General features: G+C 35.7%; 1 protein-coding gene across 2 annotated transcripts; it reads right to left on the bottom strand.

Annotated features, from left to right (window-relative positions):
- Positions 1–5,053: 5,053 nt before the first annotated feature.
- Positions 5,054–61,736, bottom strand: LOC138704539 (melanization protease 1-like). Of its 2 annotated transcripts, XM_069832535.1 has the most exons (7): positions 61,582–61,661; positions 45,955–46,014; positions 21,173–21,538; positions 18,060–18,165; positions 11,621–11,820; positions 11,342–11,440; positions 5,054–7,841 (listed from the first exon to the last, which is right to left on the bottom strand). In XM_069832535.1, the coding sequence occupies exons 1-7, from the start codon at positions 61,625–61,627 to the stop codon at positions 7,507–7,509; spliced, it is 1,212 nt and encodes a 403-aa protein (XP_069688636.1). In that variant the 5' UTR covers positions 61,628–61,661; the 3' UTR covers positions 5,054–7,506. The 2 variants fall into 2 exon arrangements, with proteins under 2 accessions (XP_069688636.1, XP_069688637.1); XM_069832536.1 differs by lacking the exon at positions 45,955–46,014 and having other exon boundaries at positions 61,582–61,736.
- Between the last annotated feature and the right edge of the window lie 2,257 nt (positions 61,737–63,993).

Here is a 63,993-nt window from a genome sequence, read left to right as displayed (position 1 = left end):
TCTCCTACATGAATTTTACAATATTAAATGTTTACATAAATTTTGTAGAAAGAAAATTAAAATAAACATAAATGAATATAAAGTGAATAAAAAAAAATAAACAGAGTGAATATGATGACTCAGAATTTGGCAAGAGCGTTTCAAAACTGAAGTTATGTCAGCAGTAAGTGTCTGTGGTAGTTCAAAAGTCTTCCTGAAGCTTTCAAAGAACTTGGGAATCACACCACGAGCTCCAATAAGAAGACCAATCACCTCAATGTCTTCAAGCTGGTATTTTGCTTTGAAGTAATCAACTGTTGGCAGATAAATGTTGATCTTTTCTTGATTGACATCCTCCGGCTGGCTACTCCCTGTTTCAATCCTTATGGTAGGATCAATTATATATCCTTTCTTGGTAGTCTGGGAATACGCTATGATGTCAATACGTCTAGAGGAGCCATTAGTAGCAAGGCAAAAAACTTCCTCTTCTACTATCCAAGATTTTTTTCTTAAAGCAGTTGCAATTAAGGATCGAACATGATGGTGTCTGGCATTTCGGAGGAGTAAACCTCTGTTACACTGACCTTGGACGTGGGCAAGGGTTTCAGTCTCCGGGCAGCCATGTCTGCACCGGGATCCGTCCAAAGAGCGTCCAGGTACTCCTCTAACTGCTGCTAGATTGGCATTCATTTTGAGGCAGGTTATCCATTCAGATGTAGAACATTAAATTATAAAACAAGAGAAAAATTAAAACAAAATACGAACATAAAGACAATTGAAACTAGAAAATCTGTTCAATAAACACGGAGAACGACATCATTTTCTTACTTGTATGTTTAATCACTGTTCTACATACACTTTTAATATTTATATTATCACTGATTAACTTTGTAACTTCTTTACTGTGTTAATATGAGGAATTTACCTGGCTGACTAGATTCGAAGTGATATTCTTCATTATCTGAAGCCTAGTGAACATATCTCACTACAACAGGAAACCAGAAGATAGCACGGGACCTTCATTAAACTTCAGCCAATGAAGAATATCACTTCGAAACTAGTCAGCCAGGTAAATTTCTCATATTAACACAGTAAAACAGTTACAAAATTAATCAGTTAGGGCCGTATTCATAGACATTTCGCAGCACGCGCTACGAGCGTACTAAGCTAGCCCCGGCTATCCACTAGTTACTAGTACAGAATTCAAATCATATCCTGTCACTAACACTGGTTTATGAATACAAAAAACGCTGATAATCCACCGAAAGTCCGCGCTAAAATGTCTATGAATACGGCCCTTAATGTTTAAATTAACGACAGCTCTAAGTGATATATGGATCACATATTTTGCTCCGGGTGTTAGGTCATATTTCCCTCCTGAGAAAAATAGAAGTGTAGTGCAGTGTAATCCATGCCTGGAAACACACTTAATTTTCCATATTCAATTAACTTTATTTCATATAGCAAATAAAATAGAATCGATACTAATGTTTGTCACTCTTTCTAGTGTTATTATTGCATCAGTAGTCTGTAGTTTTCGTGACGAACTTTGAAACTGTATCTAAAATACTACAATACTTCGATAGTACACAAAATTCATTAGTTTATATCAAATTTTCAGTGTAACAGAACTTACAAAATTGTAAATATTATGGATTGATTAATTTGTCTTACAGAATAATCTCTGTAATGTTGACATTAATATTTGAGGAGAAAAATTCGCTCCAGCGCCAGGGATCGAACCCGGTTCTACACACCAAGCGCTCTGACCACTGAGCTACGCTGAATTCAATCCACAGCACCGGATCGAATCTTTCTCCTTCAGTGTTTCCCTTTGTGGCCTGACTCCAAGTTAGGCATATATGTTGATGTATATGTCTAGTGGCAACTGCCATTATACTAGGAGCGCACTCAGTTGAGTGACTTATTTGGGCGGGATTCCGCAGTTATGATACACTGCTAGCTATGAGAATATTATGGATTTATTAATTTGTCCTACAGAATAATCTCTGCAATGTTGACAATTAATATTTGAGGAGAAAAATTTGCTCCGGATTGAATTTGGCATAGCTCAGTGGTCAGAGCGCTTGGCACGTAGAACCAAGGACCCGGGTTCGATCCCCGGCCCCGGAGCGAATTTTTCTCCTCAAATATTAATTGTCAACATTACAGAGATTATTCTGTAGGACAAATTAATAAATCCATAATATTCTCATAGCTAGCAGTGCATCATAACTGCGGAATCCCGGCCAAATAAATCACTAACTGAGTGTGCTCCTAGTAAAATGGCAGTTGACACTAGACATATACGTCAACATATATGCCTAACATGGAGTCAGGCCACAAAGGGAAACATTGAAGGAGGAAGATTCGATCCGGTGCTGCGGATTGAATTCGGCGTAGCTCAGTGGTCAAAGCGCTTGGTACATAGATCCCCGGTGCCGGAACGAATTTTTCTCCTCAAATATTAATTGTTACAACATTGTGTTGAAAGTATGCAGTACATTTCACCACGGATTGTAATATCCCATCTCAATCTAAATTAATGTTGAACACCTAGTAAAATACTAAACTCAGTGTCATAAACCTCACTTGACTTTATCTGAAAAAATTTACATTGCTGCTTGATATGGAATTGAGTTTAATTTTAAGGACTGCTTTTTAGTTGATAAAAATTATGTAGACAAAACAATCAATTGGATGAAGAGAATTTTATAGTCATAACATGAAGGTAATTGTTTATTTTGCAAGTTTATTTGAACTCGCGCACATACAGTCGATGAATGTCATAGAAAAAAACATGGTGAAGGTCAATAAATAGGACTATATTAGAAGGAAAGGTTAATTCTAACAGATAATCTCTCAATTACAATTTTGCTGGCAACATTTGAATATCTTTCACGTTCACATGTTAGACAGTCCAGCTTTCTTTAACTAACTTCAGATGATTGCAAGTAATATTGTCTCAGCTCATGTGTTTATTTATTTTGCAGAAATGGGATCCTGTAACGCAATAATTATTGAAACAAATCGGTAGAATAGGCCTACCTTCTTCCAAAAACAAGTGAGGGAGAAGTGGTTTTGTAGAACCATATGACAGCAGCTAAAGCAAAGTTAATCCAGTACAGAGATCGAGATGTCTAGAGTTGTATTAACATTTGTCAAACTGGAGTGCCGTCAACTTGGATACCTCCGAAACAGTGGGTAACTCTTGTTCTTAATTAATATTTGCTTGTAATTTTATTCTATATGTGTGGAAACACTTTTTTTTACTCTAGGTTAAATATGTTTATTAAAGTAACTGATCACGTAGATATTGTGACTACAGTATACTTATTGTCCCAAAAACAGGGTGATGATGATTACGATTTTTAGACTTGTAAATTATAATTAAATTGATAGAAGATGAATTGTCATAACAAAAGTTGAAAACATCATGCGAATCTATTAAAATTTGGAATTAAAAATATAATTTCTTTTCATACCGATATGGAAGATATTTAATTAGTTTTCTTTCTTTTTTTCTTTTTGTTTAAAGATATTTTTCAGTTTATTATGATAGAAGAATTTTTTAAAGATATTTTTCGATTTGTTGTGATAGAAAAAATTCAACTTAGCAGTTAGGCCTACAAGATAGTCTTCGTAAACATTACTTCAGCTATCATACGGTACAAAATAAATGTTCAAATTTAATTTAATTTGCAGTATAATACTTAAAACTACGATATTTTATAGGGAATAATGACATAGGCGCACAGACACAGACATAATATTGGGCAAATTAATAGATAGATGCAGAATAAGGGACAAATTAGAGAAATAACGACAGAAATGTGGATTTAAGAAAGACAACCGAATCAGAAACAGATTTTATATAGAAAAAATTCATTTCAGACAGATACATACAACAAGTGCTGTCATGGTAATTTTTTTCTAGGCCATACACCCCACCCCTTATTTTCTCCCTTGAAATATATTTTACTCTCCTCTCTCGACTGTCATTTAATGATTTTTTTAATATTAAAGAAGAAGTAAAGAAATTATTTTGGTTTACATTTTAATTGTACAAGTTTGATTTACAGAATAGACCATGTAACACCATCGTAGATGCACACGTCTCAATGAATCTTGGAGTGTGTATTTGCTGCACTTCTTGTTTTTCAACCATTATTTCAGGGGCGTATTTTGCGGGCTACCGGCGGTAGCCCAAGGAAATTACAAAAGAAAAAGTTTATAATATAACATAATGTAATAATTTTGTATTATTAGTTTTACCATAATAATTAAAATTAAAGTAATTGTTAGATATATTTTGTGTAATAATAGGGACAGCGGTAGCCCAAACCCTTTAACCAGTATATGCCACTGCATTATTTTATATAATTCTGGATTCCAATGCTGCAGAGGTGGACAATTTTTTGTTTATGAACATCAAACAAAATACATTAGGAACAGCAAGAGATGATCTAAGATCTGTACAGATCTCTGCGTACAAAACTTAGACACTCATATGCCTTACGGCTCCATACAGACAAAATTTTTTTTTCCCCATATGATTAATTAAAAAAATTGTAGGTTCCCATACGATGTAAGGCCCTGTATGCCCTCCATGACAGCACTGCATACAACCCATTAGAGAAAGGGGAAGACAAGATTAGACAGATTAGACACAAGAAACGGAGAAAAAATCAGAAACATAGACAGACACAAGATAGAAATAATATTTGTAAAACAGACACAGAAACAATTTTCATAAAAATAAGCTGTTGACTTAACACTTTACTGCATGGGACAGTCTTGCACAAACCGGTTTAATATTCAAATAACTTAAGTAGTTCTTTCTTTCTCAATTGATGTAAAATATGGTCAAATCCAATTCTCGACAGTGTGTCATATCTGTCCCAGTATGCAGTTTGAAATATTATATGCTTATATTATAAATTATATGAATATAAAACCGGTATGTGCCCTATCGTCTCAGAATGTGGTAAGGGGTTAAATTTCATCTTTTGTTATTGATACGGTAATCTTGAAATTCTGAGTCTATACTCAAGTCATAATTTCTTACAACCTATTTTTATGTTTCATACTTTTATTTATTTTTATAAAGTGTACAACAATTGATGTAAAAGATTGATTATTCTAAAATCTTATAAAAGAGATAAAATAAATTATATTACACGTAATTATATACATAATGTACAAACATGAATTATATAATAGAAACTTTATCATTTATTAAGTTATTTACGTATTTCTTCCAAACTGACTTAAAAATTTCCATTACCGGTACATCGATTTCCAATGTCTAATAAAAAGAACACATGAATGGCACACAATACTATGACAGCAGCGAACACATTATAGGAGATCTGTATGTTATATGCATAACTACTATGACCAGAGATGAATTGAGACATTCATTTCTGAATAAAGTGGGACATGGTTAGAGGAAAATAGATCAGAACTTCAAGGAACGAAAATGTCCAATATTCAGACATTCATATGACAGTGAAATTTGAAGTTCACTTTGAAAGAAAACTTAAATAAGGTAGAAAATAATGTTAATACAATCATATTTGCTTACATCCCTCTAGTGTTCTTTAATTGAGAGGAAAAATTTATCTGCTTATTTATTTTTGTTTGTTTGTTTGTGGTTAGCAGATATCCTATAAAGTGTCGCACGTTATATATTAGTCTCAACAATATTTCGTCATCATACTTGTGTCTTCTAGGGTTCTACTGTAGTCTAACTTCATATAATAATGTCATCATTTACAACCTATCTTGCTTAAAAATTGTGTGAAGTTGAAAAAAAAAACGAATAAATTAAATAAAAACTTAACTAAATCTAAACATAAAAATTATTTCGAGACTGATTTAAGTTCAGAAAATCAAAAAGTAACGACAGCACAAGAAATTTACTTCTGATTTAAGTTTACACTGTTTTTTTAAAGGCAACGTAAACATGATATCTCAGGAAATATGAGCTTGCTATTCTTTGTGATGCTTTGATTGTAGTTGAATTCTGATCTAGCATAGACAAGGAAGAGACCTTGTGAATTCAAGTCAAATCTGTCTGCAACAACATGGGTTAAAATGGCACTGATCATATAAACATAACAATAAATTGATGAAACTACAATACATCTTATCATAAGAAGTTGGGGATGAATTCATTTACTGGTACAGTACTAGATGTTTGACTGAACGAAACAGAAATATGTAGGCAGTCTGTAGTTGAGCCAGAACAGACCGGAACACAGTTAAAATTTTAGTTGGACTTCACCGTTTTAGTTAAAAATTAACATGACTTCACTGTCCCAGTATAAATACCTTTTAATTCTAACTAAATATTTATTGGTAAAACTATTCTGTTTTTTATCAGGTTCAGTATTCAAGCAAATTTCAATTTACAGTAGACTTCCGTTAAACAGAAACACACTATGTTAGAAAAAGATGTAGTGAGGTGTGAACAGTCCATCTTTTTTTTTCCTCTATGCAGTCCAGTGCTACTGTACTCCAACCACGAGAAAGTCTCTGGGGAATGAGACGCAGCGGGGTAATTCTGTGAATGAATGTTGATGTCATAAGATGTCATAAGGTCACACACGTGGGTACTCGTATCTCTATTGGCTAGCTCTCACAGCACAAACGATAACATTGATACACACATATTTATACTGCACTAGTTACAAAATTAGATCACTGTTAATTTCTTGGTTTTTTAATCTCTCCATACAGGAAATAACATATGCAGGAGAGCGCATGTTTTTTAAACTGACGTTATAACGGCAATATTATCTACCTACTTCGCTCCAATAGATGACGCAATAGTAAGCACATTCCTTTCACGGTTGATCTCCTGGTTGGAGAACAGTATGCAGGCAGGATGAAGATGAAGTTAGTCTCAAGAAACGCCACCAAGCTAGTTAATTTCTAGTGACACCAATTGAAATATTTTCTCGTTAAGTGATGAAGAAATTAATTTACTTGTAAATGATCTGAGTTTGGTTAACACAAAAAACCGGCCTCCTGACTGAGTCACTGGTATTGATAAGAATTTGAGCAGATTCTGTGATATTTTTCGTTTGCTAGAAAAGCGATTCTTCATAACTGCTTTCCGTGAGTTTATTGACTGTGAAACTGAAACACATGAACTGAAATTTTTAGAACAAACAAACAATACTTTGCCAATTTAAATATCAGAGTTTAAAATGCCATTCAGCAGAATGAATTAAGTAATATCAAAGAATAAAAATGCTCTTCTAGTCTGCTGGGCAAGAGCAAGTTACGACATGTTCCCTCGAAACTTGTTTTCTGATTAAAAAAATCGTGTTCTATATTATCGGAAATTTCAAACACTTGAGGATTTTTTTCTTGTAAGATGAAATAAATAAAACTAAAGAATAAGAGTTGTTGGAGCTTCAGCATACGGTATTAATGATTTTACAACTTTCATAATTATCTCAGTGGTCTTTAAAATATTTAAAACAAATTCTTCCAACTATACATTTAAGTAAATCATTATGGCCTCATACTACTTAGGATCCAGTCCATATAGAAGGCAACCCTCGTGTATACACCAGGGAATTGTTTTAGTCCGCAGGATCGTGGTCCAAAAGACACAATTCCATACTGGACAAATCGTGGCCTCAGGTTAACCTCACCCTTGTATATAAGAGGTCCACCACTATCACCATCACACGAATCTTGAGCATTCACACCACCAGCACAAATCTGGCTGTTCGTAATAGTGATGGGACGTTTGTAGGAGGCAGAACTGCGGTTGTATTTGTCTGCACACTCTGCCACTGTCATAATAGGCACTGGGACTTCAAGTAACACATCGCTTGAAATTCCTGGAATTTGAATTTAAATAAGTAATTTCATACATGCCAATAAAATTAAGACACTGGAACCGAGGAAATAGATAAGGTGAAGAATTACTCGTATTTGTAAAAATAATATAATATTCTGAGTTAAAAAAATTCATCAAAAGAAATGAAATGGTACCATATTGTTATAAAACCAGCAAAAATGAACTCCTACTTTACAAATCTAGCTTTCAGGTGAAGCTTTCTGTATAGCAGACTTGAATAATTTCAAGGGAAAAAATTGTTCCGGGACCAAGTATTGATCCTTGGATCTCTGCCTGAACGCACCAGCACTCTTCTGACTGAGCTACCCAGGAACTCCACCTGACAGTCTCAATTATTTCTCCTATTGTTTTTGAATGATAGTAATAATAATAATAATAATAATAATAATAATAATAATAATAATAATAATAATCATAATCATAATAATAATGATGCTGCTGCTGCTGCTGATGATGATGATGATGATGATGATGATCATAATAATAATAAACATCATCAACGTTCAAATATTAGTCCTGGTGACCTATTATCGTCTCTGCCCATCTATCATTGGTAATTCCTAAATTCCTGCTTCGTCTTGGGTATAGTGTACTAATGTTAATCTGGTTAGCTATTTCTAATTCATTTTGTTAACATGATCTTTCCAGTCGGTACTTCTATAATTGAATATCTGCAAAAAGGTTGTAACCTGCATTTTTTCTCAAAGGCATGTTTCTATGCAGAAACCTTGAAAAATGTATGTATGGAGTTAATGTTTACTAACCTGATATTTGTCTGTTTATAGTTGAAATTATATTATTGTGATAGAGCAAGAAGGTTGTAAGCATTTAATTTTTTTAGTTGGTTATTTAATGATGCTGTATCAACTACTAGGTTATTTAGCGTCGATAATATTGGTGACTGCGAGATGGTTTTTGGCGAGATGAGGCTGAGGATTCATTATTACTAATACTTTTACTTCCACTTTCTTCTATGTAGGCATATCAATCTCTGTATGGTGATCTTTTCTCCAGTGTTTTAAGAGATCATAATATATTTATTTATTTCAATATACAATTTTTTTAACCCTATTTTACCCGAAAGTACATTAGGGTTATAGTTATAGCCTGAGTTTATATTATTATAATGAGAATTCATTCGAAGTGGGTAACCCAATCTTGCTACTTAAAATTAACATTTATATCTGCTACATTCATATGAATTAATTACAAGTTCTTAAAAATATTACATATAAAATTACAAAACTGCTTATAGCAGAATGTTTTTCTGAACATATTGAATAATGGTTTGTCATATATTACATTACAAAAATGTAAATGTCCGACCAAAATAAATCTTTTGTTTTCGAATAATGGACAGTGAAACAAAAGATGATCCACAGTTTGCTGTTCCTCACAGGTACAGAAATAGCCATTGTCCTTATGTAATTTAAATCGTTCTAGATAAAACCCAAATTTTCCATGACCCGTTAAAATTTGCGTTAGTATAAAATCCGGCATAATTTTGTTGCTATTTAAGCGGGTGTCGACCCTAGGAAAAAAAATTTCTCTTGTAACTTGTAAGAGATCATATATACAGTACAAAATGATTAAAAATGGTTGAAAAAGATGCAGCCTCTTCTGATGCCTCTGTTGTGATGCATTGTGAAATTTCAGAATTAAATAATGGTGAAACTCAGAATAGATTTAATGGCTACTGATCATGGAGGTCGTATTAATAACTAGAGATGCTTCAGTTAGTGTTCACCCAGTGTTAACTGGTGCACACTTTTATATACTTCTCTTCCATGTATCGGTAGTGTGTTAACATGTTATTTCAACACATATTCGTGCTAGTACATGCTAATATATATAGCACGATATTTTTTCTAGCACACTCGTTGTAAAACATTACAGATAAATCGGCTATTTGTTCTACTAAACAATACGACATTATGCGTGTACGTGGATAGCAATATCTCCAATCCAATTGAAATGAAATCTCCCAATTTTTGTTGTTCCGGCAACATGGATTAAATTTTGTTGATATTTTTTAAATGGACGAACAATCATTAGGGACTGCTCTAAGTACTGCCAGCACCTCTTGTGCGAATGCTTGTACTTCCAACCAAATTTATTTATTATTTTAATTATTTCTGTGTTTAGCTCACCACTTTCCCTTAGAAATCTTTCACAGTCGTTATTGATGTGTATGACTAACAAGTTTTCATTTTTTAACGTGTTAAATTTTAGCTTCAAATTGTTTATTTTTCTTTAGCGTCTAGGTTGTGAACAATTGGAAAATGAATCATATGCTAATCAATTCTAATGTTTAATATAGATATTTGCCTTGATCAGTAAAAATAATTTCCCATAATTTCAGTGATATGGAGTACAACCATCCTGTAGCCAATCTTAAAGGGATACTCCACTAAAAATTACAACGTTTTTTTCTGTTCATTTTTGGCTTTTGATTTTTTATTTTTTCTAATTCTTTTTAGAAATATTCTCAAACCCAAGTTTTTAGCGGACTATCTAAATTTTTAAGCTGCTTTTTTTTTTTTTGGTTACATTCATAAGACATAGAGACATATTTGAATGCATTTATTTTATGAAACATCACATTTATTCACTTTTAAAATTTTTTTTAAATTTTGAATATGTTATTTTTTCTATAATTTATGAAAAAATATTAATAAAATAAACTAGCACCATTTTTTACAAAATAAATGCATAGAAACATGCGGCTATCTCATAAATACTTGCAGTAAAAATTTCATAAAAAAGTTTGTATTGAATGAAGAAAAATAAACTTACGGAAAAATAGATTTGAAAGTAGAATGAATATTTCTGTAACACATACCTATAAAAATTCTCTTCTCCTACATTCATCTAGTAACTTCAGGGAGCCAACTTTTGAACAAAAAGTTACTAGATTTGTAATCAGAAATTTGTAAAAAAGAATTCTTTGATGAAAAAATAATTTTGACAGCTCTTTGAATGTCAGGACCCTTTACAGCTTAAATTTAAAAACATTAAAAAAAAAAATTTGTAATCAGAATTTAACTAAATCTTTTTGAAAAAAATTTCTTGATTTTCAGTAGCATCTTCCTTTAAGTTATGTCCTAGATCATATATACTATCATATATATATATATATATATATATATATATATATATATATGATCTAGGGTTATGTCCACTCGAATGCCTCTCTCCACCTCCCCCAACTCCAATTGATAATGTTGACTTCTCACTGCTAATAGCGAATAACTGTGATAGTGCAAATCAAGATTTCAGGTATAACTCCCTGTTAAGTTGATTTGAATAATTTCGAGGGAAAAATTATTCAACTGTGATAGTGTTATGTACAAACAGATAAAGGATAATCTTAAACGACTGTTGTTGAAGATGGATTATTTTATTATTATTATTATTATTATTATTATTATTATTATTATTATTATTATTATTATTATTATATGAAAATTTCATGTTTACCTTTCTCAGTTGTACCCCAGCCTGCCACTATTAGATTTCTTCCATCCAGATTTTGAGTTTGGTCTGTACCCAAAGGAAGGCAGATGGGCTTTACGGTTTCTATAAGGAAATTATATATTATGTAATCAAACTATACATTAGACATTCGAAGAATTAAGGAAGATGGGAAATATCCCATTACCAATGAAAGCAAATATATACAATGTAATTAATTCAGCTAATATTAGAAATATCGGTACAACAAACATAGAGATATATTTCATACAATTCTAAGTATACCTGATCTGAAGTTTGCAGTGCCCTTAATACGAATGAGTCCAATATCATTATGCAAGGTAACGGCAGAATAGTTGGGGTGGGGAATGGCGTCTTCTACATCGTAATCCACAGGGGGCTGAGCACACAACTCTTCACCCTCTTCATTAGTTAAGCAGTCAATATCAGTAGATAAATCATGCTCTCCTAATCTCACACCGGCTCTGAAATAGTCACAGAAATAATTCAGTCGCAGCAATGATATTATAGCACTAAATTACATCAATCAGATTACAACAGAGTGTTCAATATAATTGAAGACCTCCCTCGAATAAGGGTGTAACAGCAAATTAATGAAATATGTGACTTTGGTGGAAAAGGTAATTTTGAAGCATTTCTTTATAACAATAAATGAATGCGTCCAAGAGTAAATAAACTTGTATCCTTGATTAATAAAATGGTTCATCTAGTAAATATAGACCTAACGAAATATGTCTCTGAAATTATTTAATTGATGAACTAGTGGACTTACTCGTGTTAAATATGTAATATTTGTCAGGCTTACAGCTGTTTCAGTGCTTCACGCACCATCTTCAGAGCCTACTAGATCGCTGCGTCATCTCGAACTTCTCTGCCTGTTAGGAGGGTGTGTTTTATTGTTGGAAGGTGTTGAAGTGTGGAGTCGAATAGTGTGTGTGTACTGAAATTGATCTGTGTGTTGAGGATTTGATCGGGGTGTGTTTTAGTGTGTTTGTATAATGTACCAATACAGGACACATTACAGATACTAAAACAAATGCTCACAGATAACAACACACCACAAGAATACATCGAAGAAATCATCAAAATCACAGACATCATAACAAAGCAAAACTATTTCACACACAACAACAAATACTACACCCAAACAGAAGGATTGCCAATGGGATCACCCATATCCAGCATATTAGCAGAGATATTTTTACACAACATAGAACAAACATAGGCCTACATACTCAACAATGAACACAACAAGCATGCAGACAACATAATATACTGGCAAAAATATGTAGACGATATACTCATACTATACAAAGGAAACAAAAGACAAATACACAAACTACACCAATACATAAACAAATTACACCCAAAACTTCAATACACACTAGAACTTGAAAACAACAACTCCATAAATTTCCTAGACATCACCATAACAAAAATCGACAACAAACACACCTTCAAAATATACAGAAAACCAACCACCACCACCACCACACACATACACAACACATCTAACCACTCCATATAACACAAACATGCTGCATTCAGGACAATGGTACACAGATTACTCAACATACCCATGAACCAACAACATTACAATGAAGAAGTGAACACAATCAAATACATAGCACAAGAAAACGGATACAATCCAAACATAATAGACAACATCATAAGGAAGACAAAACAAAAACTTAACAAACACAAAAATACACAAAACACAACACAAACACAAGAACACAAGAAATACATCACACTAACATATGAAAACAAAAGCACACATAAGATCGCATCTTCATTCAGGAAACAGAAATACAACATAACATACAGAACAGAAAACACATACAAAGACATCTCAACACACAAAAAACACAAACAAATAAATACGACCACACAGGTGTATACAAACTCAAATGTAATAGTTGCGACAAGTTCTACATAGGACAGACAGGCAGATCATTCCAAACACGCTACAAAGAACACATTAAAGCTATAACCAGAGGACACAATACATCTACATACGCCGATCACATAACCAATACTAACCATACATACAATAACATAAATACGGACATGGAAATCCTACACACACACAACCCAAGAACCAAAAACTCAACACACTAGAACAATACGAAATATACAAACACACTAAAACACACCCCGATCAAATCCTCAACATACAGATCAATTTCAGTACACACACTATTCGACTCCACACTTCAACACCTTCCAACAATAAAACACACCCTCCTAACAGGCAGAGAAGTTCGAGATGACGCAGCGATCTAGTAGGCTCTGATGATGGTGCGTGAAGCACTGAAACAGCTGTAAGCCTGACAAATATTACATATTTAACATGACTAAGTCCACTAGTTCATCAATTAATTATATTCAAGGGTTAAAAGTGGTGTACGCAAGATTCAAAATGAAATTATTTTATTTTCAACTGAAACATGTATTATAGAATTATTGTTTATACCCTTATTCAAGGGAGGCCTTCAATTAAGCCTACATAACAATCTGAGAAATGATTTTAAATCGTTTTTAACGTTGTGGTTCAATGGGGGAATTGAAATCTTTGTATGCTTAGTTTCGTGAATAAAGTTTTTGGAAGGAAAAATTAAGAGTACCTACAACATTGTAGAAATTTATTGGAGGGAAGCTAATTTTTTTAATTAGTTTTATAATGGAGACCTGTAACTCAAACGAATTTGTAATTGCAAATGCATATTTTAAATAGACTTGCTACATTTGCATATTTTGGCCTTTTTAGGGATAAATTCATGCATAGTGCATGTTTTTTAAATTTTACGTTTAATAAAGCATATTCAACTTGCATATTTCGTCCATTTGTATAGTTTTAGTGCATATTTTATGTTAAATGGCATAGTAGCCTACTTACATTTTATAATTGTTGTATCTTACAGTTTGGTATTTCTGAGCTTACAATATTTGAATACACAAGAATAGGCTTGTATAAAACCTTAGCACAGCCAGTATTAAGCTATGGTAGTGAAGAATGGACTGTAAATAATAAAGAATAAAGATGTCAGTAGAATAACAGCAAGTGAGATGAGGTTCATGAGAGCAACAGCTGGATATACCGTAAACTGGGGTAAAGAGGATCACATGTGGTAAAGTGGATCATATGTGTATTGCTTAGATAAGTCAGCGCCACATGGATCACACATGCAAAGAAAACCTTTCTTCTATAAATGCCACTAAAGATAGTTTTCTTTGCATGTGTGATCCATGTGGCGCTGACTTATCTAGGCAATACACATATGATCCACTTTACCACATGTGATCCTCTTTACCCCAGTTTACGGTACTCGCTGGGATCATAAAAACAATGAGGACATAATGCAAGAACTTCAAATAGAACCCATTATGCAGTTCATCAACAAATATCAACTTCAGTGGAAGGGTCATCTCGAACGAATGGATCGATGCAGAATTCCAAAAGCATTGTTTCATTACCATCCGCATGACAAAAGATCTCTAGGTCGTCCGAAGAAGAGATGGACTGAAAATTCTAGTTTGAGATCGTAACAGGCCATTCGGCCTAATACTTGTTAGGAAGATGACGAAGACGACAATATTTGAATGTATCTACTGCAAAATATAAATAGTATAGTAATAGTATTTATTAGCTGTCGTTATAGCAAAAGGTAATGACATTGTCAAATTACAATTGTGAAATTATCGTTCTAAAATGAAATATATTCTATTACACCATTACAGATAAAACAAAATGATCCCAAATAGCCCTTAGCGTTTACAATTATTGAGAGTCAAGATAATCAAAAATAGGCTAATATCTAGATGAAAATTATAACACACTGATCCCAAACATTATTTGATACAGTCTGTTTATATACAATAAAACAAGAATTAACTTAACAATTTATGAGAATTTCCTAATATATACAAAAATAATAATAAAACTCAGAGAAAGAAACCTAAAAAATCTCTACAGCTTGATTTTCTAACTCAAAATATTCTTACACAGAATAGAATGGATTTCTAAGAAGCCACGTTTTCACTTTTACTTTGAATCTGTCTAGTGACACTTCCTGTGCTTCTTGTGGTAACATGTTGAACATCCTACAGCCCAGGATATAAGGACTACTTTTAACTTTAGATAGTATGCAATATGTATGTCCAGCTTTTCTTTATTACGAGTATTATACTCATGTTTATCCATCCTACCGGTGAAGCCATAAAGATTTTTCTTGATGTAAAGAGGAGTTTCAGAATATATTTATTAACAACTGTTAAGATGAACTCCTGTATGAACAGTGGTTTACAATGTGATTTGCTTGGTACTTCTGTGGTAATTCTTATTGCTTTCTTCTGAATCAGTAGGACTTCAATAAGTTTATTACTGTTTCCCTGCACCAGGATTCCATACTTTAATATGCTATGGAAAAAGCAAAATAAACACTTCTCAAGTACTGTCTCTAATTACTCTTAAGAGGTACAGGACTCTGGACAGTCTTCGAGAGATATATTCGATGTGGCAATCCCATGTTAGTTTTGTGTCAAGATGGATACCAAGTAATTTTACTGCCTTTTCTTCAGACCCTTCTTTTTTCAATGTCAAAATTAATTTTTGAGTCTTCTCCTCATTTAAAATTGCTCTGAACCATTCTGCTGCTTCCACAACACAAGTGAAAGACTAAAGTTTGCAGGACTTCTCCTGATAAATCCTGGATATTATCAATCAAGCCCTTCATTATATTGTCACACTGGAATTTTGACTTGCAACTTTACTCTTCTTCTATGCAAGCACCACCCTGAGACTAAAATTGTTATTAAAAGAATGCTCCTCATGCATCCTTCTCATACTTAAAACCGGTAGTTTGACGACAATAATGCTAACATGTTTCTCCTTACATGCCTTTAATTTGGACTGGTAGTACGAGGATCATTTCATAAGTCATGGTAACTATATTATAACAGCCAATAAAGCTGCAGGAATAGAAATTCACTATATGCGATTGAAGGTCACTGGAATGTGCTTCGCAATGCTAGTACCAAACTGGGTCCGGGCACAGGGGGCAATGGGTAAGGGAAATTGAAAGAAGCGTTTATAGAAATCATCGGTTTATTATGCACAAAAGGAAACAAAGTTCAATACTCACAGCTAACACCCTTCAAAATAATCCCCAAGATTTCCACACATCTTTTCCACTGATGATGCAGGTGTTTAATATCATCGGCTGTGTGCAATTTGTCTATGTTTACCACCTCTCGTCGAAACGCTGTTAAGATGTTCTCCCTGTTTGCAAGCCACTTCCCACACAGCAGCTTCACCATTTGCAGAATGAAGTCAAAGTCGCTTGGACTGAGATCAGACGAGTAGGGAAGATGTTCCAACGCACTATCACCCAATGCTTCTCGTAGTTCAGAATGACACTGACGAGCATTTCTGCCACAAAGAACTGCAATTTTCACGCACAATCGCTTCAACTTTATTTACATCCATCTTGGAGCACAGCCTCTAACATACTAATTTTTGCGTGTGCTGTCAACTAGCCACCAATGCACACAGACGCAATCTGGCGGTGGCATCCCATACAATGTACAACAGGTTTTCAAACGTATATACTGAATTAACCACATTTTTGTTTATTGGGAAGATAGCCCACTATGGTTTTGTATATTGGTGATAAATTAATTACCTTCAATGTTTAATTTTGCTTTGAGTGTTTTTCAACGTCTTTGGAAAGTATTTCATTATCTTGTTACTATAGTGTTAAGTTTCTTGGTTCTTTATTTTCTGATATATTCAGTCTTAAGACTAACTTACATATTTTATATCTTCAATAATACTCTTAATAAAAGAAAATTAGTAAAGTTCACATTTCGGAAATATAGAAAATATCTTAATAGAAATCCAAATATAGCTTCTCTGGTGCTTTTTAAATGTGTATCCCAAGTTTGATAATATTACATTAATGAGAGTATTTATCTTAAACCACTGTTTTTAAGATCTGGATACCTTTAATTTATATTCATTCCAAGCAGCTAGTCAACTATGATGTCCTTTATGAGATAGTGAAATTGGCTGTGTTCTCGTAGAGAGGCAGTCAGTAATTATGAAGAACAGAGTGTGATTGCATGGAGAAAATCAGAATATACCGAAGAGAATCTACCTACCTCTAATTCAGTTTGCCCAGATTTGAATATAAAAATTGCAGATTTGAATAAAGTAATCTTAAACATTGTGTGACTTCTGGACTTCTCCAGATGGATTGACACACAACCAAATAGATCACATCTTGATAGATAAACGAAGACATACTAGTATAATAGACATTCGAACCTTCAGGAGAGGCAGACTGTAAGAGATTATATTGAAGGAGGGGTAGGAGGACTATGCCTTATGTTGATGTAGATTTTGTTACTCTGACAGTGAAAAATTACAAAAGAGAAAACGATTATGGACAAAAAAAAAAAACTCAGATCTAAATACGTCATTTTTTTTTAGCTCAAGGTGTGGTTCAAACCTGGTAACCCCTCCCCCACCTTGTGTACTCCCTTGGTTGTAACGTAACACTCGTTAATAGTTGAATGAAAAACATGTCTATACAGGTCTAAACTGATAATATACAGGCTACTATTATTCAAACATTCCATTAATTAAGACACTTAACTTTCAGACATGGAAGCAGCTCCACAGTTGAGGTAAATTACTTACAGTCTCAGGGAACTTGGTAACTGGACAATGCAGTGAGCTGCAGTCAAAACATATTTCTCATTGATCACTGTTCCACCACATCTGTACACGCGGTTGCTGCTCCCAGCTGCAATGACAAGCAATTCATTTATTAGGCTATAATATAATGGCATGTAAATAACAGTAAGAATATAACATTGCTACGTTACATTATATTATAGAGTATACATATTATGGCAATTACAAACCAATTCAAATTTAATCTCTGAAACATTAGACACAATTATCAACAATATACCCCTACTAGAAACATCAACAACCAAATTTCTTGGATTACATATTCATTTCATTTCATTTTATTTAGTGTTCTGCCCAAGAGCAGGTCTTTCACTGCAAACCCAGCTTTCTCCAATCTTTCCTATTTCACTAGTCAACAGCCAAAATGTATCGGAGATGAAATTAATAATTTCTTACTAATTTTGGGATGCTAAAAAAGAATATGATCTTCATTTTGATGGATTAGTTCTCATTTTGATATTACGTAGCGTTTTTGCTCGAATTTCACCATTTTTCTCCAGATTATATTTATTTATATTTTATATATTATTTATATTTATATGTATGTCGATAAACACATAGTGTAATGACACAGTAAGAAATATATAAATATACAATGTACACATTTATAAACCAGTTATCACACAATTACAAAATTTACTAATATGGCCTATGCCATATTTAGCAGCCAACAAGAGATATTTCTTATAAAAGTAAGCCTTCCTAAAATAATGACTCAAAATCAATCAATCTTCTTAATGTATCCAGCTGTTTGCTGACAACATAAAGTCCACTATAGTCCACTGTAGTCTATTCAGTTGTTGTTTTTCGCAAGAAATGAGGGGTATTTTGATCGGTGTTCATTAGAGATGCTTGTTGCTAGTAGCCAGAGGTGGGGTGTAGTCAATATATACTGCAGGGCTGTGTCTTCTGCAACTGGTACTGATGATTTTAATTTACTTCTGTTATGGTTTATGTATGGACAGTATAGAAGAATGTGTTCCAGATCTTCATCATGATTATTACACAAAAAATGACTCAAAATGAACTAAAAGATCTTGTTAGGGACTTAGAACTACCTAAGAACAAGGCTGAGTAACTAGGGTCACGACTTAAGCAGTTTAATTAATTATCTTGAAAATTAAAATTAAAATTACCGAATTTCGAGTTCGTCAGGATCACCTGGAAAGATTTTTTTCTACACATGACTACCTTGTATTCTGTAATGATGTTGATGGATTAATGGATGCCATGGGGATTCAACACATCGCAGACAAGTGACGCCTTTTTATAGATTCATCCAAAGCTAGCCTTAAAGCAGTATTACTGCATAATGGCAATAAATTACCAAGTATTTCAGTCGGACATTCAGTATTCATGAAAGAGACATATGATAACATTAAGGTATTAATTAACTGTTTGAATTAAGATAAGTACAGGTGGTGTGTGTTCCGATTTGAAAGTAGTTGCATTAATATTAGGTCATCAGTAGAGTTACACAAAATACTGTTGCTTTTTGTGTGAGAGGAATAGTCGTGCAAGAGAGAAGTTCGATGTAACTAAATTGTGACCCCTTAGGCAGAAGTAAGAACCAAGCATTAAAAATGTTATTTGTATGCCACTGAGAGATGAGACCAAAATAACATTAACGTTGCATTTTAAACTGGGACTTATGAATAACTATGTAAAGGGTATGACTAGAGATGGAGAAGCTTTTAGGTATCGCCTTCATCAATTTCCACGACTCAGTGATTCTAAAATCAAAGAGGGAATCTTCATAGGTCCTCAAATTAGAAAGTTAATCCTTGATGAACATTTCATGAACTTCTAACAGAAGAGGAGAAAATTTGGGAATCATTCCAGTTAGTTGTACATAATTTTCTTGGAAACAACAAAGCAACAAATTACAGGGAATTAATGGACAATATGCTGATGGCATACAATAGAATGGGGTGCAACATGTCTCTTAAAATGCATTTCCTCCATTTCCACCTGGACTTCTTCTCTGATAATCTCGGAAAAATAACTGATCAACATAGGGAACGTTTTCACCAAGTTATCGCTTCTCTAGAAATATCAGGGTAAATGAAGCACTACGATGATTACTGATTATTGGTGTAGTAAGAGATGCCCTAGAAGTAAATACAGAAGCAAGGCTAAAAAACTATGTATGTAAAGTATGTACCGTATTAATATGGCATAATATTTAAATTTTCTAGAATTTTGGTTTTTATTGAATATCTTTTGAACTAGACCTGATAGAAAAAATCCAATGACATTTTCGGAATCAGCACATCAATTTTCATAAGAATAAGCTACCTTGACCTCGGAGATATAAAAAAAAAACATTTACTTGTTATTTGGTTGTGAATGAGAAAATCATTTATAATATACAATATTATAAAAAAATATCTTGAAAACAAGAACAAACTAAGCATTTTCGCTATCATTTTCGAATTTAGGAGGTCATATTACACTGTAATCGATTGGTTTTACTTCCGATACATGCAACTTGTTACAATTGTTGACCAGTGAATTTTCTACCTTCCTCTTTGTTACCTCTTTGTTACCGTATACCTTAATGTCATCTATCATCTGATATCATCTTCTACCCCAAACTCTTCTCCCGTTCACCATTCCTTCCAGTGCATCCTTCAGTAGACAGTTTCTTCTCAGCCAGTGACCCAACAAATTCCTTTTTTCTCTTCCTGATCAGTTTCAGCATCATTATTCCTTCACCCACTCTTTCTAACACAGCTTCATTTCTTATTCTGTCAGTCCACATCACACATTCCATTATTCTCCATATTCACATTTCAAATGCTTCTAGTCGCTGTTTTGTGTGTTCATCAATTTATTTGCTAGTGTAGGTATACACGAGGGTTGCTTTTATGTGGATTGGATTCGTAATATGAGGCCATAATGATTTACTTAAATGTATAGTTAGAAGAATTTGTTTTAAATGTCTTAAGGAACACTGAGATAATTATGACTGTTGTAAAAATCATTAATACCGTATCCCTGAATGAAGGAAAGAATTATATATGTTACATTATAGGCCTATTGCATGCACTTACTTCTGAAATATCCAATCAGCGCCATCCAAGGATATTGGAACAGTTCTGTTTTCTTTCCATCGATTATTCTCTTAATTAACACTGGACCGCATATGTTGAGGGGGAGAAGTCTCAGGTTGGGGTGATTGGACACATCTGGTGGTTTCTCTGGGGTAGACTGAGATGTGGTGGATGCTGTGGTTGATGCGCAGCAAACAAGTGGGTTATTGCCACTGAATCCACACTGAGCCTGTCTCAAAAAGTTCACTAAATCTGGTGGTAAAGGTCGAGGTGCCTGTGACAGCAGGTTTAATAGGACAGTACAGGCTCTCAGGTTGATGCACTTCCCGCTTCTGTTGTCCGGTGTTGTACAGCTGTCACCTTCCTCTGTAACAAAGTATACAAAATATATAGTATGTCGATTAGAATGTAACAAACCTACACAATCAATCAATCAATCAATCAATCAATCAATCAATCAATCAATCAATCAATCAATCAATCAATCAATCAATCAGGTCTCTAGGCATTACAGCCCATGTACCTAGGAACCTTCTAAGTACATTGAGATTGATGATGCCAAATTTGAGACAGTCCAGAGCTTTGTATATCTTGGATCACTAGTTAATAGTAACAATGATATCTCAGAGGAAATAAGTAGAAGAATACAAAGCGCCAATAGGTGTTATTATGGGCTGCAAAAACAAGTTAAATCAAGATTGCTATCTCGTGGCACAAAATGTAGACTATATAAGACCCTAATAAAACCAGTGTTGACCTATGCATCAGAGACGTGGCCTCTTAGTGAAAGGGATAAATTTAGATTGGCCGCATTCGAAAGGAAGATATTGCGAAGGATTTTTGGACCTGTAAGGGATGGTGAAACTTGGAGAATAAGATATAACAACGAATTATACCAGCTTTATGAGTCTCCCGATATAATAACATCCATTAAGATTGTTCGTTTGAGATGGGCAGGGCATGTTAAGAGAATGGATGAATGTGAAATACCTAGGAAGGTGATGGAATATGGGATTGCTGGAAGAAGAAGAGCTGGAAGGCCAAAGCTACAATGGATGGACTGTGTTATGGACGACATTAAGAGGCTTGGAGTGAAGAACTGGTGGACGGTGGCTAAAGATCGAGACCGATGGAGAAGAATTCTTAAGGAAGCCGAGGCCCGATCCGGGCTGTAGCGCTATGCATGATGATGATGACCTAGATACCTGGCTTCCCCTACATTAGTCGCCCACTATTTATTTATTTACTTATGAACATAATAGTCAAAGCCCAATTACAATGTTTATGACCTAAAATTTACATTATTTATGAAACATAAACAAGGAAAACGAAACGTACCCTTATTAACAGAAGCAAAATAGAAAATAGAAAAATAAATTGAAAATAAGGTATGGAAGTATGTCTGTTCTGGGCTCGTTTCCTCCAACACTTTATGCCCAGTGCTTCCATATTCTTGCTAATGTCATCAAGTCATCTTTTTCTCGGTTCTCCTGATCTCCTGTCCACTGGACGTTTATTGAGGGTCTTCTTTGAGACTTTCTCCACCTTCATGCGCATCAAGAGTCCTATATATTGCAGCCAACAAACATATGCATCGAGACTTAATAATGCATTTTTGGAAAAGCTGTTTCTCTATAAACCCATTGTTGTTGTTAATGGCAATTCATCTGAAATGTGAAGAAAATATCCATCTTCTCACTTGCTTCCGAATAAAGTGCTTAATGATGGTCTTCCTATTTGTCAGAATTTATTCCATCATAGAGTAAAAGATGTTACTTGTTTAAATTTTATTTTCCGTGAATATGGTGCAATTTGTTACTGTTGTTAATTTTAATTTCTTAATGTACTCGCCAAGGCTATCGTATCTACTATCTGGTAAATTAAACATTCAGAAATATGCAACGGCTTCTCTGGGATTTTGTTAAATTGTTTATGATATTTTGAATAGTAAAGATTGTTTAACAGAGGTACATCTGTGTAAAGACTGGTTCACAATAAACCAGGAACGGAAACGAGAACGAGAACGAAAATATTGTTGAAATGTATTTAAATGTATTCACAATTAACTATTGTTAATGCTCACATTTAAAATTTTATTTTAACATTATTTCCGTTCTCGTCATCGTCCTTTCGGTTCCCGGTTTACTGTGAACCAGCCATAAGTAAAGTACGACTTAACGGGTTAGCACCTTTTATTTTACACTTAACGGGCTACACAACCATTTGATTTAACATCTCACTCATCGCCTTTTTTTTTTTTCGTCATTCATTAAATAATGACAGCTTCTTATAATATCGATGTCGCGATTTTCCTAGTATAGCTCTTCGGCTTGCTTGTTCTGCTTCTACCAATATTTCGTTAGGAATTTCAATGCAATCCATTTCTACAATAAAAAAGATAAAAGAAATAAAAATATCCATTTGATCTTGACTTAAGTATCGCTCTAAATCCTTATTTTAAATAAATTTCTGATCAATAGAAGATATACATCTCTGACAACATTTATTTTTTCGAGAACATGAAAGAGTTGGTTCACCCTTTGCACAGAAATTGATCGCTGTCCCACCTCGGAATAGCTCGGATATCATCGTGTGAGCTATGTTTACACGCGTACCATAGATGAATTCATCCATGCGCGTGCGTTTTACATAGAGAGATTCGAAGCCCGGACTTTCTAACGAGAAAAAGACTTCGTAGGGAATATGTTGTTTCGTGACATACAGGTACGTCGCTGCTACGACTTGTCTTCATCCTCGGACCTCGATGCTTAATACGGTATTTCCCCCGTGTGAATCTCGCGTTAACCCGAACGACACTTCACGAATTCACGCTACAGGAGAGCGACCATTTTCCGTGTCAAAGAGTGTACAGTAGTGGCAAAAAAAAAAAAAAAACGGACCGACCCTTGTAGCTGATTTCAGAGCCTTGTTCACAGTGACAGCACGATAGACTGGTAACTAAGACTTTCGTGGTTTGAATTCTGCCTGGGAAGGAAACTTTTTTTTTTGTTCCTTATTCAAATTTATTCCCAATACTTTTTGATTGTAGCGATCTTTTACTACTTAATTAACTTATTATTCCCAGAAAAACAATTTTACCAGCTTATTTTCTAATGGGTTTCGAAATGGGCTACGTCAGCAGTCGAAACTACAACAATTTCAATAGATTACTCGCTATCTTGTGAATGCGGGTGTGGCATGCGCAGTGGCTCATTTCGGGGACTTTGATTATTCCGTCGGTCCGGTTTTTTTGCCATTACTGTACATACATTTTCATATAACTTCAAAATACCCCACACAGTATAAATTCAACGTCTTCATACTTTCATACATAGGCCTAGGTGGAAGTTGTACAAAAATCAAGTAATCTTAACTATGACCATAGATATATTAACAAGAAATAATACTCAATGTGTATGCAAATACAGATATAAAATAATGCTATAATTACGTTATTATTGTTGATGTAATTATAGCAGAATGTCATGGAAACACGTGTATCTTATTCTCTGCTGCTGTAATGTGTAATGGAAGTCATTCTGAATTCTTTTCTCAGTGTCTCTGAAGAGTATTTTACGCAGTGATGCTATTTCTGCATTACGAAACATTACAGGTAGGCCTACAAAATACATTACAGAAAGCGAAAATATTGTTGCCAACTTTACTTGCTAGTGTTTGGGTAAATAGCAATCACTGTAAAAAAATGTCGCTTTCTTAGAAAAATCTGAGGCTTAGAAGTGGAGTTTTTAGTACAAACGTTCGTTTTATTTCACAAAGAGAAAATATACATGCAAATGGTTTTCCATCCAAATAATATTTAACATGCACAATCAGATGTATGTAAATTCGATCGCTAAGGCATAAATTTGTATCTGAAAGCAAAACTAGTAATTTATCTTTGTGAAATTTTTTTACAGTGCTGTTTGTAAATGTTACTTCAGTTTTAGTTAAATAAACAGTGAGAAAATAGGGTTAAATTGACGTTATTTGAATATGTGTTACATGCTAACATGTTATGTTCCTCATCAATATTTACGCAATTGAATAAAAGATATGTAATTCTTAAGAAAATTCAAACTTTTCCATAATGAACTATGATTTAAGTTTTCTTTATATTTGTATTTATTTCTATAGTTTGTAAAGGGAGGTCTGTAGATGATCGTCATTCGACTAATCTCTTACATTAGGTTGAATATATTCAGATACTTGTTCCCACAGACATATCACTTGTCTACCTGTCTCAATCCCTCATTTTGTTGTTCCTACCTGTTATTTGCTAAAGATTATTCTTATGAAGCCAATCACTACAGCGTGTAGTTAATACAGAGCGTTCATTTCAAAACTTCCCAGTCTAAATAACTTACTTACTTATGGCTTTTAAGGAACCCAGACGTTCATTGCCGCCCTCACATAAGCCCGCCATTGGTTCCTATCCCGAGCAAGATTAATCCAGTCTCTACCATCATATCCCACCTCCCTCAAATCCATTTTAATATTATCCTCCCATCTACGTCTCGGCCTCCCCAAAGGTCTTTTCCCCTCCGGCCTCCCAACTAACACTCTATATGCATTTCTGGATTCGCCCATACGTGCTACATGCCCTGCCCATCTCAAACATCTGGATTTAATGTTCCTAATTATGTCAGGTGAAGGATGCAATGCGTGCAGCTCTGCATTGTGTAACTTTCTCCATTCTCCTGTAACTTCATCCCTCTTAGCCCCAAATATAGTCTAAATAACTATAAAATTTAAATTGAATTTCAATTAAACAAAGAACACGTCAATTTAGATATTGAGCGGGAAGTTTAAAACCAGTCTTAACTGATTGTTAAGTTTCACCCCCCTCACCCTCAGTCTCCCCCACTTTCAAATTTCAAATGGCACCCCTATCTTGTGATACCTAAATTTGAAAGAGTATTCAATTGTTTAAACATCACTCATTCATTTGTTTTCTATCGTCGCCTGTTTTGTTATTGTCAGTTGATTGTAGGATGAAAACCCAGTTTATTTTGTGTAATTTCCTAAATGTAATCACTAAAGATGATTTCTGTTCTCTCTTGAAGGGTATACACCATTTTTAAATAATTTAATACACAAACGCTATTATTACATGAAATGCTCAGTGGTCTTTGTAGCTTTATTCTCTTCAGCTCTAATGAAGAATAACAACAATCCAGATTGCCAGGAGACGATAGAAAACAAAAGATGCGAAAACGAATGAGGTGCATAACCAATTGAATGCTCTTTTAAATTAAGTATCACAAAATAGGAGTGCCATTTGAAATTTCAAAGTGGGGTGGGTGGGGGTAAGGGGGTGAAAAGTAATATGCAATTAAGACTAGTTTTAAACTTCCCCTCAATATCTAAATTGACGTGTTTTTTGTTTAATTAAATCCTATTTAAATTATATAGTTATTTAGACTGGGAAGTTTTGAAATGAACGCTCTGTATAATTATATTATGTACATCTTATCACAGTACCACATCTTTTCGGACCTTTAAAACTGCAAAACAACGATTTAGTTACTCCCAATACAGCTTCAAGAAAGAACGTGAATTTAGTCAGACTTATTTCAAATCCTATCAGATCCCGGGTTGGAAAACCCATGGACATTTGCCAGGTCCGGTTATGATTCCCTTATGCATGACGTCACGGCATGATCGAGCAATCAGACATCCATCGAATCTACATCAGTAGGACAGCTGACAGAGGATCTGTAACCCACTTGCGCGTGTAGTGAGTTAATGATACGTTATTGCTTGGTGGAAAACAGGTTTAACGAGAAGAATAGTGAATGGTGTTTCTAGAACGTTCGGAAGCTTCAGAATCTTATGTTTATGTTAGTACCTATTAACAATTCATGTGCAAGGACATTTTAAATAATAACAGGAACAATAACAATGTTGCACTCTGGTGGTTAGCTTGCAAACCAGAGCTTCCCAAACTCTTTTGGCTTAGCGCCCACTTCTGGGAACTGGATACTGGCTACCACTCCCCCACCCCCCCGCCCAAAATTAAGTGTAATCATTTTGAAATGAGCGACAGTGACCTTAAATTGATTTTACATTGTACTTTTGCACTTAATTATTACAAAAAATATAAAATGGATATTAATTAAAGGCAAAATAATATAAAATTTAATAAGAAAATAAACATCTGCTTATAAGCTATATAAATTGATTTTAGACCTATGTATAACGTTTTTGTGTTACTGTTTTTTTTATTTATATTCCTGTGTACAATTTTTTGTATTTCTTGCATGTAGATGGAACTACATCCGAACACGAACTTTACTTATACGGGTGTATCTTTATATATTCTACAGTAGTACTGTGTAAGTAAATATCAAGTATAAAAATCAAATACAATTAAAAATCAAAGTATACAAATAAATATAATTTCATCACCCGTCTGAAGTCCCAAATTTGTCCACATCCCTGATCATCGCTGTCTGCTCACAATCTTCCGCAAATAATCGTTAAAAATATAGACTTACATAATTCACAAAATATCTATATGTTTTTCGTGGTTTAACTTATAATTCCCATGAATACGACATACATTAAGGTGTGTGTTATGTTAAATGTTTATAAACATAAACTTACTGTCAAAATAATTACAGAGCATAAATATCAGAAGTAAATTAAGATCCTTTTGTTAAATATTTTGCCTATTACTATTAATATAAATTTATTCAACTAATATCTATAAAATCTAAACGCTCCTTTTCGACTTCCTTACAATTTATCCGGTGTTGGCTGTGCTGTCAACACCGGAAAACACTCCTATAGACGGACAAATTCCAAAGTACGGCTTATGTCGGTAGAAGAAGTAAACCCGTCGGACTTAAGCAGCAGATGTATTGTATGTAAAAATATCTGTTCGTTAGTAAAAATGGATAGGGCGAAATTACGTGTCCTCGTTGGCCGTTTTACTACGTTATTCACATTTTATAACCAATATAAATTACAATTTGATATGGAGAAGAATAGAGTGTGTGAAATGGACAGGCAGAATAAGAAATGAAGTTGTGTTGGAAGGAGTGGGTGAAGATAGAATAATGCTGAAACTGATCAGGAAGAGAAAAAGGAATTGTTTGGGTCACTGGCTGAGAAGAAACTGCCTACTGAAGGATGCACTGGAAGGAATAGTGAACGGGAGAACAGTTCGGGGCAGAAAAAGATATCAGATGATAAACGACATTAAGATATAAGGCTCATATGCGGAGACAAAGAGGAAGGCAGAAAATAGGAAAGATTGAGAATGCTGGATTTGAAGTGAAAGACCTAGCCTTGGGCAGAGAAGTATGAATGAATAAATGAATGAATAACTACAATTATGATTATGGAGACATCTAAGAGAAAGGGTGATGACATGTCTGTTCAACGATACTCGCCAACATACGAATACGAGGTGAATATCAATACGTCGATGATCCGGGTTCGATCCCCGTCTGGGTCATGAAGAAATTTGTGGTGGACAAAGCTAGCACGAGGGATTTTACACGGGGTTGTCCCGTTTCCCCTAATCATTACATCAATACTCCACAATAATCCTCACTCTGCGAGTTCCTTAGTCGGGCTCTCAGAATAAATTAGAAAATGACTGAAGGTTGTACTCATTAATTGTATTTGACAACAGAATATTCCACGCTCTAACCAAAAAGTGTCCCTTCAAAGTTCTGTAGCATATAACGTTTTTACTACAACAGACTTGGAGTTAAAGAAATAATATAGTAGTTAATGTCCTGTAGTTTCATTCCCGAAACTGGGTGACGTATTCTATGTGCCAGTGTATCCCTGATACAGCGCAGAACTTTCTGTAGGTGGCGAGATCAGGCTGGTATCCCGAAAACAAAAATTAACAGAATGGTTACCGTCAAAAGATGAATGGCAAATCTTTCAACTACCGGGAGTATAATGAAATGTAACCTTAAATAAAACTCGAAAAGGAAACTGCAATGATCACTTGAAAAGCAGACGTTTTAGTTACCGGTAACAAATACAAGAAACCTCTTACATCTGTTCCGAAACACGGAAGATGAATCTTTACTTTCCTGTAGCTAAAATAGCTCTTAAGATCGCCTGATGTATAGCTACAAAAGCCATCAGTTCGCGTTACAATGCACAGCGTCTTCTTTCTTCTGTTGGTAACAACAGTACCGTCTTAATGAATGGGATTATGTTGTGGGAAAAACTGGAACTAATTCACCTTGAATTTGACACGAGGCCGCTGTCTCACTGCAGTACAGAAGCCAGCGTCAGAACTACGCTACACCTCTATTATATTTGTGTTAGTTTTCACGCTTCGGATGTTTGACGGAAGTGGTAATCAGTTTGGCGTAATCGTAAATATCTTAAAACTTATATTTTAACGTTAGCTGCAGTCTCCGTTTCCGGGAACACGCTTCAGATAGCGTCTCCATGGAAAACCCCAACATCTCTCACCTAGTTTGTTGCAAGCAAACACAATACGTTGCACAATTTTTTTCAATCAATGCTCATTATGAGTCCTGTGCAAGTGAATGGATAATGAAAATAATACTGCGGGATACTTGAAAAAGTAATTTCATCAAGTGATTTTATATTCCTTTTTTTTTAACTACACAATTCAGAAATATTTTCTAGCAATCTAAACTGACAAATTTAGCGAGTGACAGACAAGTAATGACAAATGGACAGCACAGAGGGAACGGTAGAAATGGACAGGCGGGTACGGGAATGACGGAAATGGACAGGAAATTATGGGAACGGCGGAAATGGACAGGAGAGTACGGGAACAGCGGAAATGAGCAGGCGAGTACGGGAGCGGCAGAAATGGACAGAGTACGGGAACGGCAGAAATGAGCAGGCGAGTATGGGAACGGCGAAAATTGACAGCAGAGTACGGGAACGACGGAAATGGACAGGAGAGTACGGGAACGGCGAAAATTGACAGGAGAGTACGGGAACGACGGAAATTGACAGGAGAGTACGGGAACGGCGAAAATTGACAGGAGAGTACGGGAACGACGGAAATGGACTGGAGAGTACGGGAACGGCGAAAATTGACAGGAGAGTACGGGAACGACGGAAATGGACAGGAGAGTACGGGAACGCCGAAAATTGACAGGAGAGTACGGGAACGACGGAAATTGACAGGAGAGTACGGGAACGACGGAAATGGACAGGAGAGTACGGGAACGGCGAAAATTGACAGGAGAGTACGGGAACAGCGAAAATTGACAGGAGAGTACGGGGAGTACGGGAACGACGGAAATGGACAGGATAGTACGGGAACGACGGAAATTGACAGAGTACGGGAACGGCGAAAATTGACAGGAGAGTATGAGAACGGCGGAAATGAACAGGCGAATACGGGAACAGGCGAGTACGGGAACGACGGAAATGAACAGGAGAGTACGGGAACAGAGGAAATGGACAGGAGAGTATGGAAACGGCGGAAATGAGCAGGCCAATACGGGAACAGGCGAGTACGGGAACAGCGGAAATGAACAGGAGAGTACGGGAACGGCGAAAATTGACAGGAGAGTACGGGAACGGCGGAAATTGACTTGAGAGTACGGGAACGACGGAAATGGACAGGAGAGTACGGGAACGGCGGAAATGGACAGGAGAGTATGGGAACGGCGGAAATGAGCAGGCCAATACGGGAACAGGAGAGTACGGGAACAGCGGAAATGAACAGGAGAGTACGGGAACGGCGAAAATTGACAGGAGAGTACGGGAACTGCGGAAATTGACTTGAGAGTACGGGAACGACGGAAATGGACAGGAGAGTACGGGAACGGCGGAAATGGACAGGAGAGTATGGGAACGGCGGAAATGAGCAGGCCAATACGGGAACAGGCGAGTACGGGAACGGCAGAAATGAACAGATGGATACGGGAACAGCGGAATTGTTAAAATAATTTGAAAACTTTCTGCAGTCGTTTTGTCAGCCGAGAGTTCCACAAAACTATGACAATAATCGCAGTCATTTGTTCTGAACTTCGCTTCGGAAAGTTGAATATTACAAATGGTTTTATATTGTTTTTATAAACTCTATGATTGCTTCCTCTCGGAGACGTTCTTATTTGTCAAATCAATCTCATCTGCTCATCAACGTTATGCAACGTGTGCGGTTCAAGACGTTATTAAATAAAAAACTGAAAATAATAATATTCAGTCAATTACGTTCTAACAAGAAGTCAGGTTTAGATTCAGTTGCTGAGTCTCTATTTAATGTACGAAGTCATGTGTCAAAAATGTGTATTAATTACACAGACATCAATTATGTATTAATTATTTCTGGAGTTTTTTATACATGCTTTAACATCTGTTGTCATATCGCATAGGAGAATCTGTGGGATACCAGTAGGCCGCGTTTACTATTGCTGACTTCCTGTTTCTATTGTGTGTTGGAGATGGCTTGTCTTCATGTAACTGATTTTAGATTTTTTATTAATGTTTATGATACTGGTGACTGAGGCGGTGATGAATAATGGAATGTAAATTTCCAATTCAACATTTGCCTTTGTGACTGAGGGAAACCACGAAAAACCCCAGTCAGATTGGTCGGCAACGAGGTTTGAACCCGGGACTTCCAGAATGTGAGTCTCAAACCCTACTGTCTGAGTCTCTGAGCCAACTCGCTCGTTTTTTTTTTTTTTTTTTTTTTTTTTTTTTTTTTTTTTTTTTTTTTTTTTTTTGGAGTCTTGTCTTCACACATCACGGTTTAGAGATATACAAAGTGTAATGGAGTAATGTGATATTGCATAAAATAGATTTAGGCCCTATTGATTATACTTTTCTATAATCCATACACCACCTAACTCTGAGAATGGCTACGTTTTAACCCGTGCACTTGTCCCGCATATTTGTTACCGTACTTATGAATTTCTCTACTTCCGGAACCAGATATTATAACTAACTAAAATACTGTGAACAAGTCCTTTGCTCTAGTATCAGCCTAGCATCAAGCACGAGCAGACCAATACATCCATAACTGTAAGTTACTTTTCTTACATAATAGGCACTGCAGTTAACCATACCAAAGGAATTTCCAATACAATTACAAACATCCCCAACTTTATAAATTAATTTAATCATATTGTTACAGACACGCCAGGCGATACTATAGCCACGGACCTGACAATCTTCATCCTGTTATAATATTACATAAGCCATCAATCTAATAGAAGTGTCTCAACATCACTTTTAGAAACATAGTCATGTCACGACCTCGCGTCCAACTCAACGCAAAACAAGATCACCACAAGTGCCTCATCTAACTTCCAACCAGCAGTGGTCACATACTTCACATAGTCAAAGTGATATAAAAACCAAGTGCTTTTAAATATTTTAAATCGTTTTAAACAGTTTTTAAACAGTGTCTTACATAGTGTTTTAAACAACGACAGAAACATTGCAATTCAAGTTTGATAAAGTGTGGTACTAAATAGCATATAAGAGTTAAGGTGATCATTTGTGTAATCATGACAACACTTCACCGACACCGCACAGCATACACAAAAACACTGACCACTTCAGTCCAGATACATGCACCCACAGGCTTGGTTTACAATTAAAATAATATACAAACATCTGAAGATGGTACAAGTTACGTACCGAAAACGTTAATGAGGAAAATATGACTAATTAACTCATTCATTTGTATGATAAGCAAAGGCGGTAAATATACATATAATTATAGTCAAATACCGTACTTATGTTTATGTATATATCTTATCCGCAATAGAAAAATCTATTTCTTTGCTGGTTGATATGTATGATACATGCATTAGAATGTGGCAGACTACTTAAGGCTGGTTCACAATAAACGGGGAACGGAAACAACGAGAACGGAAATAACGTTAAAATAAATGTATTTCAATGTGAGCATTCTCAACAGTTAATTGTGAATGCTCACATTTAAATACATTTATTTGAACAATATTTCCGTTCTCGTTTCCTTTCCCGGTTTATTGTGGACCAGCCTTTATTGTGTAAACAGAATTTATTTATAAAAAGCATAATTTGCGAATAAAAAGACACTGCGAGACGGAACAGCAAAGGTAATGCGCTCGTATTTAATAGGAAAATGTACAAAAATGAATACATCTGATAGACAACTCATATTATGAAATGTTAAATTTAGCCTACCAAGTAAATTGTATGTTGAGTTTGACAGTTTTAATGATCGTGGGATACGTTGATAACAATGATCATCTTTTTCTATTATCATAATTAAAATTAATTACTGCTCATAAACCACTGTCTTTTACGTACAGTATTATTAAGGACAAGAAACATTAATAATTGGAAATGTGTTTTACAATCAGTTTTATATTCGGATACATGCACTGTATGACTAAAAAATAAGAGCTCACATCATCCGATGCACTGATATGCTTTGTCATCGCTAAGTAAGAGATGAAATACCTTCTACTACACATTTCTCCAGATGAAAATACTCCTTAGCGCATGTTAGGTCGGTTTATGCGATTTCACATATTTAATATCAATACAGACGTGGACAAATTATTAGCAAAATTGATTTTTTAGGACAAAACATTAGTTTGGTGTAAAATGTGACTATATTTCTCCATGTATAGTCTCTGGTCTGTTTTGTCTATACCTCATGAGCATGTCTTATCAAGTGTTCGTGCTCCTGAAGCAAATGAGAATTAATTATGCTCGGTTTACACAGGAACTGCATTCTAGCTATTTATTTACTTTTCTCACACGAGGGAAAAATCTGTTCCTTTATCCTTTTCTGTTCCGTTTACTACGCAATTTCACTTTCAAACACACAATGCAGGCAAGGTTAACCACCCTAGGGGACCAAGGTTTTTTGGAAGGGATGGTGGGTGCCCAGGGTTGGAAGCAGGTAGCAGTGCCTCTTCACAATTGAAGTTGCTGTGTCTGTGTAAGGATGGGCAAGACAAAAGATATTTCTCCTCGAAAACGTGCAAGAATTGAGGTGTTATTGAAGTCAACAAATAAAACCCAGAGCGAAGTAAGCCGAATTGTGGGTGTTAGTGTGTCATACGTTAACCGGTTTGCAAAGAAACTGAATGAACAAAAGGGCACCTCACCCCAGCGAAAGGGAAAATATGGCCGAAAGCGGGCTACAACAGAAGTTCTTGATCGACTTTTGATAAGAAAAGCACGTCAGAATAGACATTTAACATCAACACAAATTCAACGTATCGCTCAAGAGCATGGTGCAGAAATTACGGCAAGAACTGTGAGGAGAAGATTGTTTGAACATGACTTGAAGGCACGGCGACCCCGCAACAAACAAAAACTTACCCCTGCCATGACGAAGAAACGACTTCAGTGGGCTAAATTATACCAGAACTGGACCATTCAGCAATGGAGTAAGGTAATTTTAAAATAAATAAAGAGAAGTGAACATAATAATATAAAATCGATAACATTTAGGAGGAAAACGTAGAAAATAGGCAGCTAATTTGAATCGCCATTTGGTTTTATTTTACAACAAATGTCGATTATCTTTTTTCAGGTTGTGTTCAGTGATGAAACAATAATTTATGTAGAGGATGAAAGCCCTCAATATGTAAGAAGCCCAGGAGAAGCGTTCAAAAAGGAATGCATCGTGCAACATGTGAAATATCCAACTAAAGTGATGATCTGGGGGGCTATTTCGGTATACGGACCAGGAAAAATACATGTTGTAGAGGGAAATATGAACAGTGCACAGTACAAGGAGGTCATCAGAGACTGTTTAGTGCCTACATTAAATGAGTGGTTTCCTTCTGGAGATGGAATATTTATGCATGATGGTGTACCTTGTCATCGATCAAAAACTGTGAGTGCTGAACTTGCTTCATTGGACATTCCTGTGCTTCAATGGCCAGGCAATAGCCCGGACATGAACCCTATAGAGTCTTTGTGGAATGTGTTAAAAACTAAAGTGAAAGCGAGAAAGCCTACCACTAAAGCTCAATTAATAGAACATACCCTTTCAATTTGGAGAGAAGATGAGGAATTAGCAATTTTGTGTAGAACTTTGGTTGAAGGGATGCCACGAAGAATAGAGGCTTTGATTGCAGCCAAAGGGGGTCACACGAAATATTGAATTCTTATGATGTATGAAAATTTCAGTAATCACACCTAAATGTACTTAGCTTCAATGAAAATAAAGAATATTTAAAAAAATGTCAATTTTGCTAATAATTTGTCCACGTCTGTACAATGAAATTGAAGAATTTGTATGAAATAAAGAATGTTTCATAAGTAACTGACACTTTCAATGGCTCTACAGTAAACCAATTTTCACTTTCTTGCTGAGCCTGGGCCTTCAAAAGAGCAAATATTCAATATAAAATTCTTTGAAAATATGCATTTAAAATGTCTAGTAGGCCTAACGCATTAACGTCGAGGAATGCCATTTTTAAGATGGTTAGTGTATTTCAGCACTCAACTTGTATTTTGCACACAAATGAGATCTCTAATGTCTCATACGAAAATGGACCAGATGTCTAGCCTCTTTCATTGCCACATTCTTCTGTATAACAACAAGGAAAGTATGACGTTTAAATAGCTGTGCAAGTGGAAAGCAGCTGGATTTCTTCGAAGCGACGAGTTTCCTCCAGAACTCGACCCTGACCTCGCGCTGCCGATCTCGAGTCGGGTCGTGATTATTGCCTGCACGAAGCAGGATGTACGACTGTTTCATGTTCACGTGGTGTAAAGCTACCATTAAATGAACACTATTTTCTACAACGATTTCCGAAAAAAAGGAAACAAATTTAGAGACCGTCGACAGTTTCTCTGTGTCTGCGCTTTAGACTGCCTGTACCGTCTTGTGTCCGTAGGCTAGTTCAGTGTCTTGACGATTTGAAATAAATTTGCTTTCTGCTAGTGTTTTGAGATTTAATCGATTAATCGACCAATTTCTGTTGTAAGATTAATCGATCAAAAATATTTAATCTCTTAATCGAGCCGATTAAAATTAATCGGCTGTCCTTGATATTAATTATTATTTTGCTAATGCAAACTCAGACTAAAAATTCCGATATTCGTCTCTCAGAAATTGCTTACTTCAAAGCACAGAAGTACCGTTATTTTGTAACTGCAAAGCAGGTAGCAAGTAGCATACAGCAAATCTCGGTGAAACGTTTGGATTTAAATTGAACGATCGTGGAGAAGTGCTTGACAGAAAAAAAAGTTTTTTTTTTTTTTTTCGTGTTTAGTGATGCAGGAAACGTTGTTACTAAACGTAGAGCGGCACTTAATTCGGAGCATGTGAATGCACTCATGTTTAAAATCATGGGTGAAGCAGTTTTAACTACGTAGGTTAGTCTTCATACTTTTTTATTTGTGTAGAAAAGTACAGCAGAGCCCGTATAGGCCAGTTTCTGTCTGATGATTTTCCAATTCACTGCGGGCTAAAGCAAGGAGATGCACTATCACCAAATACTTTTTAACTTAGCTCTAGAATATGCCATTAGGAAAGTCCAGGAAAACAGACAGAGTTTGGAATTGAACGGGTTACATCATCTTGTTCTCTATGCGGATGACGTGAATATGTTAGAAGAAAATCCACAAACTAGGCCTATTGGAAAAAAAAACGGGAATTTTACTTGAAGCAAGTAAAGATATAGGTTTGGAAGTAAATCCCGAAAAGATAAAGTATATGATTATGTCTCGTGACCAGAATATTCTACGAAATGGAAATATAAAAATTGGAAATTTGTCCTTTTGAAGAATTGGAAAAATTCAAATATCTTGGAGTAACAGTAATAAATATAAATGACACTTGGGAGGAAATTAAACGCAGAATAGATATGGGAAATGCCTGTTATTATTCGGTAGAGAAGATATTGTCATCCAGTCTGCTCTCAAAAAAGCTGAAAGTTAGAGTTCATAAAACAATTATATTACCAGTTATTTACGGTTGTAAAACTTGGACTCTCACTTTAAGAGTGGAACAGAGGCTAAGGGTGTTCGAGAATAAGGTGTTTAAGAAAATATTTGGGTCTAACATGGACGAAGTTACAGGAAAATGGAGAAATTAACACAACGCAGAATTATTACACGCATTATATTCTTCACCTGACATAATTAGGAACATTAAATTCAGACGTTTGAGATGGGCAGGGCATGTAGTACATATGGATGAATCCAGAAATGTATATAGAGTGTTAGTTGGGAGGCCGGAGGGAAAAAGACCTTTGGGGAGGCCGAGACGTAGATGGGAGGATAATGTTAAAATGGATTTGAGGGAAGTGGGATATGATGGTAGAGACTGAATGAATCTTGTTCAGGATAGGCCCGATGGCAGGTTTATGTCAGGGCGGAAATGGACCTCCGGGCTCCTTAAAAGCCAAAAGTAAAAAAAGAATAGCCTAAATTGTAAGTAATAAAACATACATTTATTCAATATTAAATTCACTATAGGCCTATAAAACAAAGTCCATTATACAGCGTAAGTATAGTGTAATGAAATACATCCCTTTTCGCGACGAGTCATTACTAACGACTCATTAGATAGCAATGTAAGGTAATAATATCTGGTATGCGACACCTGCATTGTTGTCATCATCTATCTGATGTAACATCATTCTTTCTGATTCCACTAAAATTGTGAAAGACGAAGCAACTGTGATCGAGTTTTATCTCAGTGTTTCAGATTCCATGTCATCTCTTTTCACAATTTAGCTTAATTTTCACATAAATCATTATGCCATGCCACACAAAATTACAGCATAAAGCCATCACAAATACACTAGTACATAATTGCGCTCATTGACCTTCTTTCGGATTGTGATAGTGAAGCATGTAGTGATGAATTGAGACTGTTTTCACCGGGAGGGAGAAATAAAACAGCGGGGTGAAGTTAGCTTTTTTACGTTAATGCTCCTCATTTTCAGTTAGACATTATTATTATTATTATTATTATTATTATTATTACTATTACTAGTGGCTTGTGCAGCAAATACTGCTGCAAACTAAGTTCGTTAGACGTTCAAATAAAATTTTTTCAGATTTATTTTCAATGAAGAATACTTGTCTTTTTGATAGTTATTTGCTTCCATAATAATGAAACATACTCCCTCTGAATGGATTTTTTTAGGCCAAATACTTTTTCTTGAACCTATCCAACTTCAGTTTTAGAGTTTCAAGGCGAAAACGCAAGTATCAATGTCAGGACGATAGCAGTAGCTATTTCAGGTCATTGTGGATTGTAGGCGAAATTTAAAAAAATGTCAGGTGTGCTAAGCTTTCGAACAATAGCATTTTCGTAAAGCTGCTGCATGTAGAACTTGAAATGTAGAGCGTAAAATCATTTTATCCTACTAAGAGATCTTGCTGAAATGGTCTGGAGACCAGAAAATTTTGTAGGCCTCTTATTTTATCAGTAAGTAATACCTTTTGAGCTTTCCTTAGGAACTGTAATTTTTGCGCTCTCTCGAGCCAATACTGAAGACAATGACACATATCAATATCTACACTACACCGCCATTAAGTATATGAAAAAGACCCAATCCCACTGGGTTAATAAGTATAAAAATATTTGATTTTTAATAACAATATTATTATCTTACTTTAGTTTTGTAGTTATATATAGCAGCCACTCAGTAAATTATACTCTTAGAAATGAAAATCTAAATTAAGATATTCTCTACATTTACTTACATAACCACAAAACGTTTCACTTTCATGTCATCAATATAGCATCAATATTATGTACAATTAATGAAAAATAGATGCATCATGATATTAACTACCGGTATAATAATATTTAATTTCTAATGGTAATAATGTCATTAAACCACCTCAAGTTTCGTAGATTTGAATATCCAATACACAGCTGTACTCAGAAAATTATACACTTCTGAATCAGTTTTTAATAACAAATTGAATTGAGCTCTAAATATGTCGACAATCCTGCAGGTCATGGCCTTCGTGTAATAGCCCATTGTTTATTGTAGTGTGTGTTTTGTTCTGAAATTCAATCAAGTCGGCCGTGATTGAATAAAATTAGTTCTCAAAACTGACAACAGATGGATTTTGGAAAATAGGAAAATTATGTAGGAAAATTGACATTTCACTGAAAATTACTACTTTTCCGAAAAACTTTGGGTTCCAAGCTTCAAAATGAGGGGCCATTTATTAAAATCCGTTCAGCCGTTTTCACGTAATTTCCATTACCAGTTCAAATTATATATATAGATTATTATTATTATTATTATTATTATTATTATTATTATTATTATTATTATTATTAATCGAATCGAATGTAAGCCCTATATGCGTCTTATGGATACACGATACTTTGCTAAGGTTAGTCCATTTCGTTATTAGTTTTGAATTTATAAAACAACAAACAGTAAAATGAATAATTTATGCTAATGAAGGTGTTTTCAAATCAAATCCACGTGTGAGACAGAGTTAGTATGTTTTTGACTCATGTATACAGATTGGAAGAAATATACTGTAACTGTGTATATTTTAACAGCGTATTCCTTGGATAGAATACAACAAAACATTTTAATACCATATGAATTTTTTCTCAGAATAAAATATTTTTCCCCTATTAAAACTGTTTTACTCGATAAGTATTATTCGTACGATACTGATTTTTAGTCTTATCATTAGAGAAACTGATAAAGAATAATTTATCCCTTTACAGTTTTTAATTAAATAAGATTTGCAAGTATCGTTATTTCCTGCCCATAGGAAGTTTGGTAAGTCTTCTGCAGTGACTGAGGGATAGAATGCTACTATTCAGACCTGAGTCAGGGTGTGTACAGTATTTGTAGATGAGTCTGCGATGCGCTGTTGCCAAACTACGCACACTTTCAGTCTAATTGTCTAATTAGCTTTCTACTTAATTACAAAACGCATAACTGTTTTTATTTATTTATTTTAATGTATTCTATTTCTCCCTTTAATCTATACAATTATATCACTTCCACTCTGTATTTATATATACACGCAGTATAATAGGCTATGTCCCGCGCCGTGGCGTCGTGGTCTAAGGCATCTGCCTAGGACTCGCGTTACGGATTGCGCGCTGATTTGAGTCCTCATGGGGGAAGAAATTTTCTCATGAAATTTCGGTCAGTGTATGGGACCGGTGCCCACCCAGCATCGTGATGCACTTGGGAAGCTACGATAGGTAGCGAAATCCGGTTGCGAAAGCCAGCTGTAACGGCCGGGGGTATCATCGTGCTAACCACACCATACCTCCATTCTGGTTGGATGATCGTCCACCCCTGCTTCGGCATGTGAGCGTGAGGCCAGCAGCCGGCTGGTCGGTCTAGGCCCTTCACGGGCTGTAGCGCCACGGATTATTATTATTATTATTATTATATAATAGGCTATATTGTATAAAACATATATACAGTGTGGAAGTAAAATAACCTTCCTGACTGAAACGGACGATAGGGTACACTTAAATGAATAGAAAATCTATATAATGTTTTGTGAGTAAATGTACGGTTAAATAGAACATTAAGTTCGAAATTTTAGCAGTACGGCAACATCATCGCTAACACACACTTCTCGTGATACAGATGTCAGAGGTCAACGAACTCTATGTTTCTTGCTACGTGAGCTGTTCTCTGGCGCGTCGTGCAGTGGCTTGAAATGAGAGGTTTTTAAAATTAAATTTACACGAAAACCGTCCACACTATTGAAAGACGCCAGAGAAATAAATTATTCTTTATTAGTTTTCCTATCGATAAATCACGATCCTATTCGCAATAGTTATCGAATAAAAGGTTATTAAACATCTGAGAAAAAAAAACATTTTTTTCTGAAAAAAACTATTAATTTTCTACTAATATGACATTATAGTCTTTTTTTGTTACATACAACAGCTATTCACTCTGAAAATCTGCAAGGCTATTTCACTTTCACCCTGTATATGAAATATTGTGACAAGAAACATAGAATAATCCTTAATGTTTTAGTTCATTTTTGAATTGAATCGTATTGGAAATGTCTTATAGTAAAACTGTGTAGACGCAGCCGAAATCTCTGTGACGGAGGGTTATTTTGAACTCCCCCAGGAACTCTCTGAATTCATCACTGATAATGGGCAATGGGGAAAAGAGATGGAAGCATATTAACATAAGCGAAAATGAGATTTACAAATCCATAGTAAGCTTACAACTTAAATTATCGAATGAAGATAACTCGAAGAGTAGATAATCAAACTTTGAGGAACCAATTTCACAGAATTTCTTACAGAGAAAACAGCGTGTAAGTAATGAAGGCCTCGTATGCGAACATCATCTGGGCACGAAGTAGTGCTTACTGCGTTTCATAAGTTCAGCATCATGCTTTAACCGCGGGAAAGAACCACAGAATGGCCTCCACACATTTCCCGGAAGATACGAAGAAGAGTAAATTCTTTAAATCAATCCTGGATGGAATTCAGATCCTTTCATGTTACAGTAAGGATTCTAAACCAATAAAAAGATCTCGACAGTAAGATGATGTTATATCAGAATAACTTCGCTAATATCTCATCCAATTGAAGGGTTTAATACATCTTGCATAATTCTATTACTTACAAATTTTATCTTGTGGATATGTAGAAGTTCTTTTAGGACCGTGATCTGTAGTAAGTTTTACTGTTATAACCTGTTGTATTACGTCTAGTAAAATAGTAATTTCTGCAATCGTGAAATCCATAGAAATTACGCATTTAACTTTTATAGTTACATAATTTCTAGGAGATATATTCCACAAGGTACCTGAAGGTACCTGATGTAGAGCAAATCAGATTGTGAATTTTACGAGACTTAAAAGGAAACCAAAATAATCTTGCCAGATTTTTTTATTACATTTACTAGGCCTATTTTTTTTGTATAACCTCTTCTCCTCACGTTCATATCTAAACCAGAGACTAACATACTTTAGTATGGAATGTAAAGTTTTAACAACAAGAAATATGCTGCTATCAATACTAATCATTTTGAAAGATGATATGGAGGCCTATGATAAAAAAAACACAGTGACTAAATTTGAACAAAACTATGCTTTTGTAATTTTAGTTTTACAGTAACCACTCGCAAGAATACTGACAAGTGAGTGGATTTTCCTCTTAGATCACGACATTGATAAATGTAGGGGAGAATATTGTACCTTGGAACACTTTTTACATTTATGCCCATATCTTTCGTTGTATTCAAGATTTTACATTCACATTTGTCTTGATTGAGGAAACACTCTATAGCCATCGATACATATGCCTGACTATATTATATTGAATACCCCAAGAAGGGAGAGTCCATTTTTTAGAAAACGTGGCAAGTGTTCCAAGGTACAACATGGTAATGTACCTTGGAACAGTGGATGTTTTGAAGGTGGAAAACTTACACTACGGAAATTTATGTTGTATTTAATAATCCACATTAAATTATCACATAAGCATATCAGAAAACAATGATAAATGGATAAACTTCTTAAGTAGGCCTATTAATGAATGTAAAAAACTAAGAAAATAAAGACAATTATTTTCGTTAATGATTTTGAGAAGCTCACACAATAAGACATAAAGTTATGTTAAAGAACGTAACTTGACACAGAGAGTCATAAATTTGCATGAATAACTAGAAAAGTTCATAAAACAGAACATGAACTTAAGAATTTCAAATAAAATTATGTTAAAGAACATCAGAACTTCAAAATTTACACTGTTAAACATAAAAATCAAAATTAAAATCGTGTTTCACTATTGTGTGCAGTTTAGGCTTCCCTTATTGAATATGAAATGAAATATTTATTTACAAATGTCACACACATATGTTTTCCACGCTCCTTTATCAATGCCTGCACAAAGTTCATGAGACCATCGTAGGCATTTTAAACAACGTATCTTTGCAAAATGCTTGGTTGCAGAAAATGCAGGCTTCATCAGTGCTATCTTCGTCATCAGTGGAGACCAAAGGCACAGGTTCATCTTCAGACGAAGAGGAAGATGGCACTCTATTCCTTTTGGCAACATTTTGTAACTTCCGATTAAGTTAGTTCTTGCAACCTTAGGTCGGGTCTTGGAAGCTCTTTTCTCCTTCAATGACCTTATCTCTTCCTTCTCAGGAGTGTTTGTTGCAATTCGTGTCCTACCAGCTCTTCTTCCACGGGTATTCAATTTCCTGGGCATTGCCTTCGGACAAGGTTGGACTTCCTCAGGCGTTACAATCTTTTTTGAATTTTGGTATGCCTCAGGAGTCTCTGATATCGACGTTCCACTGTTTTGTGGTTGTAGATTGAGTCCAGAGGAACTGGGAGTCGCAGCTTGCAGGTCAATTTCACGATCCGTGACATATGCACCAAGAAAATCATCCTCACAAAATACTCCACGATCTAATGGGAATATTCCTGATTTCCTGAAGCCACTAACTATATTTGTAGTTGAAAATGCTCGAGGGAAAGCTGTTCCTAAGACTTCAGCCACACAATACAAGTCAAAAGTTCTTCCTGGATTATTGATCATCCACGCATCCACTCCTTGGTTATAGTAACCCTTCAGAGGACCATAGACAGATCTAGAGGCTGCAGTTTATTGGACGTGTGAGGTGGAAATGTAACCATTACAACACCAGCTGCAGATGCCCGTTCAACAGCCTCAAATTTGATGAAATGTTCCATAAACTTCAGGAACATTTCATCATTAGACAATCCTGATGAAACTGCTGCTCCAATTGTTCCAGGTGGAGCACCAAACAACATTCTTTCTTTAAAGAATGCCCTTGGGAATATCAGCATGGGTGGAATGTGGTTACCTATAGCATTAACTGCTGCTATCATGGTTATCAGATTTCCTCTTTCTTCAGAAGTGCATCTTCCAATCTGTTTAACACTTCTGGAGCAACAATCTTAGCAGGAGTCTCGACATTTGATAGACCTGTCTCGTCTACATTTCAAACCCTTTGTGCGGGAATAGGACCATAGCGACTATGCACATTTTCAAGATTTTTAAAAAACGCATCAACATTGGCTTTATTAAAGCTTTTTGAACGCGATAAACTTGTTGCCTCCGGCTTTCTGATGATAAATCACTTGCATGCCTTCGCATAAACCATCGCATCCATTCCTTCCCAGCAATTTTATCCTCATTCCACTTTGGAGGATATTCTTTTCCGTTTGCAACTGCGAATTTGTGTGCAAGTTCTCTAACCCCTTTCTTAGACAAACCATAATTCATTTTTGCAACGTTTTTTACATACTAAACGAGAAAATGCTCTTCAGAATCACTGAACATTCTCTTCACATCACAATTTACTGACTAAGTAAACTTCTCGTTTCCAGATTGTTTAAAAGCAGCCAGGTGTCTTGACATTGTACACTTTACATGCTTCCCTAATAGAAATTCTTTTGTCTGGTGGGGCAGTGACCGCTTCTACGGCTTTTTTCATTAATTCCGCGTCGACAGGCTTTCTCTTTACCCCTAATTTACGTGTTCCATGGTACAACACCTACTTCTGTTTCAAGGTACAAGACCATGCACTGCAAAGATAAAATACTTTCATCGTTCATAGATTGCGACTAATGTTTAAACAATATAGTGTATTTTACTCACCATGAAGTGCAGAATCGACTGGTAGTTAAGTTTCACTGATTCAGCTTTCGAACAATATATAAAACACTTAAATACGAAACTCAAATTATTTACAACAGAGAGGTAAAATTTAACGGCTTGTCTTACATGAACAGCAACGCTTAGAAAAGTGCGGGAAACAGTTTACACTGCCCTCTGATGTACATTTTATAACATGTTTCTTGAATACGTCACTAGATAGCAACATTGACTAAAAAAAATCAAGTGTTCCAAGGTACACTGTCCTCAGCAACACCCTCCCCTACATACAGAGTGTTTCAGAAATACTTTGACAAACCTTTGGAACATGGTCCTCACACAAGAAAAAAAAGTTCATATAAACATATGTCCGAAAATCCTTAGTTTTTTACTTATTGATGAAAGAACATAATGAAACATCTGTTAGATATTGTCAGCTTGGTAGCAAGTGTTGCAACGTCAATCAATTCAGAAACTCATAACAATGAAAGTTTACGTTCATCGCGTTTCGAGGTACAATCCAACAACTTAACGTATGTTTGTAACCGATATAATATTCGTTTTGTTAGGTAATCGAATGATGTTATCAATACAAGTCTGCTGATGCACTCATTGTATTCTAGATGGCTATGTGTTGCCAAGGAGTCCATGATCCGACGAGTGCATGCGCGTGTGGAAGCAAGAGGAGAATATTTTGAACATTTGTTATGAGTTTCTGAATTGATTAAAGTTACAACATCTACTACAAGCTGACAATATCTAACAGATGTTTCATTATGTTCTTTCATTAACAACTAAAAAAATAAAGGTTTTCGTACATATGTTTATATGAACTTTTTTCTTGTTTTGGTGTGAGGAACATGCCCCCAAGATTTGTCAAAGTATTTCTAAAATATCCTGTATAAAGATTGATGTACATTAGATACTGGTAACACATCTCGGTTACTTTCTCTATTAGGCAATGACGCTGTAAATAAAGTTACAGTATGTTGCTGTGTAAAACTATAGTTTAGTACTATTGTGGTGTTGCTTTAAATTTGCAGAAAGAACGATCAAGATTAATAGAATAAGCCGCTTTCAAAATGGAAACTTTTGGAAAATAAACAAAGGGAATACAATGAACAGAGATTATAAGCAGTTATACGCCGTTATGCTCGACTGGCTTAGAAAGAAGCTGAATTTTACAGCGCTGATAAAAGAATAGTGCAAAGCGAAAGTAAACAACATAACCTCATACCTCTGAATACGATTGAATCAGAAACAAATTCTGTGCCAAGAAATGGATCGATAGTAATTTCTAGAACAAAAACAAGACAAAGAAACAATTACACGAATATATAGTCACAAAGTACTATATTAAGGATCAGGTGTAAAAACGCTTAATGAATTTCCAGTTACTTATTAAGTCACTTTAAGGATGTGTAAACTGTTCAATAATAATTGCAAACACCGGTACTGCACACCTTTTGGATAGTCCTATAGAAAATAATTCTCTTCTACTTTCTCAATTAGGTAAAAATAATTAAAAGAACCGAAGTCGTTGCAGAATTATTTTTTCACAAATTTCACATGATACACTGCTCCGTCGATTTAGTAAAAAGTCAATGTTCACTTACTTAGATATAACATGCGGAGCAAGTCCCCTGCAATCGGCAAACATCATCTTTTGGTAGTGGAGTGGTATTCGATCTATGGTACGCGTGGGGTCCTTTTTTAAGTTTTTTATTTAACGACGCTGTATCAACTACTAGGTTATTTAGCGTCGATGAGATTGGTGATAGCGAGATGGTATTTGGCGACATGAGGCCGAGGATTCGCCATAGAATACCTGGATTTCACCTTACGGTTGGGGAAAACCTCGGGAAAAACCCAACTAGGTAATCAGCCCAAGCGGGGATCGAACCCGCGCCCGAACGCAACTTCAGATCGGTAGGCAAGCGCCTTAACCGACTGAGCCACGCCGGTGGCTGTGGGGTGCTTAGGGTTGTCTCAAGGGGTAAGCATTCCACTGATTACGTATGTAAAAATGCTACATTCTTATTTTATTATACTTGTTGATAATTATTATTGCATTATGTTATAATTTCTTTTGCAATATCAACTCTTGTTTTTCCTTGTTTGAATACCATTTTACTTATTGCATCAATAACTACTGTATAATAATAATAATAATAATAATAATAATAATAATAATAGTAATAATAATAATAATAATAATAATAATAATAATAATAATAATAATAATAATAATAATAATATTTTTTTATTTAGTACAGTACAACATCAATCATAGTCTTTTGTTAATTCTTATATAATTTCAATGCAGTTTGAGGTACAAATATATTTTAGGGATACGCTAGCAAAATAGATTGAATACGACTGAGGTAGAACAAGAAAGTCAAGGAATATTATGGACAGTAAAAGAAATCAATCATACGGGAATGGGTATTTAAGAGTTATTAATGAATTATAAAAAGCGAAGTCCACACCTGTGGAGTAACGGTCAGCGCATCTGGCCGCGAAACCAGGTGGCCCGGGTTCGAATCCCGGTCGGGGCAAGTTACCTGGTTGAGGTTTTTTCCGGGGTTTTCCCTCAACCCAATACGAGCAAATGCTGGGTAACTTTGGGTGCTGGACCCCGGACTCATTTCACCGGCATTATCACCTTCATATCATTCAAACGCTAAATAACCTGAGATGTTGATACAGCGTCGTAAAATAACCCAATAAAATAAAAAATAAAAAGCGAATATAATACAACGTTAATATAAATTAGTTTTACTTCCTAGAATATATTGTATATTATAGAAAATACAATAATAAATGAATGAATTAACATATGAATAAATCAATAAGTATATATATATATATATATATATATATATATATATATATATATATATATATATAAACTAATAAGTTAACAAGAAAGAAAGAAAGAAAGGAAGAAAAGGAGTGAGTGAAGTTATGAAGAAAGGAGAGAAGAGAGGAATGTAGGCGTGAGTGAATGAATGAATGAATGAAGGAATAAAGAAATAAATCAATAAATAAAGGATTGAATAAAAAAGAAAAATAAATAGATATTATCACTCGATCAAGGCCAGTGGAGTCCTGCAGCCCGGAGCCGTGGCGCTACTGCTCCTGCGTTCGTAACACTGCAGCGCGATAGTTCACATTACGCCCGCGGATCCAGTCGCTTTGGTCGAGTAATACCTTACCACAGTCTAGTATATACAGTCGCGAAGCTCAATACATAGTAAATATGCAAACATTAGATAGTTGCTCACCACTAGGATCGCTAATATCGCCTCATTACAGACAATGCAAAATAGTACCGTCACAGTCTATTGTTTCTAGCACCCTCAAAACTCAAGCTTCGTGACTATATATAGTAGACTGTGAACTTACTCTCTCCAGAAATATTCTTAACATTTGTGCCGTTTTCAAGGAGTTGAATAATATTTATTTTATCAGAAATACTCAGATTTGAAAGTGTTTGTGACACGACGCCTTATTGGCATGCAGGGGCTTGGATTCACGTCACAACAGACTACGTTGTACTGTTTTCTGCTTTCTTTACACTCAAACGCATTCTACTTAACGGAGCAGTGTATACCGAAAATCGAACCCTTAACTGTTAGAGAGGATTGTCAGTTGGATCAGTCCAAGGTTAAACAATTGTTTTAGAAACATAATTTATTAAGAAAACGGATCTTTCCTATCTCAATACATAGACTCATATATTATATCAGAAAGGTACTCGGAAGTGATATGGTATTGAAAATACACGCGAGTTGTCGGCACTGTACCAGGATAGACTTGATGAATCAAGGCCAACGGGAAAGTTACAGTAGGCTACTGTATGTAGACTGACAAGGGTGTATTCATGGTGAATGACGCGGGAGTTCCCCGTTTTGGAGAGAGATGGGCGAATGACTCTTCAGAGAGAATCACTGTGGTTTTCCTCTTCCATCAGAGGCAATATCGGGAGATTACCTAGCTCTAACCCGCCACCATTTTCCTTTCGATTACAACATTTGTTACATTATCATTTCATAACATAGTTTCAGGAAAATATCTTATATAATATACAGTAGTTCATAATACAAAACTATGAAAAACTAGTCAATATTTGCGATTTACTTTTTTCTTTTACGCATATCTAAGTTATATCCTGTGTTTCACGTGGTAGCATATTCGGCTATAAATCTAGTGAATTCAGGTTCGATTCCTGGCATGAAAGTGGAATTTTATATTTACACTAGGACTATAGGTTGTGCATATCCTTTATTTTGTAAATAACACCGAATGGGCAGAATTGATCGCACGAGATTTTGGCGCATCTTTAGACGATGGACTTAGTTTTTATGAACAGATGATTTAATTTATAACTATGCAATTAGAATGTTGCTTTTCCTACAGACTGTAACTTATTTTTGACGTGAACAGTCTATGTTCGAGATATAAAAAAATAAATTGTTATATGTTTTGATATAAAAAGTTTACTCTGATGTTATTTTTGGTACCATGAAAAAAAGAAGTGTGAGTGGTTTTCCGCGCGGTGCGTCTCGCTCCATTCTCTATTTAAGGCTCCTCTTGGTTTTCCACACAATAGTCGTGGAAATATTGGGTATACAGTGAAACCTGCCCTTACGGACACCCCCAAGATACGGACACTCCTCATATACGGACAGATTTTTATGTCCCAACTGAAAAAATATAGAAATAATGATAATTTAACTCTCGTTGACGGACACACTCGACATGGACACGGACAGCAGTAGCGGCCGGTGATCCAAATCCTCGGTGAGGTCAGATGCAACTAGTTTAAGTGCCTCCGATAGAAAATGTTTATTTATGATAATAATTATTATTATTGTTATATTATTAATATCATTATTACTGTATTATTATTATTATTATTATTATTATTATTATTAGTCTATTATTATTACTAGTAATGAAAAATAATAATTTCACTCACCAAATACGCTGTTAAGCTGCGAGTTTCAGTGATTGTTTCAGTGTGATGAAGCAACCAATATTATGTGTTAAAATTCCTCTTTCTTTCTTTTCTTTTTATTTTTTTCCTTTGACAGCAACAAACAAGGCCAACAGAGAAGTTTATTTTGCACCACATTACCACTTAACCATTTATGTTGCCCATACCAGGATGCAATAGAAACTCGTGTTTAAGATTATCTGTCAGAAAAATTGTAAGCGATGTCGTAGGTATCTCAGTCGGCTCTCTCTTTATTTAAAACTTCCTTTCTTTCAATATTATTTCTTCTCGAAAAAGGACACTCTAACAATGAATTAACTACACCAGCATTATTTCTGGCATCTGTTTCTGTTTATATTTTCCCGAAATACATAACGACATTTTCCCAGATTCACTACACGAAGTACAATAGTACAACACCCTCGCATAAACTAAGACATAAGAGGAGAGAATAGTGTGGGTCTTTGCCTGCCAAAGAGCTGGAATGTTTGTTATTTATGGCCTATTTAGGAAGACAAGTCACCATTGCTATTCCCACCCCACTCTACCCTTGAGGCCGGCCCATGGTTGGGAGGAGTGAAACCTGACCAGGCCAGACGAATTGTGCCTTAGTTACAACGTTTAAAGCACAACGTCAAAAGCCCGCGAAGACAAACGAAAATCCAGAAGCAGACCCGGCACGAGCGATCCTGGCCTCATGAACAAATTTTACTGCAAAACAGGTCTATATACATCACAAGCTAGACCCGGCACGAGCGATCCTGACCTCAGGAACAAATTTTACTGCAAAACAGGTCTATCTACATCACAAAGTTTTCAAATGCTTCTACAGATATATGCTTCATTCAAATAACTAATTACGTTACATAAAAACAAAATTTGATTTCAGTTAAGCCAAGTGACTGAGGCCCGGCCTCACTTGCCTCAGTCAATCAGCCGCCAGTGACGGACAGCTGTTTTAAACTCCTAAAGCTTGTTTATCTCCTGCTTGCGGACAGAACTTAGATTTTAAGACCTAATGTGTTACAAAAATGGAAAACTTAATTTTGAGAACTGTACAGAAATTCCTTAACATGAAAGATGACAATAAGGATCTCGTAGGCTACCACTAGCCCAGCCGACTACCCCTTGTTAGCTGGAAGCGGGTGGATAAACAAAGTCATAAAATTTAACCTGTCTGATGGGACCAAGGCTTCCGCGATCGTGAAATTGTATTCCACACATGATAGGGTTAGTAGGATTATTCTCTTCACTTCAATCAGTTGTTCTGTTTCGAGAGTCATGGCATCTGAACGTAAAGGTTAAGTTGAAAACTGTAAATTACAGTACTGCATAACTGCAGACCTAGAATAAAATTGCATGGCACGGTATTGTATTTTCCTTTTCCGGTCTTATCTACTGTAGCTGAAAGTCGCAAAGAATTTACTATAGTATACTGTATTTACGAGTAGAATTAAACTACAGCGATACATTTCATTTAAAGCGTGAAGGGATAAATAATGCATATTATAAATTTACTGTTAGATTGGGGAGCCTCCCTCCCAATAAAGGACACCTTCCAGATGCGGACAGATTGTTATGTCCCTTGGATGTCCGTAAATGGGAGGTTTCACTGTATTGACTATGTAAACCTCTGACTGATATGTAGGCTACATCTATTAATTATCAGGCAGTACATCTCACTTGACGATATTTGACCGGAACTAATTTTAAATCCTTGATTGTTTGATGATAATTAGCAAAATGTTTACTAAAGTTATTTTTACTACTCGAACTGAACAATTTGTCAATTTTCTATTTTGTCAATTCCTTCGTCTCTCGTACGAGTATTTTCTTAACAAAAGTTGGCAACTCTAGCATAAAACGAAAATACTTGTGCTTATGTTTGTACAGATTATGCACCAAGATTGTTGACTGTTTGATGATGATTAGCAAAATGTTTACTAAAGTTATTTTTACTATTCGAACTGAACAATTTGTCAATTTTCTATTTTGTCAATTCCTTCGTCTCTCGTACGAGTATTTTCTTAACAAAAAGTTGGCAACTCTAGCATAAAACGAAAATACTTGTGCTTATGTTTGTACAGATTATGCACCAAGATTGTTGACTGTTTGATGATGATTAGCAAAATGTTTACTAAAGTTATTTTTACTATTCGAACTGAACAATTTGTCAATTTTCTATTTTGTCAATTCCTTCGTCTCTCGTACGAGTATTTTCTTAACAAAAAGTTGGCAACTCTAGCATAAAACGAAAATACTTGTGCTTATGTTTGTACAGATTATGCACCAAGATTGTAGTAGTAGTAGATATAAAAATTGTTAAAATGTTATACTTCACATCCTGGCAATAGTCTTTCACTTCAAGCTCTTTTAAAGATATGTAGATCTAATGTGCAAATCATTTCTTAGCGACACTATCTTACGAATCCATATAAAAGTAGGCTAAGAGAAGTCAACATTTTCTACACCAATATTAAGCCTTTTCCCCCTGTGTCCAGATGCATGAAAACAGGAAACTTGAGTGGTAAAAATACCGCCCTCTTCATTCAGAATATTTTAAACTTAAAATAATTAATTTATTAGGTAATTAAATGTACGTTTGTGCTTTTATGTAATAAAATTAATTGTGCTTGTGTATATTATCCAGTAGTGCTATCCTGTTGTTGTCAACATGCTGTTGACTAACACATAGACATAGGTAAATAAATAACTAACAAGTTGATGTAAAATAAATAAACAAAATACACAAATAAAATTAAATACTTATGTTACACAATATGTATTCATGCAGCACAACAGACCAAGTATACGGTTAAACAGCGGCTCATGACATGAGAACCGCTGACCTAGAGAACGCCAGAAAATTCGGTCACTTGGCCAGGTTTTGAAACGAGGACTCTTAATATGCTATAAAACGTCTTACTGTTGTGTCATTACTATGGTTACAACTAAATCTTAACGGTGAAGGGTTTGTTCATTGTTGAGCTTTGTTGTTAATCTTTTGTAGCCTTATGTCGAATCTCTGCATATTATTGATGTATGTCTATTCTCTATTCCTTCCTCTTGCCAATGTCAAGGCCAGCAGTACCAGCTGCTGACCGCACAACCCGTCTGGAGCCAAGTGGGACGAGCGTGCAGACTTTCTGAACTGCATCCATTAGTCTAGAATAGCGGTAGAAAGGTCGATTTCACACTTATATTTTATGGTTAGAGATTAGGCCTATGTTAGTACTGTGAATAAAACTGAACACATACATGCTAACCAAATTTATTTTTGTAAAGAGAAAAACTGGCAAGATTTTAGCATTATGTTACGGTCTTTTATCAACAGGGAAGAAGTACGAGCACTTATTATAGTTATAACAGCTCGAAACACGTATATGGGGAATAAGAGAGGTGGCATTTTTCTACTAGAGATCGAATTCTTGCATTGCAGTCTGTAACCAATCGCTATACACCTTTAGCCTCCTCTGTTCTGGACTTTCACACAACGTCTAAATTAAATACAATACGATGTTAACCTCCTGTCTATACTTCGTTTCATAGTCTCTAACAAGCGACGTGAACATTGCCGGCAGAGGAGAAGAGAAGTATAATTGCTATACAACCAATGGCAGAGGCTTTATTCCACGCGGGGTTAGAACGCTTCAGACCGTCCAATTTCAAGATAAGCTTGGAATGAGACTCTGCCATTGGTTCAGTAGCAATTATCGTCCCCTCTGTCTCTGCCGGCAATGTCTACGTCGGCTGTCAGATATTATGGAACAAAGTATAGAACTTCTATCTCTCTGTCATAGCCACAATGTTTTTCTTTGTAACATTTGCTCCGTATGTAACGATGTTCTTCATATTCAACTTCAACGAAGAGAAGGAAAACAAGGGTAAATGGAATTACTCGTAAATTGAGGAAAGTAATACAGTTATGTTAAGGACAAGCATGATGAGAAAAAGAGGAGGAGTGATGAACAGGAAAAGACGGTAAGGAGAGGAGAGACATTAAGAAAAAAAGATAAGGAGAAAAGATGAGCAGAAAAGGATGAGAAGGAGAGAAGTAGAGGAGCAGAAAAGGAAGATGAGGGAAAAAGGAGGAGAAGGAGGAGGAGGAGGCGATGAGCAGGAAAAGACGATAAGGAAAGAAGTTGAGGAAAAAACGATAAGGAGAGGAGATGGGCAGAAAAGGACAATGAGAGGAGAAAATGAGCAGAAAAGAACGATGAGGAAAGGAGCAAAACAGGACGATTAGGAGGAGAAGATGAGCAGAAAAGTACTATAAGGAATAGATGACGAGCAGAAAAGGACGACGAGGAAGAGATGAACAGAAATGGGCGATGAGGAGAAGAGATGAGCAGAAAATGAGGACATGAACAAAAGAGGGTGATGAGGAGAGAAGAAGATGAGGAGATAAGGATGAGGAGAGGAGGAGACGATAAACAGAAGTGGACGATAAGGAGAGGAGACGAGAAGAAAAGGATGATGAGGAGGGAAGGAGTTGAGCGGAAATGGACGATGAGGAAAGGAGGAAATGAACATGAAAGGATGATGATGATGATGATAGGATAAGAGAAGAATTAGGAGGGGGAGGAGATAAAGACTAGGATTAGGCAGAGGAGAAGGGTGTGATTAGGGTTAGGAGGAGGAGGCGAAAAATACTAGGAGGAGATAAAAAGTAGGAGAAAGAGATGAGGGCTAAGATAAGGAGAGAAGGGCTTGGAGAAGAAGGAGATCAGGGCTAGGAGAAGTAGATAAGGGCTAGGAGGAGATAAAGAATTGAAGGAGAAGATAAGGCCTAGAGGGCGAGGAGTAAATAAGAACTAGTACCGTAGTGCGGGAAGGAGATGAGGACTAGGAAGGATTTGGGGGAGATGAGGATTAGAAAGAGAGGAAGATAGGGACTAAGAGGGTGAGGTAACTAGGAGTCTGAGAGAAGAATAAGGAACAGAGGAGGGAAAAAGAAAAAGAATTAAGGATAAGGACAAAATGGAGGAGAAAATAACATATAGAAGAAGAACGAAAAGAAGAAGGACAAAGTGAAGGCAGGTACTTTGTTATGATGAAAAGGACTATGCGAGTATTCCGAAATAATCTGAGAAAATTTGATCTGTAGCCATTTCTTCCCTACATATTTCTTTTCGTCTGCCAGGGTCGAATCTATAGTTAAACAAGAGTTGTTTAAACGGTGAGCTTCCAGCAGACTTGCAAATATGTAAATGAGGCAAATATATTGAATGGAAAATTTTAGTTCCTTGACATATTTCTGATATAATTTATTTGTACGTTGTTATATAAGCATATTAGCCTACTTCACGTTAATATCTAGACAATGTAAACATATGTTATCATATAAACGAAATTATATCGAACATGTATCTACAATACTGTGAATGCGTTCGAGTACACAATTAACAGCTTCAGCCGCGTTTTAATGTTTTGTCAGGCTAGCTTTTCAAGAATTCATGAACTGTGGCTTACATTGGCCCATTATGTGCACAATGATTGTCCCATTCCGACGGGTGGCGTTGGTAGCATTCATGGATCAGATGCTGACAGACAGGCCATCCTGTCTCAGCCCTATCACAGCCGGGCCAGACAAGTACCTAATAATTAATCCCAGGTCTCGAAGCCTAGTGTTCTTAAATCCTATATCAGCATGAGAGAACCGTACTACCTTCAAAATTTTATCCCAGCCTATTTGTAATTGTTATAGATAATAGATGAAAGGCGGAGTTGGAGTGTGTTCTTAGAATGAACGAGGGAAAGGGAAATATCCCCCCCCCCAAAAAAAATTCTCTGCAATGTCTGCATTATCCACCACAAATTCCATCATGACCAGGCAGGGGATCGAACTCTGGCCGCATGATGAAAGACCATTGCGCTAGCACTGTACCACAGAGCGGCGTTTTAATGTCTTTGTAGAGATTTATTTTAATTGTACATATTCGGAGGTTTTCAGTCTAATAAAAGATGACTTTTTCTTGACATGGAGTCGCCACTGCCTCAAATAGTGTCAAAGATGCTTTTTAAGCCTTTGTATACTTGCCAATCGGCTGAAGTGTTTATACAATACTGTCCACACCTGTGGAGTAACGGTTAGCGCGTGTGGCCGCGAAACCAGTGTCCCGGGTTCGATTCCCGGTCGGGGCAAGTTACCTGGTTGAGGTTTTTCCGGGGTTTTCCCTCAACCCAATATGAGCAAATGCTGTGTAACTTTCGGTGCTGGACCCCGGACTCATTTCACCGGCATTATCACCTTCATATCATTCAGACGCTAAATAACCTAAGATGTTAATAAAGCGTCGTAAAATAACCTACAAAAATAAAAAAATATGCAATAATTCTATCAATCTACTTAAAAAATTAAAAATCAAAATATTTGTTAAAAAGTCCAATGTAATTATAATATTATAATGCTGTTCTAGATTGTACACTTAATCGCATTTTCTTTTCGAGATATGCTACGAAATTGGAGTACATTCAGCAATAGAATCCTTTGCCCACATAAGTAGAATGATAATACAGAATTCTACATGAACTTCCATCTTACATGAAAGTTTGAACAAATTACAGATGGAGTAATATTTCCATTACGTTGTGGGATGGCACTCTCAAGCCACAAATGAATCACAGGCCGTCAATTAGGGTGTGCCTGTATGAATCACAAGGATTACAGAGCTATATCAGACATAATATCGAAGAAAGAGCCAACATGTAAACGTTTTTCTGTTCTTTACAGAATTTACTTCTATCTAAATGCTCGTATGCGAGCGACTGAAGTAAAATGTGAGTTGCAGAATGTTTCACGAAGGAGAAACTTGACTCAAACCCGGACTGTCTGCGTGATAGTATGAGGATCTAGTCCACTCAGCCACCACAGACTGCAGAATACTATTAATTTTGACATGTCTTTTTAAAATAAAATGTTTATTTTTCTCATGATTATAAATCTCAGAGCACCGATAAAACATAACACATAATACTCGTATACTTTAAAACAACTGGAGTCATATGACTGCCTGTACAGTCTTATTGTTTTACTACAAAGTTTAAATTTCTACAGCCGGAGCTGTTCAGACGCTAATATTTGCAGTCAGAAAACCAACAGACGTGATTGTTTGCTTCTAAAGCTAACACTTTTACCTATTAAGCAGCGTGGCAATCCAGTGATCAGCTTACTTTTGACTAATGATTTTACAACACGGGGTCAATGTTCAATACTGAAAGTGACGATTTGAGTTACGATTACATTATCAAGGCCGGGAACCTTGGCCAATAAACACAAATTACGTACAAACCATCAACGAAATGCCACAACAATACAAACAGCCTAGTTGAACCACGATGTACTTTTAATTGATCGCTATATGAGTGCAAAGTTTCCAAGGATTTTAATTCACAGTTTTCTGTCCAAGGGCGGGTCTTTCACTGCAAACCAGAATTCTCCATCTTCCCATTGGTATGTAGCAAAATTTAATTATACAGGGCATTTCAAAAGTCCGGTAACACTTTCAATATTTTATTACCCAAAAATACTAATGATAGCACTTTCAAACACACGTCAGTTTAAAGTCAAACTCTCAAAGTTCGTTTTACATCTTACAGAAATTCAATGTGTGAACCACGAGTGACTCGGCAGATGTCCAAACGATAATCAAACTCTTCCCATACCCTTTTCAACATATCCTCTGTGACCGTGGCGGCAGCTTCTTGAATTCTGGTTTTTAGTTCCTCTAAATCACGTGGCAAAGGCGGTACAAATACACGGTCCTTTAGGTACCCCCTATAGAAAAAAGTCACATGCAGTCATATCGGGTGACCTTGGTGGCCATGTCATGAAACATCTGTCCCTTACTCCAGCACGTCCTATCCAACGATCAGACATCTCCGTATTCAGGTATATTAAGGTGCATTTTAAGTTTTCTAATCATTACCAAACTATGTTCCTGTTACTTTAGATAACATTACCTGATTTTCTTATACGTTTGTTCAACTTCTTTATATTCGTGTAAACAGTGGCATAAAAAATACAATATCGTGAGTATTTCTGAGAATTTCAATGTTATTGCAGCTGTTATAATTTATAACTAGAGATGAAACAATTCCTTCCATAGACACGAGGTTGACTACGCTTCATCCATACAGTGTGAGTGTTTCTGAATTCTACACAGTGGTCAGATGTAAACAAGAGCAGGTTTCAAGTCATACAAAGTACAGTATACTTCGGTGGAACATAACGTTGTGCACTATCTGTTGGGAACATTTGGAGTGAAATTTAACCAATGTAAAGTTGTTACTCTTGGTAATCCTGTATGTAGTGTACAATTCAACTAAAGCCTACACATATTAGAATGACTTAATATATAAAGTAATGACAATAACACTGCACTACAGGTTAGAAATCGACTTGCTCACTACCGCACTGGACACGTAGCCCAGGTTGCTGTAACCAGACGGTACAGAAAACAATTCTAAATCCCTTCGCTATGACGTTATGTACAATACTCGAGTCACATATACGCTGGTATCGTGTTTACAAAGAAATTGTTTCATCTTTACTTATAACTAAATGAAACCTACTTCTCAATATAATGCACTACATCAAATATTCATTATATGAGGTCTCGCCATCCTCATTGAATATTAACACGACTACTATGAAGTAGTCAATGTGTATTATCACCATTAAATCGAGAAAAATTCGTTCCGGCACCGGGAACTGAATATTTGATGTATTAAATGTTAACAGTTATCACAAACTGTTGTTGAATATGGCCATACAAGTCATTTAAATATGCGCTCCTGCACATTGACTTACATAGGTTTAAATGCAGGTAGTAGGCCGTAAAACAGTACAATGAGAAGAGTTCGACCGGCACAATGGATCGTGTCCCGGCATAGCTCAGTTGGAAAGAGCCCTCAGCGCGCAGAGCTGAGATGTCCCGGGTTCGATTCCCAGTGCCGGAACGAAATTTTCTCGATTTAATGGTGGTAATGCTCTACATTCATTCATAAAATTTAATTTCCCACTATCAATGCAATTCATCCTTTATTTACTTTGTTTCGTACAGGCACATGACATGACAGTTTCACTGTAAAATGGAAAAACAGTATGACCTAATAAGTGCCAAATTGAATCCCCCACACTCACTGGAGATGCAATGTACTAGGCTATGTAGACCGCAAAGCGAGTCCATTGTGCTCCTCTGTTGGGAGGATGGAAATATGGGCGACATTGACGCCGAAATGAATCCCGAGGACCAGCCCGCGTAATTTTATCTCTCGAGTAATTTCTCCCTCTCCAACTCAAGGTTAACGTTAATTCTAATTCTTATTTTAAAAAAATTGGATACTTCTTTCCCATTCAACAGCGTCTTTCGTGAGTATCGAAAAAATAAGCAGGGAGGCCCAAGGTTTTTATTCAACCCTTCTATAATGAAAAATCTAAGATTCTTCTGACGACAAGGAAGATAATCTGGATTTGTTATCTGTTGGAAGTAGTGCAGTGTAAAATACATGTACGTTTATTTTCTTTACGTACCTACTTACACACTAAGTTTAACACCGTGATCTGGGATTAGTCATGGTCAGGCTGAAGGCATTAGTATTGACATATAAAGAAAAGCCACAAAATTATAATTACTGAAATTACATCGAGAGCATCTTTCTAGAAGAGCGTATCAACAAATGCAGCGGTATCCAAATGTTTTAATAGAACCTATTTATGTTTGAAAACAAACGTTTGAGAATTAAAATGGGCATGAGAAAGAATAATAGAAAGTACTTTGTCATGTAGAGAAGGATAAGAGAAATTATTCTATATTTGAATGGCTCTGATATAAAGTTGTAGTTTTGTTGATACGCCTTCTGGTATGACGCCCTCGATATGTAACTTATATTATGAATGTGCACATGCAAGAAAGTGATTTCCCGAAAAGGATAAGTTTTTCAGAAGAAGGTTAAAACCGATTTGTATTTGTACTTAATGCAAATAAAATTCATTGCTTATAATAGCCCAGAAAGGCAGGCACTACCATTGTCTATGGATATGTTGTAATGAAGTTGTGCAATAAGATATGTGACTACAAATCAGTTTTAACCGTCTCCTGAAAACTTGCCCTTTTGGATAAGTCATCTTCTTGCATGCGCACATTCATTTGTAGCTATTTAGTACTGAACATTGATTTGATGAGCTCATGAATTGTTTGATATTTTGTTGTGTATGGCCAGATTATTCTCTATATTTTGTAGTTCTTGCGTAATTTTTGCCTCCGAATTTTGAGAAAATAGAAGAAACTTACGAGAGTAAATACGGTATTTGTCTTTCAATGAGTTGAGATATAACACGGATAAATTCAAGATCAGACAATGTTCAACAACGGGGATTTGAATCCAAGCCTGTTAATTCCGTAGTCAGACGCACTGGCCTTTACTTCAGACCGGTGGACAATAAATGTATTATACGCAGATTTGTGATTGCATATCGATAACTTACATCAGAATACAATAGGTTTAAAAGTTTATTATTATTATTATTATTATTATTATTATTATTATTACTGTTAATATTAATATAATAATAATAATAATAATAATAATAATTATTATTATTATTATCATCTATTAATTTGGTAATTCTAGAGGACGACCACTCCACGATTTTCCAACTTTCTTTTTCTTTACAAACGACGATTTTATGCTCGGTTTTGGAAAAGTAACACAAAACAATTTCGAAAACACATAATTTCGACTGTAACATAACATAACCTGTCACAACCTTAACTAACCCAAGCAAAGCAAAACTAAACTAAACTAACCTAACCTACCTTAACCTAACCTAACCTAAGAAATAAACATCGCCTACCAACAAATATTGCAAACAACAATGCACCTGATAAAGAAACCAAACAAAGCACTAAAGATTCTATCACCCTCGAGAATACCCTCTTACGACATCGAGATTTCATTTCCCTCATAGGCAGTAAATGTAAAGAATCATGGATTAAACTTTGGACTCTCAATCCTTTGAGAAAACTTTTCGAAGTCCTGTCAAAATGTTCTATTAATATAGCTATCCAAAGCTTAATAGAAAAGACCTGGTTGTATTATCAAGATTAAGAATTGGACATATAAAATTAACCCAGTCCTACCTCATATCAAGAAATGAATCAACAACCAGCGAAACCTGTCACTGCTTTCTCACCGTCAAACACGTCACCACAGAATGCCGAAGATACAACATCTCAAGGAAAAAGTACAATATACCAACAATATATCTACAACACTCAACGATGCAAATGTTTTTCCACAAGTAATCAAATTCTTTAAAGAAATTTCTTGGTACAATATGATCTGATTGCAAGATTTACACTTTTCGTATATTCTGTTCATTATCTTTTTGTTTACTTTTTTGTACCTCCAGATACATTGTCATATACTCTGCACTTGGTTTGTAATATTCATTGCTTGTATTGTATTTTTCTGTATATGAATATTTTGGTCACAAAAAGACTCAGCAGTTATGCGACCTAAAATGAATCTTAAAAAAAAAATTGTGAAAATTTAGATTTCACGAGATTTTCAGACATGAAAACTCGAATAAAAATTACAAATTCCAACCGATTCTTCTAATTCTTTAAAGAAGTGTTTATTATTATTATTATTATTATTATTATTATTATTATTATTATTATTATTATTCTACGCAGTGAAAATTTATAGTGTGTTGTTCAGAACATGTTATCGTAAGATAACTGCCTCATCTGAAATACGCTAGAAACAAACCGCGAGCAATTTCCCCTAATTCGTCAATCATGGCCTCGTGTATCGTCATGCTGTGCACGCACACTTTGGAAGTTGAGTACTCACGGGCAGCAGCTGAGGCGAGCAGCACCGCTAGCACGAGGAACTTCATGTCTTGTCTGCACGGCTCACAATACAGTCGTCACACGGCCCGTGTCTCGCTTAAGTATGCACTGATGTACTCGTGTGCAGCCAGGTGGCGCAACCGAGCTAACTGCCCCCACGCGGAACTTAACCCTTTTAGTCAAACAAAACATAGCTGCGAAACCTTTCTGGGGTTTTGCGGTATGGTTAAGTCAAGTGTAGTGGTAAAGTCGGTAAAGGTATCCCTTTTAGACGCCATGGAGTCGCATGCTTTCATGTCCTCGGCACTATTGTCCATCCAACCCAAGAGACAAACCTGATGTCAACAAATGCACGTGTTGTAATGTCTAATGATTGGCCGTCTACCGCAGTACACCTTTCGGCGTAAATAAAAATACAGTCCGTTATCATATTTTAACAAATATAAATGACACTCGGGAGGAAATTAAACGCAGAATAAATATGGGAAATGCCTGGTATTATTAGGTTGAGAAGCTTTTGTCATCTAGTCTGCTGTCAAAAAATCTGAAAGTTAGAATTTATAAAACAGTTATATTACCGGTTGTTCTGTATGGTTGTGAAACTTGGACTCTCACTCTGAGAGAGGAACATAGGTTAAGGGTGCTTAGGAAAGTATTTGGGGCTAAGAGGGATGAAGTTACAGGAGAATGGAGAAAGTTACACAACGCAGAACTGCACGAATTGTATTCTTCACCTGACATAATTAGGAACATTAAATCCAGACGTTTGAGATGGGCAGGGCGTGTAGCACGTATGGGCGAATCCAGAAATGCATATAGAGTGTTAGTTGGGAGACCGGAGGGAAAAATACCTTTGGGAAAGCCGAGGCGTAGATGGGAGGATAATATTAAAATGGATTTGAGGGAGGTGGGATATGATGATAGAGACTGGATTAATCTTGCACAGGATAGAGGACCGATGGCGGGCTTATGTGAGGGCGGCAATGAACCTTCGGGTTCCTTAAAAGCCATTTGTAAGTAAGTAAGTTATCATATTTTACATTTCACCGTTTATTTTTTATTTCAAATAAATATGTTATAAGTAGAATCTAATATGTTATGTAAATAATTATACTTTAATTTAAAATATATTTACCGTCCATAAGATTACATCTTGATGGTAAAGGTTGAATCTATCTGCACCACTAGAAAACATTCCTAAAATACCCGGATAATTGCTAGGGTTTATAGCAGGCCTGGACACAAATAACTCAATTGAGTCACTGCATATTTCTCCTTACTCCCCACTCCATCTTCCCCGGCTGAGACGAGTAGACAGGCAGTAAGCATTCCTCAGTGACGGATTGTATAAAGCAGACATGTCCACACCTGTGAAGTAGCGGTTAGCACGTCTGGCCGCGAAACTAGGTGGCCCGGGTTCGATTCCCGGTCGGGACAAGTTACCTGGTTGAGGTTTTTCCGGGGTTTTTCCTCAACCCAATATGAGCAAATGCTGGGTAACTATTGGTGCTGGACCCCGGACTCATTTCACCGGCATTATCACCTTCATCTCATTCAGATGCTAAGTAACCTAAGATGTTGATAAAGCGTGGTAAAATAACCTACTAAAATAATAAAAAAAAAATAAGGCAGACATAATAGCTTTTATTAACTCTCGGCTCTCGCTCATCGCCTGAAATCCATCACTGCTGCACATTGCACAGTGCCTACTGTGTGTTTGTTTATAAGGCAGTGTAAGCGGAAAAGACATGGGCGGGGGTTTCAGAATTCTGTTCCACTTCCCCGTTGTGTCCAGGGCTGATTTATACCCATAGTATGGACAGGGCCGGGTATTTATAGAGATCGCGAAAATCACGACATAATTGATATACAATAGATTTTTACTAATCTTTACAAATTATGTGATTCTGATTAATAATACTCGTATGCGGATAAAGCAATCGCGACAAATTGCGAAATAGAGTTCTAATAGCGAAATATGAACTCATTCTCGAATTATTACTATTGCATCGTTTTATAGCGAATTTCATATTTTAAGGTTTGTCGGATTTTTTTTTTTTCACTTGAATTTGTTGTATATCCAACTAGGCTACATTACATGGTATTCCAAGTGTTTTGATTACATTAGTAAACTCAAAAGACGGAGAATTCAACATTTCACTAATCATTTGAAAGTGTTAATTTGAGGGCTGCAATTTTTTTTCATTTTAATGAATGTGTGTTAAATACAGTCTCAATCCAACAAATATTATCTATTTGCCATATCGCACCTTTACCAGAATCCAACGAATCTTTAATGTAAATTATTTGGAAAGTAATATTCATATTGGGTTAATACTCCAGTTCCAAAATAGTTGTATATTTCAAAATTTCGATTAATCTCCGCCCGGAGTACAAATCAATCTCCAACAAT

This window comes from Periplaneta americana, chromosome 8 (genome assembly GCF_040183065.1).
Source record: "Periplaneta americana isolate PAMFEO1 chromosome 8, P.americana_PAMFEO1_priV1, whole genome shotgun sequence".
NCBI lineage: Eukaryota > Metazoa > Arthropoda > Insecta > Blattodea > Blattidae > Periplaneta > Periplaneta americana.
Note: the sequence above shows the minus strand (reverse complement) of the source record. Positions and strands in the feature narration are given on the sequence as shown.

Bases quoted from the DNA above. Each gene is read 5' to 3' on its own strand.
- LOC138704539 (XM_069832535.1), bottom strand. From the start codon at position 61,627: ATGAAGTTCCTCGTGCTAGCGGTGCTGCTCGCCTCAGCTGCTGCCC. The intron at 21,539-45,954 runs GTATGAGGTTAT...ACTTTGTTACAG, and splicing joins TGATTCAATCGTATTCAGAG to AGGAAGGTGACAGCTGTACA. The intron at 11,441-11,620 runs GTATACTTAGAA...ATTTCCTTATAG, and splicing joins CACTGCAAACTTCAGATCAG to AAACCGTAAAGCCCATCTGC.